At 32.0% G+C, this 65,700-nt stretch overlaps 6 protein-coding genes across 14 annotated transcripts; 1 reads left to right on the top strand and 5 right to left on the bottom strand.

Moving 5' to 3' along the window:
• Positions 1–7,691: 7,691 nt before the first annotated feature.
• On the bottom strand, positions 7,692–10,369 carry LOC101244416 (SPX domain-containing protein 3). Its single transcript, XM_004229738.4, has 3 exons — positions 10,021–10,369; positions 8,513–8,678; positions 7,692–8,424 (listed from the first exon to the last, which is right to left on the bottom strand). Exons 1-3 carry the CDS (start codon positions 10,267–10,269, stop codon positions 8,051–8,053), a joined length of 789 nt encoding a protein of 262 aa, XP_004229786.1. The 5' UTR covers positions 10,270–10,369; the 3' UTR covers positions 7,692–8,050.
• A 1,663-nt stretch (positions 10,370–12,032) lies between these two features.
• Positions 12,033–15,062, top strand: LOC101244120 (uncharacterized). The gene is made up of 6 exons (XM_004229737.5): positions 12,033–12,500; positions 12,575–12,634; positions 12,818–12,930; positions 13,684–13,752; positions 14,449–14,500; positions 14,616–15,062. The coding sequence occupies exons 1-6, from the start codon at positions 12,258–12,260 to the stop codon at positions 14,748–14,750; spliced, it is 672 nt and encodes a 223-aa protein (XP_004229785.1). The 5' UTR covers positions 12,033–12,257; the 3' UTR covers positions 14,751–15,062.
• Positions 15,063–15,259: 197 nt separating this feature from the next.
• On the bottom strand, positions 15,260–15,784 carry LOC104648974 (transcription repressor OFP17-like). Its single transcript, XM_010327257.2, has one exon. The coding sequence runs from the start codon at positions 15,782–15,784 to the stop codon at positions 15,260–15,262; it is 525 nt and encodes a 174-aa protein (XP_010325559.1).
• A 408-nt stretch (positions 15,785–16,192) lies between these two features.
• On the bottom strand, positions 16,193–35,758 carry LOC101252827 (uncharacterized). 9 transcript variants are annotated; one of them, XM_026031678.2, is made up of 21 exons: positions 34,651–35,758; positions 30,467–31,024; positions 30,192–30,362; positions 28,824–30,102; positions 28,156–28,736; positions 27,930–28,046; positions 27,628–27,810; positions 27,455–27,517; positions 26,209–26,280; positions 25,781–26,041; positions 25,506–25,625; positions 23,480–23,539; positions 20,718–20,758; positions 20,455–20,532; positions 20,267–20,351; positions 18,649–18,807; positions 17,941–18,043; positions 17,447–17,812; positions 16,944–17,298; positions 16,646–16,833; positions 16,193–16,503 (listed from the first exon to the last, which is right to left on the bottom strand). In XM_026031678.2, the coding sequence occupies exons 1-16, from the start codon at positions 35,506–35,508 to the stop codon at positions 18,673–18,675; spliced, it is 4,662 nt and encodes a 1,553-aa protein (XP_025887463.1). In that variant the 5' UTR covers positions 35,509–35,758; the 3' UTR covers positions 16,193–16,503; positions 16,646–16,833; positions 16,944–17,298; positions 17,447–17,812; positions 17,941–18,043; positions 18,649–18,672. The 9 variants fall into 9 exon arrangements, with proteins under 9 accessions (XP_025887463.1, XP_025887468.1, XP_069143329.1 ...); XM_026031683.2 differs by having other exon boundaries at positions 28,156–29,849; positions 29,946–30,102; XM_069287228.1 differs by having other exon boundaries at positions 17,941–18,807; positions 28,824–29,849; positions 29,946–30,102.
• Positions 35,759–38,632: 2,874 nt separating this feature from the next.
• LOC101243826 (uncharacterized) lies at positions 38,633–47,734 on the bottom strand. The gene is made up of 2 exons (XM_004229736.5): positions 47,098–47,734; positions 38,633–40,264 (listed from the first exon to the last, which is right to left on the bottom strand). Exons 1-2 carry the CDS (start codon positions 47,566–47,568, stop codon positions 38,813–38,815), a joined length of 1,923 nt encoding a protein of 640 aa, XP_004229784.1. The 5' UTR covers positions 47,569–47,734; the 3' UTR covers positions 38,633–38,812.
• Positions 47,735–59,877: 12,143 nt separating this feature from the next.
• LOC101268801 (zinc finger protein ZAT9-like) lies at positions 59,878–63,425 on the bottom strand. Its single transcript, XM_010327233.4, has one exon. The coding sequence runs from the start codon at positions 61,139–61,141 to the stop codon at positions 60,089–60,091; it is 1,053 nt and encodes a 350-aa protein (XP_010325535.1). The 5' UTR covers positions 61,142–63,425; the 3' UTR covers positions 59,878–60,088.
• Positions 63,426–65,700: the final 2,275 nt, after the last annotated feature.

The raw sequence follows: 65,700 nt of genomic DNA, 5'->3' as shown, positions 1-65,700 counted from the left end.
TGCTTCCTTGTTACAACATTATTTCTGTCACTAAAACATCACTAAATAAAATCAATTCAAACTCTCAAGTTACTAAAACAAGGTAATAGAACAAAAAATTGAGTTTCATAGTACTCTCTAATCAATAGAGTTCACGTTTCTTGTTTTTTAAAGAAAAGGATAAAAGAAGAAAAAGAAACAAAAAAAAAGCAAGAGACAAAAAAAAAGTGATAAAAATTGATAAAGAAGAAAAAATAATTGGATTTTTGAATCTGGGTGAAAGATAATGGGGAAGATGATATATATTAATTAAATAATTAATAACAAAAAAATAAAATAACACGTGACACTTTATGGCTGGTTATGACAATGAAAAGATTAGGTCACGTGCCTCATTTGCGTGGTAACAACTCAGACGAGAAAAGGAAAAATTACTTGGACAGATACTTTTAATAAATAATTACCGATTTTAGCGATAATTTTAATTTATTATCATTTATAGCAATACTATATTAAATCTGCAATATGTATCAAAAGTGAATTAAGTATGCAATAATATGTATTATAACTATTTTATAAAATATATTATGCATGTTTGGTAAGAAGTTGACAGATCGAATTATAAGTGTGTTAAAATGTGAATAATAAATTACTTTTTGTAATATGAATTAAAAGTGTATTATAAATGTATTAAAGGTGATAGAATGAAAAAAAATATATTATTGCTATAAATGGTAAATATTTTTTATTTATAGTATATTTATATAAGTTTCTCACCAAAAAATTGGTCAAAATGTTCTATTTACAAAGATATTAAATAGTTTCGTAAGATGATAGAACACTTCCAAAGCTAAGGTGTATTCATGCAAATATAAAACAACTTTAATGGTGAGTTTATATTTTTTTTCTTAAACAATTAAATATTATATCAAATCAATACTAGACAAACAAATTAAAACACAGAAAATATTAAAATAATAATGCCAATATTAAATAGGTGGATTGATGTGGATTTGAACAAATCAAAATATAACAAATTAATAATGGACAAACATTAACCTGTATCAAGATGCTAAATAATAGATCAAATCCAACTTTCCTAACTTATATCAAGTTCAAATTTATTTATTTGTTTTTATAACTTGTTTTATAACATGATAATAAAATGCTAACGTAATTTCTTTATTACAAGGCCGAGTAATACATGTACTAATTCCCAAACACCCTTCAATTGAAAAATTCATTATGGATTAATATAATAAAAATAAAAAGATAAAAAGTTTGGTATAGGGAGGAAACTTACACTAAATTACATATGCGAAAGTTATGCACTCTAATCTAATACTTCATCGATCCATTTCTAATTGTTATATTATTCGAAAGTTAATTTAATTAATTTAGATTATATTAATTTAATATTTTACATAAAAAATATTAAAAAATTATATGAAAAATATTATAAATTTTTAATTTGTGTATATTAATATAATGAAATTATTATCATTTGACTCTAAAAAAAATTGTGATAAGTAAAAGTGGATAAAAGTAATGGTTATATACTATTACAAAAAACATTAAAAGTAGTAGAAGACTTAATTAAAAACAAAGATAATAGATGCATAAAATAAGTTTGTTGCGTCATCGAAAAAGATGTAAAAAGTACGTTAGAAAACAATGAGAAATGACAACAGCTTAATTAGGAAGGAACTTTGGGTTTGTTTGGTAAGGAAGAAAATGTTTTTTTTAAAAAAATAGATAATTAATTAATTTTTTTATGTTTGATTGGTGAGTTAAAAAATTTTAATTTTAATATTTTTTTTTATTCACCCTCACCTCCACCCCCTAGCCGCCAGCCCCTACCCCCTCTCCCCACAAAAAAAAAATATTTTTAAAAGATATTTTTTATTTTTTCACCCCTATCCTCGATTAACTTGCCTCTCTCCCCCCTCCCAAAAGAATTTTTTTTTTATTTTTTAAAGATATTTTTAACTACAAAATTTTATTTTTCTATCCTTTCCTTCGAAATTCTCCACCTCCAATAAAAGTTTACTTTTAAAAAATATTTTTTAAAAACAAGCTTTAGGAAATGGGGCTGGTTTGAGGATAGGGACAAAAATAAATTTATTTTTTTAACAAAAAATTGTAATTTAAAGTTGAAACTTGGGAGAGAGTTTTAAAAATATTTTCCTAATTTTTTAAGGGAAGTAATTTTCCTAAAACTTGAGGAAAATAAATTAATTAAGAAAAAAATTAACTCAACCAAAAAAATTATTTTTCTAAAAAATATTTTCCTCCATAATAAACACACCCTTTGTATAGGTTAATTCCTTCCTAATTCCTATAGATTTTTTTGTTAATTAATGTTTTTTGAGATTAAGACAAGGTTTGCATGTTCCTCTCGTCCTTTGCTTTATGTTTAATAATAATAATAATGATGATATGAGTTGACATGTAAAAAGTTGGGTTTATTATCGTTATAGGTCTCTTTATTCACTCTTTTCGTTTGCTTTTTATGTCTGATTTTTTAAATCTCATTATTTTCTAAATATATAAATAAACTCATCTTTTGACTTATCATCCTCAAGAGTCAAGAATGTCTTTTCAGAGCTTGAAGGCCAGCTCCATGCTTCGAAGAATTGTCTTACGAGCTCAAATTTTGGGCCTAAATTTTTATCAAGAATAAATTAATTTTTTATAGAAAAAAATAATTATTTATTACAAAAAGTATTTTTTAACAGATATATTATTTTACCTATTTTAATATTTTTTGTATTTTGTTAAATATAATCATTAATAGTGAAAAATGTTGAACGAAGTGAAATATTTTTTTAAAAAAAAAATATTTTAGTTTCAAACATTACTATGAAAATATTAAAATAGGGTATATCAAGTCAACAACTTTATGAGTCAAATGCGATGGTATTAACACTTATATTTATTTAATATCTGTCAACTTATTATGTAGAGGATTATGTTAACAATTCATATAATAATTGTCTCACTGAAAAGATGTTTTTCAATGTTGAGTTGATAAAATCTTATCTAAAACTAATAACTGAAAAAATAATATTAAATACTAACAATTTTCATCTAAATAGTGTAATATGAAGTTTGTTTATACTTTAGGCCTCGGATTGAAATATTACTTTGAGCCTCAGTAGTTTTAGCTTAATTTATATGATATTTAGTATGTAAATAAAAAAATAAGTTATTCACGTATCAAATTAATATGACGTCGTTGATTGACAATTTAATCATCATAACTAATGCTTGTGTATATGAGTTGTGAGAAAATCTATGTTTCACTATTATTTTATACTTGATATATAGATTGTTAATTCACAACACGATCATATCCTCTGAAATTATATTATATCCAGCTCCTAATCACCTGTGCCTAAAGCCACCTAAAACACCAAAAGTAAAAGTTTGATTTCACAAAGATAACTGGCTTTTATCGTTATATATTTTTATACTGGGCCCTGAAAAAAGTGTTACACAGGTACACCACAACAAAAATGTCAATGTTGCACCTAATTAATATATATATAATGACCATACTAGCTAGGTAATTAATTAAGCCAATATTTAGACATGGAAGGTGTTAGAGAGGGAAGAATAAAGAGTGCAAGGTACTGGAGAATGAAAAAAAGAAGATGTACTTCAATTAGAGGCAATATTCTTCCTTATTATCACAATTCCAGGTTATTCTTCTTCAAGTTTTTCGTTTAATATAGACTTAAAGGGTTCATATGTACGAGGGATATATATATATAATATATTTCATAAAATATCATCTTCGATTTTAAAAAAAAAATGATTTCTTAAAAGAAGAAGAAGGAGAAGAAGATATTACTATATGATTAACAAATGCATACCTCAGCAGCAAGCTAACTAAGCTAGGGTTCATCTCACATATCATATGCAATATTTCTTTTGCTTCATTTTAGGTGACTTGAGAAAAAGTAAAAGATGATTTTTGAGTTTGTAGTCTTACAATATAATGTACGAAAATATATAGTATTTGACTTTTACGATCTAAAATATATTATATAGGAGATGTTTAAATAGAAGAGTTACTAAATACTAGATTCAATATTTTCTTTAAAAAAATGTAAAAATTGACAGACATAAATTGAAAGAAAGTAAATATCAGCGTATAAAGGTGACTGAAGTCGTAGCAAATTTAGTTCCATTAATTAATGTGTTGTCCATGCATGCATGGGATGTACTCAGATTTTAAAAGTACTACTAACGGACACACACACACACACACATATATATACACACGTTTGACGTCTTTGCTTCAACGTTTTTCGAAAAAGAAATTTTAAATTTTTTTGAAATGAAGGAATTCGTTTTATCTATGATTTTAGTTTTAAGTTCAAAACTTCACGAAAAAGAATTTTAAAAAATTGAGTACTTCTTTTGCTCTACTTTGATTTAATTAAAGTATAACTTTTTTCGAAATTAAGAAATACAGTTTAGCTATGACTTTTAGTTTTAAATTCATATTGTTTAGTTATAGCTTTATTATTTTGAATGTCGGTAATATTATTTTTTATATTTTGAATAAAGTTCAATGATCGATGACCAAAAATATTTTAAACTATGGGCATCTTAATGGACCTCTTCACAATAAAATACGCAAACAAAAAGTAATTAACAATTTAAATATCTAAAAATTATATTAAAATTTAATCAACTTTCTAAATCTACCTATATCACATAAATTTAAATTAAAAAAATAACGATAATAAGCCCGTGCTAGCATGAACACCCATGTCTAGTATATATACACATCACTTGTTTCAGTTTATTTATCTTTTTTTTTAAAAAAAATAATTTTTAAAAAAGGAAATTTTACCTAAATACTTATTTTATTATATTCTCTAAAATTTCCTATCATTTGAAAAGAGTTACAAAAACCCTACTTTACGTGATGTATAAGTCGGATACATCATTTTACGTGATATATGATTGGATTCATCACGCTATGATGTATTGAGACATACGCGATATATTGAGATGTTACTTTACACGATATATCGATTGGATACATCATTTTAATCAATATATCAGTTGGATATATCACTTTATGTGATGTATCTTTCGTATACATCCCTTTTACGTGATGTATCGCCCAGATACGTCACTTTACGCGATATATCAAAGACACATATGCGATGTATCGAAAAGTTGAATGATGTATCAGAAAATGAAACGCGATGTATCAGGACGTTGTGGAATGTATCAAAAATCAGGATGCGATATAACGAGACATTTTGGAATTTATCCAGATTCCACCAAATTTAAGTTTATTTTGTAATTTTGAAAAGAGCAGGAATATGATGTAATTAGCTCTAAGATTCGTGTAAAATCTACTTAAAATCACTTTTTTTTTTGTCAATTCTTTAATTGTAACTTTCTTTGACATATTTAAGACCACAAGATTAAAAAAGTATTTTAATATCTTTAATTTAAAATTAGAAAATTTAAAAGCCTTCATTATTTTTCTTTAATTATGTATTAAGTTTAAATCAAACAAATTCAATTGGAAAAAGGGAGTATATATTTCATATCTAGGTGTTAAGACCACATTAACAATACGTGGTCATAAAATCCTTACATTAAAAGAGTGTAATATTATATTATATTCTTAATTATGACTATATATATGATTGCAGGGAGGAAAATGTGATGAAATCATCATTTGGAGTTAAAGGGCAGTCAGTATTCAAAACGTTGATATCATCATTTTTGGCAGTGGCAGCACTTAAGTATCAAGGCAAACCCAAAGACCCTTTTGAAGCAAAACCAATTGTCACTTGGTGCTTCCTTGTTTCTATTTTCCTTTACTACCTAACAATATTGGGATTCCTCATGAAGAATAACTACTCTCCAATACTAATTAGCCGTTTGGCTTTGGCTTTTGGAGCTCTTTCATTCCTCTCTCTACTTTCTCTCTTCCTCCCAATTACTGATTAGTAAAATACTCGGCCTCGTATAAGGATCGATCAAATAAAATAAAAAGAATGAGCTAGTAACACTCCCTTCCAAATTAGTTTGCTCTTCAACTACTTCCATGTTGAACTTTGGTTAAAGCCTTGTTTGTAATTTTTTTTCCGCTTATATATAAAATGATAATCTATTTCAATATGTTTTATTTTTTTAAAAAAAACAAATAAACACGACTAGTATCACTACATTCCTAATTATATTCCTTTAATCAGCACAAAATTTCAATTGAACGACTGTTACCTTTATTACATTAGCTCAAATTGAGTTTTAAGATAAACTTAAAATAAAAACAATGAAATAGACCGACTCTAGCTGGATTGAAACCCACGTTTCGCAAATGGTTCCTCTATTGCTTACATATACCAACAACAATATGACACTCTTATATATGCTTCTAATGGGTGCTAAACACCAAGCATATAATAATAAAGAAGACAGTAAAGAGTATTAACACAGAGCAAAACATACCAATGAAGAGTGATATAAGTGAAATAAATTCCGATCGATGTGCAGGAATTATTCATAAGATATGCTATAAAAGAATCTACCCTCACCCATATATATAAATACATAATATATGGATTCTGGTCCATGCATGCAGCCACTAGTAGTTGTTTTTTTGTCCGAAGCAGACACGAAGAAATATCTCTTTAATTAGGCTTAAGTCATATGTGATCCCTTAAAGTTACTTTCATAATTCACTTAGACACCTCAACTAGAGTGAGTACCTATTGAACACTTTTATCAATTCAAAATTTATTTCTATTAGACATTTTTCAATAATAAAAAATAAAATAAAATATATCACATAAATTGAGACAAAGAGAATAGTACTCTGAAGAAAACTCTTTTTCCTTTATAACATCGCTGTACAATATATTGTAAGTTTCATATATAGTGAAAGGTTAAAAATTAAAGAATATACTCACTGTTATAAATAATCAATAGTATTTTTATTCTTATAAAAGTGTAACAGAATTGCTCAAACAGAGGGTGAAAAGTAAGGTAAAAAAAGAGAAACATTACAAAATTGTTTTTGTCCTTCCTTGGCACTAATGATTACTAAAATATCTACTATATGAAAATCAGTTAGTGCGAATATTTTAGTTTGATTCCCTTTTTATTCATATTCTTTCAGCTCACTCCTCACATACTCTATTTTATTTTATTTTTGTAACTTGCAAGTATTGAAAAATGTAAAAAGATAGCTACTTAAGGTAATGGTACTGATTCTAATCTGTATATAGTAAAACTAGTGCTTCTAATGGACAAAGTAAAAGATGATATTGACACATACGAGTATTCTTCTAGCCCCTCAGTCCCATCACATAATCATTTTATTTACCTTACAACAACAATTCTTTTGAGTTATAACTTATAATTAATGATGTAAATTGTTATCTGTGAGTAAGGGCATACTTTGGAAGTAAGCAAAACAACCTGAGGCTGATCATGAGTTATAGCATGAAATGTATTCACTCATATAGTCTATTCACTCACACCGATAATATAAAAACAACTTTTTGTTGATAACCAGGTCAGCTCGTGCGTGATTCGACCTATTAAATCTACGTATATTTATCTTTCGTACAGAGTTACTTTGACCACCGAGAGTTGAGATATATAAGTAGAAAAACATCAACTAGTAATTTTGCTTTCTGAAATGTAGCCAGAACTTGACAGGTCAAGGGTTTGGGATTTTAGTGTTTATAAGTTACTAAGTTCTGTGCATATTAAAGGAACTTCTTACAAGAGATACAGACGGTTTGAATTAAAATTACTACGTTTCGCCAAATTCACTTTCAACACTCTAGCTTTTCACTCTCGATATATATATTGAGATTTGAAGCTGAGACCTCGTGACTTCTAAATTGTTTAAGCTAAGAAATCTGAACCAAACTCAAAATACCAATTCATGCTCAAATTATATATATGAGCAATTCATTCTTGTCTACATATACTACTTACCAAATCAAAAGACTACACAATCATATCATAAAATACTCATATATATAGAGAGAGAAATAATATAATAATACATGAAAACTTTCTAGGGAATTGCAATTGGAGAATTGAGCTGCAAGGATTGTGCCTGAATCAGATCCGATTGTTCAGTCAAATTGAGTGGTGGCAAAGAGAAACGTCCATAAGTAGAGCTTCCTTTTCTTATTTCTTGCATCGTAAGCAGAGCTGCTACTGTGTTTCTAAATATTCCTTCCCCTGCAACTCCTGATCCTAATACTAATCCTTTCTCAACACCACACGGAGGCGGAAACACTGAATCTATCGTACTTTCACACTCTTTTACAAGCTTTGATATCAAATCGGTTGTGAAAAATGGCTGATGAAGCACCTTTTGTATATACGGCGAACGCAGTAATCCACCTGTTCGCTTATCGTATTTCTTCAGGATCTTAGCCAATCCTATATATAAAAAAAAAAAAAAAGATAACTACGTGTAACTGTCGAATTGATAATTTTAAGTTAGAGGTACTCTAGAATTTGATTATACCTGTGTAGTTTATGTTACTATAGTTGATTAAGAGAACCATTTCACCATGGAAATCAACAATGTCTTTTCTAATTTTTGCTAATTCTTCTTTGCAATCTGTTTCAGAGGGTTGGCTTCCATTTGGCCCCCATCTATTAATCACTCTCCCTATCCTCTGTTGCAACTCCTGCGTATCAATAAACACGAATCATTTTTATCAATCTCTCTGTTTCTAAAATTTTAACCTAAAAATATACTCTCCATATAAAAGTCTCTGCTAGCTAAGGGTGAGGAATGATTTAATTGTTGATTGAATTTTTAATTTTTAATTTTTGTAAAAGAAAAGATTGATTTTTCGGTGCAACAAAGTTTTCAGATCCTTACATATATCTACTATCGTATCGAAGAACCGAACTTTCAAAAGAATAATTCTGACACCGAACTGAAAAATCAAATTAGTTTGATTTGACTTATTTTTTCAGTATTTATGTCCAGTCCTAGCACAACTTAATATATGTTACTCGTACTTATTTTGTCTTAATTTATATGATACAAATGAAATTCAAATCGTTCATATATATTTTGAAGTTGTTTATTGTTGTGATTTATAATATTCAATTTTTAAAAATATATAATCAAATATTTTAAATTATTGATTATCACGATTTATAATAATTTTTTAATATATATCCAAATATTTCAAGTTATAATTTACTTTTTAAATGTAATTTCTAAATATATAAAATACTAAAATAAAAAAGAATAAGAGGAACAAATTAAAATGAAATATGATACTAAAAGCAATATTTCAAGAAAAGAACCATTTGCTTACAAGCACACTGTTCAAGTAAATATGTCGTTCAAGAGCTATATATTATAATATATAATTTTTAGACAAAATAGTATTAAAATGTATAAAGTTTAAAAGTTTGAAAACAATTCAAAGTATATATAATTTTGTGGTATCTTTGAGCTTATTCCGTAAAGATACTTTGTCCTCTCGTGTATATGACAAGCCTTTGAGAAATAAATGTGTACTAGGTGGCATGTCACTACTTTTGGATTATGTACTAGGTTGCTTCATCGATTTACTTTTGTGGGTCGGTTGAACAATTCATTGAGCTAATTTTTAACGAATTATAATGAATTGAATGAATAATCGATTGAGTCATTCAAAAAAATAATTGGTTTGAGATGAGTTTGGTTAAAAAAAAAAAAAGGCTATATATTAAATCATACCTCAATTCTCGTCGATTTGAAATCTATACAATTTTAGCTATAACGAACACTAATTAAAAATAAATTTTAGAGAAGTTCGATATTATTACTATTACTATTTATTTATGTATATTATAAAACTTATTTTTCACTTTTATTTTTTATTTAGTATAATAGCATGAGCTAAAATTAAATAAAATATTAATAATTTTGTATAATCAATCACAATTTATTTAAAGTAATTTGTGGTATTGGATTTTTAATTTCAAATTGCACAGAATCTAATTTGAGTTATAAATGGTGATCCATACCTTATGTCTTATAATGAAATCTTCTTCTTGTTCCATGAAAAATGCATTGAACTTATCAATCTCATTATTCAACAAATACACAAATTCAGCCTCTGCCTTACCATACTCCAATGATCCACTCATCATTTGTGGTGCATATGAAGAGATCAATTTCACCAATTTCTTCAACTCTTTATATGACAAAAACTTGTCACCCCATCCTGGTAATGTTTCTTGAATTTGTTGTTTCAATCTTTTCCCAAACTTCATTCTCTTATATTAAAAAAAAGAAGAAGTTCAAATTGCTACAAAATGAAAAAATAAATATGTTGAGGGAGAAGAGGAGTATATATTATATAGAGTGTGTGATAAGTGAAAAAAAAAGGTAGACAATGGGGTTGATTTGTAACAAGTAAAAAGAATATTTAGAAGCATATGCTTGGCGTGTTGAATGACAATTTTTTTTTAAAAAAAAATTAATTAAGTGAAAGTGAAATTAAAAGGGGTAGCTGAAGTAAGAGAATTCTAAGCATATTCGTAAATGACTTTATTTTATTTTCAACACTAATTAATAATGTGAGTGTCATTTCTCACATGGCAGTGATATTAAAAGAACAAATCATAGCCGTTGAATAGGTAAGTGAACTAACGTGGCAAAGATCGAATCATGGCTGTGAGTCTGTGACTGTTAGATTAGCAGTAGCATTATGTAATTAAGAATTGGAGAAATGGATGATCCTTTGGAATCTACCATAAAGAAAGAGAAAACCAAAGGATTTGGGAATATGTCTTTTCTTGGGTTTTATTGCTCTCTCAACCTAATATACTTTACTTGTTCATTATACTAAAAATAATTATTTAATATTTTATCCGTTTATAATTATTTCTTTACTTTTTCCTTTTATAGTTATCTCTAATACAAAGCAAGAATGGACAAATTTTTAATCTATTATTTGAAAATGTAAAACTTTTCATCCACTTTATAATTAATAGGAATAAAATGATAAACTCATTGTGTCATTAATTATTTTCTTAATAAATATGTCAATTCAAAAGTGAACAAGTAAAAAAGGCCAGGAGAATAATATTTGTCTAGTTTGAAAAACTAAGATATAATTTATTTAATGTCTATTTTACCTTGAAAGTTAAATACGTATCCAACATCTACATATTTCAAATCATTGAATTCAACATATTCAAAGGGTAATATTGTCATATTACTATATTATTTATTGTTTCATAATCATTATATCAAATTAATAATAAATAGTTATTATTAGACGGAGAAAGTTTTCGTATTAATAATAAATAATTATTATAAGATGGAGAAAGTTTTCGTGGAGTGTACTTGTATATTGTTCAAACCTTTTGGGGCTATAATTTGATTGGAGTGACTTTTTCTGGCCTTCAAGTTCAAGAATTGAACAGCTTAAACAAAGACTTGTCTCATACCCTAGCAGTAGTAGACATGTAGTTATATCAATTTGTACTATTACTGAGAAAGGGCATGTCTTGCAGAGAGTCTTTTCTTTCTTAAATAAATTTTATAACATGTGATTCTTAATTAATTGAATTTCAAATATAAAATGGTTATAAAATAAAATAAGAAGTTAGACTAATAGTTATACTATCGATATTTCTAATTACTTGTTCACTTTTAAAATGACACACGTATTAAGAAAATAATAATTGTCATAGTGAGTTTATCATTTTATGCTTATTAATTATGAAGTGAAGGATTTTAAAATTTAAAATTTTAAAATAATTAATTGATAATATAATATATAAAAATAAATAAATTGTAGTTTCTTAATTAGTTAAAATAAATAATAATAAAAAAATCGGACAAGTGTAATTAGGGACTAATTTGTCCACCCACAAAGGAAAATATTGAAAATCAAAATCAGATAATTAGGTTGGATTAGTGACCTTTTTTTTTCTTAAAGTAATTTTTTTTAATTTAGAAAGTCAAGATGTTTGATGAAATTCATAGAGAAAGTAGTGATATTAAACGACAACAAAAGTGTAAAAGTGATTACTCTTTAACATAAGCTATGTTTTTAATTGTTCAAGACAAAATTATCATTATAAATCCTAATAGCCATTTCAAATAATTTATCTATTTAATTAATCCTAAAACAATAATGGAAATTTTTACGCACATTTAACACTCAAAATTATGTTCGAAAATATTGTCCCAAAATTAGTCATATCCAATATGCTTTTATTGAAAAAATATTGTCCCAGAACATCTTCGAATGGCACATCTATTAGCAGCGGTAAGCTTGCCGCCGGTGACATTTCGGCCGGCCAGGAACTCTCCGCGATTAACTACAAAAACTCTGGCAATAAGAGCAGTATCGGTTGAGGAAATTCCCCCAAATGCGGTTCGACGGAAGCTCGATTCAACATGGAGAGGAGGTTTTAGTCTTGGGGTGGATTTGGGGCTTGCCCGTACTGGACTCGCCCTTAGTAAAGGCTTCAACTTTCGACCCTTAACGGTAACCCAATTTCATCCGCAAAGCTCTCATACACCCACATTCATATACTGGAACTTTGATTTGGTGGATTTTAGGTTTTGGAGTTGAGAGGACAGAAGCTTGAACTTCGAATTATTGATATTGCCCAAAAACAGGTATACAGCTTCTTTGTGTTTGATGTATAAAGATTTAATTTTTATAGTTATTTATTAGCTGGTTATTTGATGTGATTCTTCTTGAATATGATTTAGTTACTCTTTTCATTTTATTTTTGTTAAGAATTAAATTGATAGTACAGTATCTGGAGTTTCATGAGTATGGTTTTGTTGGGAGGTTAGGAAGTGGATGAGTTTATAATTGGACTCCCTTTGTCAAGTGATGGAAAAGAAACTCCACAATCGAACAAAGTTCGGAGTGTTGCTGGTAGGCTTGCTGTTCGCGCTGCTGAGAGGTATTAATTATTTAGCACTTTTAGTCTGTAATCGTTTTCTTTGTATAATCGGGCTAAATAATCAAAACAAAAAAAACGAGTAGAAATTGCAGGCTAAACGGATGAGACTATCTCTTTTCTGTTGGTTGATCTGAATTGACAATGTGAGCCAATTTCAACATGCTGGTTTTAGAGTGATCAAGTTGGTTGTGAGAAGTATGCTGTGATGTTGCATTCTATACCTGAGTAGCTTCAAATGCTAGCGACATTGCATATTTGTCAAATTTGACAACGGTCGTCCTCTCGTAAATAATAGAGGATAGATGTTCGACTCATCTGTGAAGAGATTGTTAGATGAGATAGTTTAAGTCATTAAAACTGCAAGAAGGTATCGTGCAACATGAAGCACTCACTTGAACTAGAAATCTTGTCCTTCCTTGAAGCTTAGTACATGTGTCTTTAAGTCTAATGAAAAACGGACAGATCAATAGTTGGAATTCTATTGGTTGAACTATCTAGAACATGTTTACTTGCTATGCTTTACTAACCAAAACTGATGTGATTATTACACACTAGGACTACTAGTTGACTTCCTATTTTTAGAAACCTTTGAGCTAGTATGCTTTGGTTTTACATTCTTTTTATAGGTTGGTTTTACAAATTATTGACACTAAGCTCATCTTGTAGTTCACTAGTCATTCTCACGTGACATGTTTATATTCATTTTCTAAGTGGTGAGGGACGTCATCTTAAACGTCGATTCTGTCCTTTTAGGGGATGGAGAGTATATCTGCAGGAAGAGTACGGGACAACAATTGACGCAATGAGCTACATGGTTGATAGGTAATAAGTTCTTCCGACTTATTCCTTTTTTTATTGAATCAGTTGTGGGGAAGCTCTTTCATTCCATCAACGGCCAATTCTCTCTTACATGAGGAAATATCTAGATCTGCAAGGAGGAACCATAATCTCATTTGGATATCGATGAAGTTTGTCTACCTCTCTTGCTAATAAATTGATTGTCAAGTGTATATGAGAAGGGAGGGTATCCTTTGAACAGTCTGTTACAACTTGCAAGAAATTATCCGTAAGTGGCAGAAACATCTATAAGTAGTAGATCTTATCACTTTTTCTCCCATTATAAGCAAAATAAAGATTAACTAGTTAAGAGCTAGAATGAAGATCATTAGACCACAGTACTAATCCTAGCAGATGGAAAAAAACTATGAGATTTTTTCTCATATTGTGCTGGTGAGAGGATGCAAGTGATCGATGGAACCATGATAGCATGCTAGTCCCATGGGGTTGATCAGTTAATATATTAAATCTAACTTACCTCAGATATTATATTGCCAATATGAGCAAATTCAGAAGCCTTGCATTTGTTCTAATATTGTAATTGAAGTGTCTCGATGAAATTGGCATAAATACATTGTTAGATAAGGTTCGTGATGGGGCATACTAGACGAAGATATATTTCTTTCGACATCAGAATATTATAAAAATAAAATTCTAAATGAACCGCACAACTATTTTTAGGGGCCTCGGAAAATCTGCTCGTGAAGGGAAACAGGACGCCTACGCTGCTGCTGTATGCATTCAGTTCAATTCATTGTCTTTTATCTACTTCTCCTGTACATTTTTTTTCAGAGAGACTGCAAATAGTAACTTCTGATTAAGAACTGAGCTTTATTATATAATTGCAGATGGTGCTTGAGAGGTACTTTTTAGAGGCAGGTCGGAGAATCGAGCTAGTGTTACCCAAGCAGTTAGATCTCCAAGAGAGGCTAAAGAAGGGGTGTTCTAAGGATGCTGATTATTCTACAGATGAATCTGATTAGTTGAATAATTTGCAATGCTTACAGGAACCCCTCCCAAAGCTTCCTAGTTGCAGGAAAGATGGTTGAGTCGATCAACAGAGTTATTGTGACAGCTCTAGCCACTTGAAAAGTACTTATACCTTTAGAAGACATGGATGGTTTACCCTATTACATATTTTTAATGTATCATGGTCCTGTATGTCAAGTTCAACAGGAAAAGCACTCATGTATCTTGTTCGAGGAAAAGCCGTAGGGATGGTAATGAATGTGATAGACACTGTACACGGTGAACTTATGAAATAACCTGTTTGTTGGGCTTGCTGATTCCTCAAATTTGCTACTGCTGCTACATTTTTGCAAAATTCATGCATAGAAAGGGGTGTAAGCTATGTTGTTTGGAGTCTTCAAGAATACAACTAGGCGTGTGTCAGATCCTTCAAAAGCTATGCATGTTTGGAGGATCCGAGCAACATAAGTTGTGAGTGTAAAGACATGAGTTGTGCTCAAACAATAAGATAAAAACAGTTTCATTATAAGAGTCTCTTTGGGGTGTTAACATTGTCCTCGTAGCTATTGGAAAACAAATCCCTGCATAGCTCTCCATAGAACCTGCTCACCAGTTCAATAAAGACGGGGCTTTTGAGATTCTTCCAACAGTATAACAACTCTTCCACATCTGCCAAATCCCTCATTTTCCCCTCTTCCACAATCGTTTCCACCAGATAATTCTCAAAGCTCCTGCATGCATCTTCCGCATTGTCCAGAACTGGCACATCTTTTCTAGTTGCTGCACTCAATCTCACGTAAGCAGGGGTGAGAGGTGATGGAAATGGTGCTTTGTTGTGAAGTTCCACTTCTGAGAAACTCTTGAGCTCCATGACTTGGTCCTCCTCTCTCTCTACTCTTCTTAGCCGTTCAGTCTTATGTACTGAACGGCGAAACTTAAGTCTTCTTATAAAGAGGGGCTTTCTGAGTCTGAACTTGAACAACCTTGCTATTTTCTTGCATGGATTGAAAAGCTTGCATTTGAAGCGACCAAACACTTTCACTTTCATTGTTGGAACCTTTATTTGTTGAGGAAAAGAGTAGTGATAAAGCAACAAACTTGGGAAATGATTGTTTTCAGGTTTATCTTTCTTTTAGTTTGGAAATGACAGGAGAGTTGTTGATTTTCTGAGACAAAATGTTAGTTTGTTGGAAGGTTGGTGGAAGGGTTGCCCCTTTTTCTAAGGTTGGGAAAATGATGACTTGTGGAAGACGCCGTTTCATATTAAACGAAAAGTGGTATGCATGAAAGAAATATCTTCAAAACTTTGGAGTTTATAAAATTCCTGTAAGGATTAATAAATCAACACAATGTACCTATTCGATTCTTGGAATGACCAGATTATTTTTTTTATAATTCTTGATCCGTGCTGTTGAATCATTCAAAAGGAATAAGTAAATAAAGGATAAGAAAAATATTAGGAAATTAAGCACAAGGTGACTGAGAAAAGAAATGTACATCATGTGTGCACAAAATATAAGATGAACATTGCGTAAAGATAATCCAATTGTTATTTCATACAACACAACAAAATACAACGACAACTATGCCTCTATGTCAAACCAATTGAGATCGATTACATAAATCTTCTACGTTGACTCCATTCTAGTTGGACACATTTCAGTCCAAGAGTTTACCTTTAAGCACCGGCTCAGCTTAATTGTTATTGCAACTGCATCGCCAGAGTGAAAAATCACTTCAGATCATTATTATTTGTGATCCTCCCAACTGAAATAAAATGAAACAAAATCAAGAAGTCAAAAATTAGGAAATAGACTCCTAGGGTAGGGGCCTCTGGAGGAGAGAGGAAGGGGAACGTAAACAAAGACAAGTGGAAAAGAATAAACCAGTAAAAGAGAGGATCCTCTACCCTTGGAGCCAGCAGAAAATGCCCAGTTCCCACCCGTAAATTAGAAGTCCAAAAGCTTGCTATTCCTATTAGAAGTGTCCAGAAGCTTGATTTTCCTCAGCCCCTTCCTGACGTAAGGTATCTTCAATCCGAGGATGCTCAGCCTATCAGAAGTAGCTAAAAGCTTGCTTTTCCTATTGACCGTGAGCCTGCTCAAAGCATTCGATGAACTTAGCTATAATACATGACTTCTAAAAATGATTATTTAGGGTCAGCATTATCATTTGCTTAAGCCTAGGTGGGTAGAGTTATCCAGTACCTGCGCTGGTGGAGGTAGCAGATACTTGGTGAAGTATTTGAGGCACGAGCAAGATGGCCTGGTCACCACTGTTATCAAGAGAGCACGGACACCACCATTTCTTTTCACATGGTATCAGAGACTTCATTTACCTGAACTTGGCTCCCATGTTACCACGCTCTAATTGTCCAATCCTGGGTGTATAGGGGGTGTTAGAGTCTCACATCGGTGTGGGTAGGGTTTGTGTGCCTCATTAACAATCCTGACCGCATGAGCTAGCTTTTGGAGTTGACATAAGCCCAAGGTTCAAATCTTAACTTAGAGGTTGGAGATATGGAATGGTGCCTCAGAATGTCCATTCAATTCTAGCCAGCACCTGAATAATGCATGAGAATAGAAACTTCTCAGAACCCAAGGACTCTCGATGAACAAGTAGAGTGCTATTTCCCTTCACATCTTATTAGCCATGATTCATCAACTAAAGAAAAAAAAATGTTAGAAAAGAACATAGAAATAACACTTACTAGACTTCTCAATCTCTTTGTAAGTTGCAAATTGCCTCATTAGCTCTAGTAGTGCCCAATTCAATACCACAATGATGATATGTACAAATCCATTTCAACAATGACATCAAAAGTTCTTCAAGTACAAAATTCTGGTTTGGTGAAAATTAAAATTGTAACGAGTGGAGAGTTCTCTAACTTTGGGATAACTTTCAAGATGGACCAGCTAGCAATAGACAGTCTCCAACATGTCAATGTGGTCATCATATATTGACATGGTCAAGTTCAGACAATGTTTGATTCAATTGAATGGAGGAGCTCTTTAACTATTCTTAGTTTTGACATCCAGCAGAAGTTGGTCCCAATTTTTAAAGGCAAAATCCCAACCTGTATTCATAACATCATCAAACAATTTAATTGCAATTTGCTAGAAGTTCGGAACATAAATTTGAAACCAAATCTACAAAAGCAAAAAACTTAATATCAAGCAACTGTAGGGCAAAAGAAGATCTTACCCAATCACGGCAGAATGAGCGGCTATAGAATTTAGTCCAACTCTAGTAGAGGCAGTTGCAAGTTGAGATTGATCATTGAATCTTTGATAGTAATAACAATAAGCTGATACCAAATAGAAGGACACAAATGATTTGAGACAAATCTTTGAGTCTTTGATAGTTATAGAAGATAACAAGACACTAATGGCAAATAGAAGGAAAGAAAAGATTAACTGCAGATACTTTAGAGTTTGAAGAGTACAACATCAAACAAAAAATACCATGTAATATTCAGATTACTCAACTTATGAGACCCAAACTTCAATGTTTAGCATAATGTCTTTCCTTCTCACTGGTTTCATGGAGATGCTTTTAGAAAAGGTAAAATTCACCCGTATAACACAACTCTTTGATAACTTCGTGGAGATACTTAGAGCCTGTTTAGATTGGCTTAAAAGTTGGTTTAACCTACTTTTAAGTCATTTAGCTTTTGGGGAATGTTTGGCAAAGTTAAAAGTAACTTTAAAACGGGCTCTTACACAATATCTTTATGAACATTCTAGAAGCTCTTTTTATACAATCAAGTCATTATAAGTGAAACTTTATTCTTATGCAACCAATCATTTCAATCTAAGAGGATGGAAAAAGATAAAAGAAAATACTAATGGCATCTTGAAAACTATACAAGTATTATGGTTGATCTGAAGATAATGTATGAGCTTAACATACCTTCAAGATGCAAAATTTCTGATATTAAGATACCTCAGAAACCTCAATGCTTGGAACAATTCTTGGGAGTAGCTTAACTTGAGGCACTGAATTAGATTCATCGTTGCATGGAAGAGAAGCTATCTCATTTTCCAAAATGGAATAAGCATCCGCAAATGCCTACAGAAAGTAACTTTTATTAGAATAGTTATATGCAGCCAATATTCAATGATTATAATTTTTAGCGCGTGTTCTAATCCATTCAGTCAGTCCCAAAATAATCATAACTTAGGAACCAACTTAAACAATATGTCAAACAGAAGCACCCAAAGAAAATACCTAGAGTTTGTTACTTCAGGTTATATTAATTAAATGAAAAAGTAGAGTCACTTCGAGTCATCAAAGTACAGTAGTTCAAGCTATTCCTTAGCGATTGTTCATCTTCCATCACGTTAAAAGAACAAAGTATTTTTAGCTGACTTCTACATATTTGAGGTGTTAAAGAACTATATTGGTGGTTAATGAAATGGGTGGACTCCTTATAAGGCTTGGCAATCCTCCTCCTTTTTAGCTAGCTTTTAGGGTGTGAGTTAGGCCTAAGATAATGCGAGGCATAAGAGGATGTTATGGTCCCCTGATATGGATCTGGTTATGGGGCGTTGTAGTGTGAATCAAATGTGTTCTTCCTACAACCTATGGTGCTGGTTCTTTAAGAGAGAACCTGCGATCTCTTGAGTTTGAAGTACTCAAAAACTTAGTAATTTTCTGCTTAACATTTCATTGAATTCAAATAACTTAAATACAACATTGGTGATTAACCACCCACCTAATAACAAGGAAATAACTTCCCACTATTACTGAAATGAGAAAGTGGAGGAATAACCTCCTTACTGCAAATAAATACTACACAGAAAACAACTGCTACATGGAAAGGGAAATCACTGTTACAGAACATATTACAGAGAACAGAAAATACAGCTACTGATTTAATTTCCATGCATAAAACTGTTGGTAGACTAACAAGGTACTAACAGAGGAATTCATGCTTTTCACTTTTAACTGACGTATGCTACCTTTTCAATAAAAATACATCACATGTCATTCGAGAGATATAATACGAGATTTATGATTCAAGCTTTTACATATGCAAATTACTCCCGAAGTAGAGGAAGCACAGTGTTGGGATTGGAACTTAACAAATTAGTAGAATAGTGAAGTAAACAAACTGATAGAGGGCAGTCGGGCACCACCAAGAGTGGAGCCCAACGCTTAATTCACTTGCATCAACTGTATTAATATAATAAAAATTAACCAATGACAAATCAAAAGCTTCTTTAATCTACTGGTGATTGAGAGATATGTCTGGTTAATTCATTAACCAACACATCCCCGCTACTAGCCAGCCTAGAAGGAATTCCTTGTTGCCAACCTCTTAGGAGATTCAAATACATTTTATCCTATTGATTTTTAAAAGCTAAGAAACCCAAAATATCACAAGTTCTTCATTTTCACCAGACCGACAAGTTTTTCTAGTTCTACTAACATCGTGATGATGACATGAACTTATATTTCATGCTTACTATCCATAGTTCATAACAAATATTTTCTAGAAAATTTACTACAAGCAATTCTAACTAACCTTGATGCATTGGTGTATGCGAAAGCAGTTCCGCCCCACATTATTGGTTGGGTACAGAGGATCATCAATGCAAATTGGATCAATGCTACAAAGTAAAACCAGGGAATAAGAAGGAAGGATAATCATCACAAAAATGGAGCTAGAGATTTACAAGAAACAAAATCAGGAGGTTCAGCAATTTGTCACACCTGCACCCTCGTTCTCTATTTATGTATAAGCCGCTTCCCTGTATTGAGACACGTATTTGACGAGGATCAAACACATTCCTGACAACAAAAAGAAGGCTTTACATCTGCAATACCCTTTTTTGCATCTATTTTTTTAAAGGGAGCAGGGGTATCATAGTGGTTTGGACTTCAGAAATATGAGTCAACTAAAATGTGTGGCTGCTGCTTGTAAGAACCAAATATGAGATAAAATGTTTAAGGAAATACAAGCAGCTCAAACTCACCCAAAGAAGTAGAAAAAGTCCATCAGGAGGCTCCCCAAGTTCTACAAGATAAGATCAAAGTTACACTCAATAAAAGTGTTGTGCATCAGAAGAAAAAAATAAAAGAAGCTTAGTTCTAATTAATTGAAACAAAGTCAACTTCTTCCATAGAGGCACTGCAGCATATAACAAGCTCACCAAGTATAAAATTGTAGGAGCAACCCTATCATATGGCCTCTGTACAAGGCTATCCAACTAACCTGTCCACATAGCAGTTCTGTACAAGCAAAGAGCAGGAGGAGGTGGATTTTTTAATTTTACATTGAATATGCTAGCATTTAAGTTCTACATCTTTCGAGAGAAAGATCAGTATTTGTAGGAGCAACCCTATCATATGGCCTCTGTACAAGGCTATCCAACTAACCTGTCCACATAGCAGTTCTGTACAAGCAAAGAGCAGGAGGAGGTGATTTTTTAATTTTACATTGAATATGCTAGCATTTAAGTTCTACATCTTTCAAGAGAAAGATCAGTTTTGATTATTCAGGTACAATGTAATCCATTATTTATAGTCATGTAGGTAAGACAGCAGATGGGCTCTTTTATACATTTATCTTTCCCTAACATCTAATTTCTAAATGTCGTACCCCAATCCTTGTTCATATGAAGGCATCATAACAAATACATAAAAGTTCAGGGGCTCTGAAGCAGGGCCACTTATATTGCAAAACTTTCAGAGATGGCATGGGAAGTCTTTCATGAACTCGCTTTATATCTCTGACACGCAAGGAGGACGCGATGATCAGGAGAAGCAAAATGAAATTAGGATTTAAACGAAAAATAATAAAGCAAAAAACTAATATGCAATGTCAGAAAAGAATTTGAAAATGAGACTTGCAGCTGAAAGGTGAAGTAACTTCCATGTGATAACTCAGAAAGGTGGTCCATTCCACAAGTCTCTCATAGTGCATCAGACATGCACCTAAAGTTTCTGCTATTTGAACTTGTTGAAGTGTGTAACTATCTCATTTAAAAGCTTAAATTGTTAGAGGAGATAAGTTTCTGCTATTTGAACTTGTTGAAGTGTGTAACAATCTCATTTAAAAGCTTAAATTGTTAGAGGAGAGCATACTTTTAATAGATAATATATTCTCAACATGCCCCCTCACATGCGGGCCTGATTCTTTTTCATGGGTCAAGTATGTAGAAATTCTTTTTAATTTGGGTAGCGGTGAGATTCGATCACATGACCTCTGTCTGTTGTGATGCCATGAGAAGTTAGAAGAAGAAGAGATATTGGGAATTGAATTGATTGATCTCCCTCAAGTTGATGGATTAAATAGTTGTTACAGATAATGTAAATAAGGAAAGAAGATAGAAAATATTACACAATCTCCAAACTGCTTAATTAAAGGGATTAAGAGAATATTCTTATATGTAGATTATTTAATCATACCATATTTTAAATAATTTCATATCTACCAAATAGACCATAAATAACATTCCCCTCAAGCTGGAGCATAAAAGTCATATGTTCATAGCTTGCCACAAATATAGTTAATTCTAGATTCTTGGAGTGATTTTGTAAAAATATCCACCAGTTGATCTTTTGGGTTAACAAAACTTGTGATAAATCCAGACTCAATCTTCTCTCGAATGAAGTGACAATCTATCTCAATGTGCTTCATTCTTTCATGGAAAACTGCATTAGAAGGGATATGTAATGCAGCTTGGTTATCACAAATCAATGTCATCGGTTCAACTCCTCCTACCTTAAATTCTTGGAGAAGTTGTCTCAACCACATAAGCACACACGTTGCTAGTGCCATAGCTCGATATTCCGCCTCTGCACTTGATCTCGCTACGACAGCTTACTTTTTACTTTTACAAGCCTCATCATTATCTCATGTGTGCGGTAGATAACATCTTTAAGTGTGATCTCCAACCCTTCAGTTTCAGTAATTCCATTGAGTATTGAAGTTAAAAAGGCCAACCTCCTCACATAAGCCTTCCTTTTTACCTTGCTACATTATCTTAATTTTTAAAGGAGGAGAGAAAACCAAAAAGATGGAATTCACCTGCTCACTATAGCCTAAAATTAAACTATCAAGCTTAAACCCAAATATGAGAGAAACTCAACTGGCTAGGTTGTTCTGCTGCCACGAAATGTCTCCCTCCGCTTTGTTCTTTGCTGTTGGTGTTTATGGATGATATACACTAATGTCCCTTGTTTAAGCGATCATTTAGATTTTGTCCCTAATATTAAAATTTTGAGCAAATATCACCCTTGGGAAATTACCCTTCCGGACAACATCAGACTCGGGTCTAATTTGTTCATATGTTACAACAAAACACCACACTCATCTAATATTTGCAATAACATACAATATTTTAGACCATGAACGTTTTCTCATCAGATTTCAGTTAGCTCAAAAGAGATCTTTCAATTGTAGTCTAAAAGGCCCACAATCGAAAGAGGAATTAAAAGTGGTTCACTTTCTAAACAGATGTCCCAAATAACCGATGAAAATTTCACAGTATTTACCCAGAAAATCATCTTATGTCGGATCACAGGTTCTTCTTTATATTGTGAAAGGTCTTATGAATGTTTTCATCACAATATGAACAAACCAACAACAAAAACAATGGAGACATCCATCACAATCTATGTTGAACATGTCAGGCTTACTGATGATACCATTAACAATAAAACAGGGGTCAATCGCCAAAAATTAAATGTACAATAAAGAAAACAAAAAAGAAAAAGAAGGATTCAATCATACTTGATCAATTGGTCGACTGTGATGATGTTCATGCTGCAAAAACCGTGTGATCAATAGTACCTATTAAATGGTGAAGACATTTAAGAGACATTCAAACACATTAACATCAAGATCTAGAATGAAATCAAGGGAAGCAAAACATCAGAGGTAAGAATGCCAAGAATTGGAAGACAATTGAATAAGTTTCACTATTTCACTTTTGCTTGAAACAAATGGGTGAAAAGTTTGACAGATGACTAGATTGAATAGATAATGACCACAATGCAGATATTTCCACTTCCCAATGAACAAAATTTCTGTTTGACCTTGAGCTAGACTTAGAGACCACAATCTAATTTCCAGATATTTGCCTCATTCAAGAACTGAAAAATAATGAATCAAGATAGGGAACTCTATAGTCACTCCAGTCAGTATTTCTTGCAATATAATCTTAGATTCTAGAACTTCATCAGAATGCTAGTTAGAATAAGTGAGTCATCTCTTAATGGACTAAATGGATACATCAACCCACTCCTGAAATTCTAATTACATGTAAATCAAGGTAAGGACGTTTAATCTTCAGTCTTCACTGCTAGAATGAATCACTTGTGAGCATAAATATAACTTATGCTGGGAATTTAGGAAAAGGAAGAGAAAGGAGGGAAAATGGTAGTAAAAATAGAGGAGGAGAAAGCTAAGGCGATTTCTATTTACGAATGCATGGTTCAGATAGAAAACAAGAATGAAAAAGAAAATTGTTCGACTTATTTGTTGTCACTGATTTAAATTTCAGTCAAAGAAGAAAATGGTACTCTTTTATTTTCATCCCCTAATTGTTACAGTACCAAAGCAAGAGAAAAGAAAAATCTCTAAGTTGTTCCTTTCTTTCTTTTTTTGTCTCTTCTTTCCAAGCAAAGCATAAGTGTAGCCGACCAACCTCCATCTCTTTTGCTTGGTTTGAGTTGAAACATGGTATGAGTGAAAAATTGTTTGACTTATTTGTAACTGATTAAAATTTTGGGTGAAGATGAAAATGATTCTCTAATTTCTACAGCACCCAAGCAAGAAAAAGAACTCTTCAATCATTCATTTTCTCTGCTTTCTAAGCAAAGGAGTAGTCAGAAAATATCCTTCTTTTGCCTCAACTGCCCTCACTAATCCACACATAATAGAGTGTCAAGAAGGGAATGAAGCAGCTTAGCAAAGCAGTCAGTGCAGGAAATGAGTAGATGGCAGCAAAAGAAGTAGGTGCACTGTATATTCACCATTCATAAATCATAAGATTGAAGGCACTCATAAATATACCAACGTAGGTTATTTTTTGAAAAGTTGAACGGTCAATTGTGGGAGATGGCGGAAAGGCTAGATTTTGGAATGATAGATGACTTGGCAACTCTCCTGTTAAAGATATGTACGGCTCTCTTCAGCATCACCTCTTCCAAGACACTCTTACCTCAGATTTCAGACAAGAGCACTGTTGGCTTATCACTTTAGAGGAACTTAAATGATTAGGAAGCGGATGGACACCTAAGCCTTTTGAACTTACTCAGCAGCACTACCTCAGCCTCTTCTTCATCTGATGTATGATTTGAAAAGGTAAATCAGAGGGCACCTTCTCTTTAAAATCATGCTACTCGATTTCTACTCAAGTTTCATCTCAGAACACTCTCTGGCCATGGAAATCCACATGGAAAGGCATGGCTCCACTTAAGATCAAATCTCAAATGTTTCTCTTGGTTAGTGCCCAAAGTGACATGCCTCAAAGAAGAGGTAATGTAGCTATGTGAATCTGAAGAGGACAAATCCATCGCTTTCATTATTGTAAATTTACTGAAATCTGAAACGTTATTCTCAACATATTTGGCATTTTTGGTGTGCCCAAAACAACTCTACAGTTTTTCCCAGGATGACGGAGAAGAGTATGGAAGAGTGATGTATTTAAGCATAACCAAAAGAACAAACTTGAATATCAAGTAAGAAAATAGTATATAGACAACTGAAACACTTTTAGGTAACTCTACCAGATATTGATGCTGAGAAAGCTTACTAGACAATATGAACTTAAACCGCCTGAATATGACTGGTCAAGACTGCGATCTGCTAGGAACTGTTTTAGCACCAAAGCAAGAGGTGTGGTAGCAGGAAACTGTTCTGTGAGCTCTTTTACCTATCATCGATAATGGAAACACATCATACGATAAATCTACATGCATAACCAATGACAGGCTTGACATAACAAATATCTAAAGTGATAAAGATTAAGAGAATATAGTTCTGAATTTGATCCCACAAGTACTCAGATGCAATCTCTTCAACACATACCAGCTCTGTGGTCTGTAATCCTGTATGAGAAGGCGATTTGAAACTAATATCAAGTCGAACTGCTTTTACATCCTTCACACATTCATTCATCTTAGACCACTGTGGTGAAGATGAGGAATCCGAACAAGTCGAATCAGCCTGAAAAGTATTGCCTTCTTCAACAGTCAACTCAGTTGGTTCAGCTTTTGGTGTTTGTAAATTTGATAGAGACGACGAAATGAGGTCATGTGGAACTTCCACCACAAGCATTATAATTGGTATCTGTAGAAAAATGGAAGCAACATAGTATGGAACAATGACTAAGGAGGTCAAGGTACTTTTTTTGTGATAAAAGAGAGAAGGACAAAGGTATTGCGATTAACATAAAGAAAAACACAAAGCTGATGAGAACCCAGAAGGAAAAGGATTTTGGATTTCAGAGATATTACAGCAGTATTTTCCACGATCTTCAGAGAATCATTTTTTACCCACTCCTGGTTAGCCAGATATCTAGCTGCATGCTGCAAAGTGTTCTATGTCAGCAAGAAGGAGCTCCATTTAGAATAAGCTATATTTGTATCAAATTGGACAACCAAGGGTAAAACAAACTCAATATTCTTGTCTGGTACCCTTTTTTCCGTCCATTTTATAGGGACATGCTTCCCTTTTTAGTTTGTTCCAAAAATAATGACATATTTCTCTTTTCTGAACTATTTCATCTTCACATCCCCATTATACCTTAGTGACTTGTTGAGACCCACATGGTATAAAGTTCACTCTTTTATAAGATAGAAATTGAAAATACATGTGGAACTCTCACACTACTCATCTAAGACTGTGACTATATAGGCAGTTAGATATGCATAAAATGGGCCGTGGGAGTTGCACCCAAGAGTGTGGCCTAGGGAGCAAAGAAGTGGGTTGAAAACCATGAAGTTTTAAGTTTGAATCCCAGCAAAGACAAAACACTAGGTGATTTCTTCTTCTATGGATTTGCAGGTTGGGTTAGACTCAAGTGCCATATCTTTATATATATATATAGTATGATAGTCGGGGATGCTCATATCCCTGTTTGGGCTCCCAATCCATGCTCTAATTGGGCATAGGAGTGAAAGGGGAGGTGGTAGAGTGAGTTAGAGTACCCCATTGGTTGGGCAATGGATTGATGGTCTGCTAATAAAGACTCGAGAAATCCTCCTCTCATCAGCTAGCTGTTGGGGTTAAGTTAAGCCCATGTGTCTCTTCTTCTTTTTTTTGTGGGTGGGGTGGGTGGAGGTGGGGGCGGTTGAGGGTCATGAGGAAAATATTGGTTAATGATTAAAGAACAGCAAGAAGGTTCTCTCCTCTTCTTCTTTTTTTTAGGTCCCGTGCTTTAAGTTTACTCGCTCTTGTTTCACTTTTCAATTTGACCATCTTTCAAAGCTAAATTAGACTAGATTAATTAAATATTTTAAAATCACAATATACATATTCCAAACAATACAAAAAGCATTATAAGTTGCAACTTTTTTTCTCATATCAATATGGTGAAAAAATATATCTTAAATGTTGGTCAAAGAAATGTAGCACTCTCAAAAATGAAACATGACAAGTATTATAGGATGGAGGGAGTACAAAAAGATCATGTCTTTCAAAGCAAGCATAGCATTTCCTCCTTCAATTATTAGAGAAGAATATTCATGTGATCCTGAATACCTGAAGGCATGTTTCTTTGATCCCATTTCGCCCCTCTAAGATCCCAGCTTCTTTAATTGGTTCCTAGGGATGAAAGAAAAGAAAAGAATATAACATGATTTCCTTTCTCCAAGACTCTTTTTCTCCATACCTAAAGATATAACATAAGCACATATTATGCAAGACATGCTTACCAGATTCCTCACAGGAGGAAGAGAGACCACAAGGTCCACATCACTCGATGGGAGTGACAACCCAGTAGCGTTTGAACCAAAAATGTTTGTACGCGATCTAGGCCATAATACTTGTAGAGAACGTGCAACGCGCTTTACAGCCCAATTAATGTAAGGCTTCCTGATCAGATTCTCAGAGGCAACCTTGAATGTCATTACAGATAACCAACAATAAGCATCACATTGCCGGATTTTTTATCCTCAAAATCTGGTAAAATTACTGAAATGATACTGCAGAAGCTACTACTCTCTTGGGACTCTACCTGTTTACAGAAGTTCTCAATTTCATTGTGAAGGCGACTATGGATCATTGAGAGACATGCCTTCTTTGCAGTAGAGTTCAGCGTTTCGGGAGGTTGAAGTGGGAACGCAACATCTGGCTGGAAAAGAAAAAGAATGAACAAAAGTAGCTTTCCACTCAAGCAGACAGAAACATGTGAATAAAGGAGTTATGAAACTGCAAACCGGATTCTCAGATTTGAAATTTACATGTTCTTGATCGCGAGTTAACTGTGAAATTGCGATTAGGCGGTCCTGCAGCAAAGCTCCAGGTAGAGGTTGCGTTAACTGATGGGCTGAGAGACTTTTACTCCTCCAAGCAGGCCAAACTACTTCACTACCATCCATGCGTATACAGGCTTCTTCAAAATTAATTCCATCATGGAACCAACCTTTGACACCCCACTGCCTAGGGCTGGAGCTACCAGACCGAACTGTTGGAAAACCTCTGTGCCTTCTAGAATCACCAACTGGAGAAGGAGGAGGCGGATGAGGAGCACGTGGAACACAGAGGACAACAGGTGATGGAGGCCTCTTGATCCTAGGTTGCTCCCGCCTACTGGGAGGAACACAAGGACTTTTATGATCATGACTGCGCTTAAAATCTGATCTTGATCTCTCCCGAGACATACTGGGAATGACAATGGGTCGTAAAATGGGGTATGCGAGTGAATCCACAGACTTTGCTTCAACTTCAGCGGGCAAACTGGACAAGGATCCTGAAGCATTCTCTACTGTCACTAGATCTGCTGATGATGATGACTGCAGAACCTTGCTGGTAATCTCACTTCCTGGTATAACATAACCAACAGCCTGATGTCCTGAACCTAAAGCATCGAATGGAGAGCAAAAGGAAGCACCAGAAGGAGAAGTCAAACCATTTGTACTGTAGGAAGAAGAGAAGGCAACCATATCATCAACTGCCCTATTCATGTCTGCGTCCCTCCATGCCCATGAGCTATCATCCGAGCTAAGAGAGGGAGGACGTGAAAAATTAGTACCAAGATGATCAGAAGGATTCCAATACATAACACCACCTCCAAAGTACTGATTATAGTCCACCCCGGAAACAGCATGTACCTCTAACTCTTCTTCAGACATCCAGTGATAATCATGGTCTTCACCCACTTCATGTGAATTTGCAAGATCGGAGAAGTCCATTAAGTCACCAGAATACACCCTTTCATCCTCAGTACTCACCACATTGCAGTGCATGCTTTGAGCTGCTATATCTTGCTGGAAAGACGTTCTCCTAGATATAAACCCAGCATCATAATTGCATGTAACTGATGGAGCAGCTAGTCTATTGATACTGCGCACCATTGGGGGCCAATCTAAACTCATTGGCAAAGGTCCAGATATGATTCCAGGGCATCCTGTTTCAATTGAAGAATTTCTTACATGGCGTACGTTGCGTAGAAAAGAATGACGAAAATGACTTTTCCAGTTGCGACTGACATCAAGGTGCAATCTATCAGTAGCCCGTGGGAGATGTGAATCACCGCATGGAAGATGAACAGGAGCTACACTGGGCCACTCATACGAAACATAAGATGGAGAATTCATCGGCCCTGTATCATAAACATCAACACTTCCTTTCTCCTGTAACGAGGTCAAATTTGTGTTGGCATCACCAACTTCAATTTTCTGCTCAAGAAAACCTGCTCTGTTCAATTTTTTGAACTCCTTGCCGTTTGAAAGAGTGCGTCCAGATTCAATCGCAGGCATTACAGAAGATATAGCAGAATCGCCTTCCCTATTGGTAGTTTCCACTGCAACAGCTACCGTTCCATTTTCCATCACTCCCTCTTTGGGCAAATGGTCTGTCAAACAAGGATTCCTGTAACCTTCAAAAGAACCAGCAGAACCAGAATCCCTACTGCTTCGACTCAGAATGCTCATTTCTGGTTCACGTTTCTCATTGTCAATACAAGAATCTTTTGATCCGCTTTGAACAACCGAATCTATTAAAGTGACACAATCAGAACTTGGATCCCTACCTCGGGAGTTGACAGAAATAAAGGACTTCTGAGAATTTCTTTTCGGACATTTACCATCTTCCCCAGAAGTTATCAAGCTAGGGTTCTTAATCTTGTTTCTTTCTTTCCTTTTCTTCCTTGAAGCACTTCTAACAGTTTGATTATCTGGTCCTTCACCCTGTCCATGCAGACAGTCAGTCAGTTACAAACTATTTACAACATAACTTGGATATCTGATACATAGTAGAAAGAGAAGATAATTACAACCATATCGATCAAAGATGGAAGACTCTCTTTAACATGATCCTTCTGCTGTTCTCTGTTGACCGATCCACTGGGCAAACTACTATGTACATTATCGCCACAAAATTTATCGACCAAACCAGTAGACGAACTATTATATACATTATCACAACGCATGGATGTGTCTCCCTTGTCCTGCATATTATTTTAAAAGAAAGTAAGGGAACACATGGTATAGATTTTTTTTTCTTCTTTCTAAAGGAAATTTCTATGGGAAGTCTTCAAGATCAGAGTTGTACCTCAGTGCTTTTAGCAGGCCTCAAACCATCTGTTTTAGGTTTTGGCAAAGAATTTGATTTCTTCACCTTACGGTTTTTCCCTTTTTTCTTACGGTTCGAAGCACCAAGTATCTCTTTGTTTTGCTTTGGTAAGGAATTCAAGTTTTCGTCCTCTAGTAGCTCATACTTTGTACAGTCAAGAGAAATAATCATGAGTAACCCCCGTAATTTTCTTAATATACAATCAGAAAGAGTATTAACAGATTCAAATGAACTAAAGAATAATTTTTCACTATCAGGAGGCTCGCAAACAGAATGTGGACATGCCAACAGCACAGTGGAGATATCCTCAAGCATAAACAAACAATCAAGTAACTGGTTGAATGAACACGAGACTCCAAACACTGATGCATGATGCATGCTCTTTTTTGCAACTCTTGCATCTGACACACTGAGATTCATAAAGTTTCTTCGATCAGACAAAGTAGGATTACCCCTCAGAGGTTGTTCTAGTGTTGAACTGCATAGCCAAGTTTTATCCGCTGAAACACCTCTTGCCCCTTTCAAAGTGTCAGTAATCTGAAAGATATAATTGGAGATTGGACAGCATAAGCCTGTGTCAAACTCTAATGAGCACCTATTAAATATGCAGGAAGAATAGATGACTCTTCCAGCAATAAGAAGATTAAACAGCTGAACTCCTTACATCTCAATCATTTGATTGACATTGTCAGGCAGTACAGGAGTACAATAAGACACATACTAGGAGATATCATTAATGTAATTGTTGCTATTTGTGAAAAAATATGACTTATGGGAAGTATATCAAATCAAAATCAAACAATTATAGGTGGTATGTTATCTAAAATCAATTGCTGCTTTAACATACACGAACAGGAGCAAATATGCTGGGTTTACTGTTTTGCGCTGCTTCTTTCTTTTTCTTCTTCTTGTTTTTTTATTTTATTTTATTTGAGAAATAATGTGGACATGCTGTTTAGAGGTAACTAGAGGAAAAGAGTAGCATATTTTATATTTCAAGTAATTTATAAGGCTTCCCTGGGGGAAAATATAGTTTAACAGTGAAAAAGATGTTATTAAAGATTCAAATAGCCATCAGTAACCAAACACATAGTCACTGACATGCTATGACCACCTAAGTTCTCAGACTCGTGTGCGGATGTCCAGTCCAAGTGTGAATCTAGAGGTATGGTCCTCTAAGATTTAACTTTTAAGATTTGGGAATACGGATCCATGTATGGATACAGGAGCGGTGATAAGGCTAAAATTCAAATATCTAAAATAGAGTGATAAAAGCTAAATTATGAGATATTATGTGGAAAACTTAAGATAGAGAAAAGGAAAGGGAGTGAAAATAGAAATTTATATATATACAAGGTATTCCATTTTCTTCAATTTACCTTTGTTTTTATTTTGATTACATAAATCATTGAATTTGTCCAGAATTTCTCCCTCGAATTTGGTCACAGTACCCAAAACCAGTTGACCGAATCAGGTACGGATCCCCCCAACACACACAGGAGCGGCACCAAAAGTGAATAGTTTGAGCAACTTAGATGACCACAGGACTACTTTAGAAAGAAGAGAGATTTATTTGAAAGGGATGTACATACATAGGGATAGGGTACCTAAAAATCTAAATTCACCAGTAACCAAACACATATTCACTAACATGCTATGACCACCAAAGTTTTGGACTCGGGTGTGAATGTCCCGTACAGGTGTGAATTTAGAGGTAGGGTCCTCTAAGATCTAAATTTTAAGATTTAGGGACACAGATCCATGTATGGATACAGGTGCGGGGATAAGGCTAAAATAATTCAAATATCTAAAAATACAGGGATGAAACCAAAATTATGAGATATTATGTGGAAAACTTAAGGAGAAAATATTGATCAAATATGGAGAATATTCAGCAGCCTTAGGAAGATCACTTGGGTGAAACCATGAAACATAGTACAACTTCTAAATTGTTGGATCATGTGGGCAATACTACAATTAAGGAGGAGAGATGGAAGATTGTCCCAGCTGGTATATGGTGGACAGTGTGGAAAGAAAGGAATCAAAGATGTTTTGAGCAAGAAGAACAATTTGAAAAAATTTCAAGATGAATGCTCTTTATTATTTTTGGTGTAAACAGAAAGTTTTAGTACAGGCAGAAGAACTTTTTGATGTTTTAGACTATTTGTGACAAACAACACAGATGGAGTCATCCATCTGTGTAGTTTGAATACTTTTGGAAGGGGGGCTGCTTTGATGTAGTATACCAGTGGATAAACAGAAGAAAAAGTTGCCATTCCAAAAAAAAAATATTGATCAAGAGGAGAATCCTCTAAGGAGATAAAAGGGAAGGGAGTGAAAATCGAAATTTATATATACAAAGGTATTCCATTTTCTTCAATTTACCTTCGTTTTTGTTTTGATTACATAAATCATTGAATTTGTCCAGAATTTCTCCATCGAATTTGTTCAAAGTACCCAAAACTAGTTGACAGAATCGAGTACGGATTTCACACCCACACCCCAGCACCAAAAGTGAAGAGTCCGAGCAACTTAATGACCACAGGACTACTTTAAAAAGAAGAGAGATATTATTTAAGATGGATGTACATAGATAGGGATAGGGTACCTAAAAAATATAAATCTACCAGTAACCAAACACATATTCATCGACATGGCTCTGACCACCTAAGTTTCGGACTCGGGTTCGTATGTCCGGTACAGGAGGAATCTAGAGGTAGGGTCCTCTAAGATCTAAATTTTAAGATCTGGAATACGGATCCATGTATGGACACAGGCAGGGGCATAGGCACATGTATGTCAGGGTGTCAAATTGGACAACCTTTGTCGGAAAAAAATACAGCATATACAAGTAAAATGATACATGAGGTGATTAAATAGCATATATTGGACACCCTTGACATAATAGGTTATTATAACCTAGTGGTTTAAGATGTCTTGAATGTTTGTTTAGACACCTTTAACGAGCAGTGAGCTAGTGCTCGCATGTTCAAATCTCACCACCAACAATTTTTTTCCTTTTTAAAAAGAGATTTTATTGTTTAATTTTTCGACCCTCTTCGTGAAATTCCTAGCTCCGTCACTAGATACAGATGCGGGGATAAGGCTAAAATAATTCAAATATCTAAAAAATTTGGACCCTCTTCGTGAAATTCCTAGCTTCGCCACAGGATACAGGTGCGGGGATAAGGCTAAAATAATTCAAATATCTAAAAATAGAGGGATGAAACCTAAATTATGAGATATTATATGGAAAACTTAAGGAGAAAATATTGATCAAGAGAACAATCTTGTAAGGAGATAAAAGGAAAGGGAGTGAACATAGAAATGTATATACACAAGGTATTCCATTTTCTAACACCTTAGTTTTTATTTTGATTAAATAAATCATTGAATTTGTCCAGAATTTCTCCATCGAATTTGGTCAAAGTACCCAAAACCAATTGACTGAATCAAGTATGGATCCCACACCCACACGACACGAGGGGCGGCACCAAAAATGAAGAGTCCGAGCTACTTTAGATGACCACAGGACTACTTTAGAAAGAAGAGAGACATTATTTAAAAGGGATGTACATACATAGGTATAGGGTACCTAAAAATCTAAATCAGTTATAGTTTGAATTGACTCAACCAATTGATAAAGCATGAGAAAAAGAAACAACAGCGTGAACCTACTATTCAATTCTATGAAAAGGTAGAGACACATCTTAGTTAAGAAGTTGCATGATTTGATAATTTAGTTAATTATCATGAATGCCTGCAGTTCATACTCTCTTTTGCTTTTCCAAATCAAATAGGCCTCCTCAACATTATCTTTAAATTTCCTTTATTACATCTGAGCTAATTTTTGGATACAGATTTTAGCCTACTTGCAAATCTTAGCCACTTGTTGTTTAGATAGATTCCCGAGGATTCTAAAATGTGTACTTCCCATTTAACAAGCTATTTACTATTCCAAAATGTCTCATTATCTCTTTCCTATTAGGGGGAAAGTTCAGCTTTTTAACATCCATGAATGAAAATGCCACCACATACACAAATTGAAACATATTGTAATCTCATTGAATGAACTCGTAGCACATTAAACAGCAATGTAGCACCAAATAACAAACATAGAACAATCTGCTAGTCAAGAAAAACGCTCAAATATAAAGAAGTACCAGTGATTTTGCTGCCTTCCCTAAGCCATTACGAAGAATCTTGACCCTTGTTGCCTCATCTAACTTACCCCACCAGTCTACACACCCTTTCTTCCTCCAAAATGCATTTGCCCCTACACCTACAGAATTCACCTTATCTTTCAGCTTTACACCTCTCTTTTTCCCATTATTATGATTCAACCATGCCAATCGTAACGCCACCTCCAACCTATTCGCCACAAAAGCCTCGATGCTATAATAACCCTTCTCTTTCAACCACCCCAATTCCACCCATTCTGAGCTCAACCCACTTTCTTCCCCTCTCAAAAACTTCCTATTCGTAACACCATCCATTGCATTCACAAAAGTATCCACATTTCCAACAAATTCCTCACTTACAGTCAAAGCATCAACAAAATCCAACAAACCCGAAACCCCATTTTCCCCTTCTCCTTCTTTCGAGTTGAAAATCCGTACAGACTGACGAACTCGCCTTTCTGACTCATTGGACTCCGCAACTCGAGCTAATAACCCATGAGACTTCCTGAAACAAACGCTTGGAAGATCAGAACCATCTGAAGGCATGTCAGGTAGGATGAAGAAAAACCCATGACCATTGGATTGAAGTTTACCAAGCATTTGCAACAGGATTTGAACGAAATTCGAGTGAACAATTGTGAGATGAGCTTGGCGTTGAGGAATCGAAAGGGAAGAGAACCATTTGATCAGCGATGATCTAGGGTTAGGGTTATGATTAGGAAATGGAGGTTTTTGTGAATTGTAGAGAGAAATGTGAGATGTGAGGGAATCAAAAAGCTGCTGTCTTGAATTGTTCATAGATTTTTGGGGCAAAGGCGAACTAAAGTTCGATTTTTTCATTTTTTTTTTCAGGTGAATTTTGTGAAGATTCTCAGGTGGTTGCAGTAGCAGTAGCAGCGATGATCATGTAGAAGACGATAATCAAAGCAACAATCGCGGTTCATGTGAAGAGATTATTCCGTATTTGCTGACCTTTGTTTCGTATTTATACTGAAAAAAACTACAAGGGCCAAAAGGAAGTAAATTTCTTATGCTTTCACTTGGAATTCTTCTGAAATTAAATTTTTACTAAATATTATCCAAACAATTCAAATACAGAAAGTTTGGTAAGAAGAAGCTAAAAGAAGAGGTTTTATTTTTAATTTTTAATTTTTTTTTAATTATGTTCTAGAGAAAATCTTCAATTTAAATGAAAATTAATGATAGTTGAAAACTAATGAAAAAAAATTATGGCGTTGGCGACTAGATTAACGTGTACTCTCTCAACTAATTTATGGTTAGACCTGCGAGCGTGATAATAAATTAGTCTCGCATTATATTGGAATTGATGTTCAAATTCGAAATCTTTACGTTGTTTCTTTTGTGATTGGATTTTTCCTTTACGACAATGATTTAGATTGTTATAATTTGCAAACACGACATCAAGTAATCTAGTGATAAAGACAGTATCGATTATGCTCGCTTTATATTGGAATTAACATTCAGATTCAAAATCTCCACATTATTTTTATGATTGGATCTTCCCTTTACGATAATGATTTATGTATAGACTGTTATAATCTGCAAGCGAATATCAAGTAATCTAGCGATAAAGACGGTGACGAATTAGATTCGCATTATATTGGAATTGACATTCAAATTCAAAATCTTCACATTTTTGTTTTTATGACTGAATCTTCCCTTTATGATAATGATATATGGATATAATGTTATAATCTGCAAGCGTTATATCAAGTAATCTAGTGATAAAGGCGGGGACGGATTAAGCTCACATTATATTGAAATTGACATTCAGATTCAAAATCTTTATGTTGTTATTTTATGAATAAATCTTCCCTATACGATAATGATGTTTATCTGCAAGCACGTTATCAAGTAATCTAGCGATAAAGACGGGGACGGATTAGGTTCGCATTATATAGGAATTGACATTCAAATTTGAAATCTTCACGTTGTTGTTTTTATGATTGAATCTTCCCTTTTTGATAATGATTTATGGATAGACTGTTATAATCTGCAAGCATTGTATCAAGTAATCTAGCGATAAAGACGGGAATAGATTAGACTCACATTATATCGAAATTGACATTTAGATTTTCAAAATCTTCACGTTGTTGTTTTTATGACTAAATCTTCCTTTTACGACAATGATTTATGGATAGACTCATATAGTCTGCAATCGCGATATCTAGTTATCTAGTGATAAAAAGAGGGACGAATAGGCTCACATTATATTAAATTGACATTCAGATTCAAAATATCCACGTTGTTGTTTTTATGACTGGATCTTCCCTTTACGATAATTATTTGTGGGTAGACTGTTATAATGTGCAAGCGCGATATCAAGTAATCTAGTGATAATACAGGGTCGGATTATGCTTGCTTTAATTGAAATTGACATTCAGATTTAAAATCTTCACGTTGTTATTTTTGTGACTGAATCTTTCCTTAACGATAATGATTTATGGATAGATTGTTATAATGTGCAAGTGCGGTATCAAATAATTTAGCGATAAAGACGGGGACGGATTAGGCTCTCATTATATAGAAATTGTCATTCAGATTCAAAATCTTCACGTTATTTTTATGACTGAATCTTTCCTTTATGATAATGTAACCATTAAAGTTAGATAAGTAGTATTGTATTATTGTTTTATGTTATTGAAGTTAGAAATAATTTTTTGCTTTTGAAAAAGTGAGATTACGTGAGTATATATTTGTCGTATAGAACTTATTTTAGATTTGACGTCGAAAGTAAAGAAATATAATAAAATTGGGATTGATGGGGTAGGTAACAAAAGCGCAAACAAGTTGATATTTAAAGTCTTCGAGGAACTATCGTCAAAATTTGGTTTCAAATTATTTTTTAGAATTATAATAAAATATTTTTACAGAACATAATTGTTATATAAAAAAGTTCGATGATCGTAAAATGTAAAGCTATATTCAGATACTTAAGAAATTTGTTGCAACCAATAGAATCCTTTATTCATGAAGCAGAAGTAATTTGTTTAGTATTACAACCATCGCAAGTATCATTTCTAATATATCGATAAGGCAGGCTCGGATACACAGAGTATATCATAGACACTTAAAAAATTGTTGGACACATGAAAATCTCTTACAACCAATACAATCTTTTATTCATGAAGAATTTGTCTAGAATTACAACCATCACAAGTATCATTTTAATATATTGATGAGGCAGACTCAGACACATTGAGTACATCACATATATCATATCTTTACTGAATATAAAATTGGATATATATGTTTTAAAATGTTAAAAAATTACGATCTCAACACTATAAAATGAACCAATAAGTTATCATAATTTTCTAAGTCTCCCTCCTTCTGGATTGGTTTATAAGATATGAGAAGCCAAAATACTTTGATATCTTTTTATTGGAAAAGAAAACTATCTTCTTCCTTTTTCAAATATTACTTGAACTAGGTGAAAATTTTCGAAAACACTAGGAGGTTTCAAGTATGTAACATTGTGCACAAGATAACACAAGCAAAATACTAGAAGTCGATGTCAAATCTCGTGTATAAGCAAAAACAGAACTACATGAGACACATTTATATGAGATAATTGTTGTTTCACTAAAGCAGCTGCAATGAAAGTTTGGTGGATATAATTGCCTGGAATACATACTGGTATAAGGTAATATGCAATTACTGGAATAATTGAGTTGCACACAAGTTGATCCAGACACCATCATTATCAAAAAAAAGAAAAAATAGCAGAGAAAAATGAGTTACTGGCAAACTGAAAAAATATTCATGACTAGGGAGACAAAGTGTTGCCTTCTTAATTTGAAAGTTGTGTTGTTTGAAAAGAGATGAGATGAGACCACAAATCAACATCCCAAAATCAATAGCAAAACAAGAAATGCAGGCCTTCTCACCCTCTAGGCGAATCCAAAACCATCAAATAAAATATAACAGTTGGATAAAAAGATTAAGAATGTTTTAGATCTGCATATATCTCAAAGAGTCCGGAGAAGGCCTGAACACCACCACTTCACCTACATATTCAAAATGTTATTCACTTTTTCCAAAAGATAAAGTTTAACTACATTTATAAAACCTTCTTGTGGTCTTGCCTACCACTCATTAATTTATTGAACAATTAATGACTTTAATCAGCCAATTTCCCATCTAATCCAGAATGGGCAGCGCAATCTGATGACACTACTTCACTATTTGAAACTGAAACAGCTGCATCCAATGCTGCTGATGTAGAAGACACATCCCCGCTAGTGCCAAACCTCAATGGCTCTTCAACAGACATAACTTTTTTCTCAACTTCTAAGTTCACATTTTCATGTTTATTATCAATGTTCTCTTCAGGTTTAGACTCTGTGCTCGGTAAAACCGGAAGGTCACAATTTCTGCCATCCTCCGCAGCCGCATTCTCACTTGTTTCTTCTGATACTGAACCTTGTAATTTGGAACCTTGGTTGTCCTGAGCTAATAAATCTGAAGGTGGAGAAAATGCTGAAGCGACTGCTGCTCCAATACCTAATAATTGATCTTGAGGGATAGCCAAAGTGGCTGCTGCTCCAATACCTAATAATTGATCTTGAGGGATAGCAGAAAGGGCTTGTTGAGTCAAAATACCCAGTATTTCATGAAGATTGTGCTGATGACCTTGAGGAGCGACAGAAGTTGATGCACCAGAATTAGGTTGGCATAGTGCCTGAAGTGCTGGGTAAAGAGCCTGCAAAGCAGGGTATAATGCTTGGAGAGCAGCTTGTCCAACCATTGCTTGTTGGCCTTGGAAGTCCTTAACATTTGAAAGGTGTTTCCTTCCTGCCAGATGGCTTTGGAAAACAACTACTGATTCACACTTTACATTACAGAGTTCACATATTAAGGGAACCATTTTTTGGGGCTTAGGAGGCACAGCAGGTTTTCTTGAGCCATTCTGTGTCTTCATCAATTTACTGCCTCGTCCACCTCTTAGATTGCGCTTGACTCCACGCCCTTGACCTTGAATATGATCCAAAGGATCTGTCTCTTCAACCTTTTGTTTTCCGGTAATACCGACATCTTCCTCTATAACAGATTGAGGAGGAAGCTTCTCTTGGGGCAGAGGCTGTCTGTCTCCAGTTACAGTTTCAGAAGGCAAATGCCCCAGCGGCAGCTGCCCAGATCCCTCAACTGCAGGCTGGTAAGAAATCCTTGGCTTAACTTCAGAATTTATTGTCTGGTTACCATGTGCTCCATCCATCTGTTTGTTCAGTTTCTGTCGCTCTTCATAGGCTTTCAGGTTCTTTTTATGTTTCTTTCCATTCTTATGCTGTTCAAGAACTTCAGGTGTGTTGCATTCAATCCTACAGAGTTCGCACCAAGCCATACGAGGTGGACGGACAGGAGCTGAATTACCTGAGGCAGATGATGAAGGTTTAACTTGGGATAGGCCACCTTGGATCTGTGATGCTCCTTGAAAAACTTTTGGTTGGTTCTCAGCATATGTTGGTAATGTGTAGATAGGTTGTAGTTGCCCACCACCAAGATGGCCATGAGCACCTCCTCTATAGGGCCTGCCACCCCTTTTACCTTTACCTTTATATGGAGATGGTGTGATCTGCAGAATGCAAATATGTTCAAAGATTTGGAATATTCTATACATCAACGGATCAGCTGGAGAGCGTAATGCTGATACCAAGTCAAAACAGTAATATATACACCAAAAGAACCAATCTCGTCATCTTAAATAGGTCAACACAACAAAATTAGACAAAAAGCAAATCAGCACACAATTGTATGAGCAGCAGAAGACATGAAGTAACTTAGCATAGCTGAAGGAATGGTAGAGAAGTTGGCAAAACGAACAAACAGAATCAGTATTACAGAAGGCAGGCTCCTCCATGATGTAAAACCAATTAATACAAGTCGAGTATTGGAAGAGAAAAGAAGTCTATAATAGTAGCAAGTATAAATTCATTGGCACCATAAGAAAAGACTCGACTGACTGCAGGGACTTTATGTCTAGGTGTTAAACACTTGACATAGTAATGGGATAAGCAAAGAGAGCTCATGCATGCATCTCCTTGTTCCCACCCTCCCCCCAACCCCTCAGAAGGAAAATGAACAAAAGTTAATTACCAATTCAGAGATAATGTTGGGTTAACTTGCAGTTAAGGAATTTAATATACCCATAAGTGTTTCTAATCACTAATGAGGAAGTTAACAGGACAAAAGAAGCAGCAAACAGAAAACAGAACCCAAATGCCACCTCTTTTACCAGATAATTTCACCACGTTAAAGGATGGTGAACGGCATTCTCCTTCATTTACCACTGATATATTGTATGTCATCTCTAGCATCAATTTAAAACACAAGGCTACATCGAGAAGCAACTCCCTATCAGAATAATACTTCAAATTTCACCCTAAAAACAGTCAGCTCTGTGAACAGTATGTGGAAGTACTATATCCAGATTCCATCTTGCATAATGTATGAGATCCAAAAGTATAAGTTCTTGACATATCAAATGACAATTGCTTAAACGCCTAAACATAGTTATCATACTTCCCCTACCATACTAGTTAACACCTCTGCTAATTCATGTGTAGGCCCTAAAACAAAGTCATGAATCTAAAGCAAATAAAAGTCAACCGATTTTAGCTGCTGAAACTATATTTAACATGGACATCATTCATTCATCTTTTTGTAACACAATTTTCCATCAATCTAAACTGACCCTACTTGTTCCTAAGTCCTAACTGTACTTGTTCCTAACACAATCCTTCATCAATCTAAACCAAGCCTATCTGTTCCTAAATGTAGGTGCATTCGCCACTTGAACAGGTATGACCAGAATATGAAGATCAATTTATCAAAATAAGAAAAAATGCTCGGAATATCAAACCTACTGGGAAAATGAAAATGAAAAACATCCATGACCACCAACAACCTTATTCGGGAAGCTTTCTCAATGTAAAGTAGTTGGGGAACCTCCATAAGGACCACTCATGAAGATTAAACAAATTTTACTTTAGTTCTCACATCCGAATAAAGTTAATACAACTCCATCAGTGTTCTAATTATTGATCAAAAAATGTAACTCCATTAGGTGTTATCGATGGTCCAATGAATGTAATGCAGTGGAAGGGACAAAAAATGCAATCAACTAAGAAAAGAAAATCAACCATCTTAATGTTACAGAAAGTGTGAGACTAAATATCTCACTCCAATGACTCATTTGACGGGGAAACACATGCAAAGAGACGACACAAGGAATGCTAGCAACCCAGCAAGGCAGCAACATATTGGTGACAAGGCACGTGGAGGCTTATGGCAATAGCCAACCAAATAAAAAATAAAGGTTATGTTACAGCTCAAAAGGCAGGCACCCGATATAGGTACAAATCTCATCATAAAGTAAATTGAAGGATTCATGAATATGAAAAGAAGTATAAGGACGAGTGCTAGGATATGACTCATAAATGTACAAGTGTAATAAATATGACAGTTAGTTACATGTAGATCGTTTCAGACTTTCAGTAAAAATTATGTTTGATGACCTGATATTACTTTTGATGGCCAGATAGTGACATCGCTTGGATGTCGACTTGGCACTGACAAGGCACTGGTTGAAGAGCGGTGTTTCACTGAATGACAATGTAGTGATAACTGAGCAATTATGGAGAGTGAGTTGCTCACCAGAAACTCACTTGCCAGTGGAAGGCGACCTGGAGCTCAAGCACGCTCTGACTGAAGAGGGTCCTGTCCCTGGATGGCGATGGGGCACTGACTAGGCAGTGAAGTAGCATGAATAAGGTGCTGAGCAGACAAATATGGACTACAGACTTGACAAGTCAGCAGAAATAAAGTGCTAATTTGACAAGTTAGAGAACAGACTTGACAGGTTAATTGAATGATGAACGGTAAATGTGTCGCACTGCAGAAACAAATGATCAAAATAATGGCAAAAGGAGACTGGAAAAGGCAATGATGCCAAAATCATTTGCAATGCGGGCAACCTTAAGGTAGAAGCTACTTAAAATTTCCCAAGATTGCAGAAACTCTAATGCCATATTGAATTGTGTCGGACGTCTCTTTTAAAAGCTTGAGTAGTGAAGGAACACAGTCATTTACTTAAATCATGTCTCTAACACGTCCTTTACATTTGGGTAAGTTTGTCTCATCGCTAAGCACGGGAATTTTTTTACGAATGGTGATAGTAAGACTCTGACCAAATACTTTTGCTTTCTCTAATACCATGAAAATAAGAGAAGAGAAAAGAGGTCGAAAGAATTGATTAGAGCAATATACAAGAGTATCCTCATGTAGATGTTTAGACCACTAGAAGTGAGGAGTTTAGACAACATGGAAAGACAATTTTAGAGTACATTAAGCAGGAAAAGTAGTTATTAAATAGGAAAATACCAACATTCCTAAGCATGGCACAACCTTAAAGAGTTCAGTATATTACAAACCTTTATATAATCTACCACTAATTTTCCTTAATTTTAAGTAGGTATGAATATCATACTGAGCTCTTAAAGTTATTATTTTTTTGGAAAGAAATAAGGTATTGCATTAAAAGGGAAAAAGCACTAAGCCAGCGCATCAAAACATAGTTACAAGTTGTGCATTTCTCCAATCTAATCTAACAAGATATCCAAATACTGTACAACAACTAGTTTGCAACAAAATAGCTTCAAACTTTAGGCTAAGAATATTTCTCGGTTTGATTTGAAATATCTGTTGTTACTTTCTATCCCGACAAGTCCACCAATTTGTCTGGGGCCATCTTGCTAGGACTCTTCAAAAATGGCAAAGGGCGCATGCGAGATTCTCCAAAAGTTGTATTTTTGGAGAACCCAACGGGGGTGCAGCATCAAAAGTAAAGAGTGTGGGCAACTTAGGTCCGGGGTAGTGAACCAAACTTTTAGGGACTTTGTGTAGTCAACTCTGTTCAACATGTAAGAAGCTGATCTCTTTAAGTTCTAATAGGTAATATACAGTATCAACACTAAACACGGCGTGTCAGGTAATACTGGAAAGTGAGAGGAAGTGTATATTGAGTCTAATATAAAACATAGATAACGGGAAAAGGAAAAGAGTTACTTTTACCAACAAAAATGCCCTCAATCCTCAAAAATATTTAGTCTTGCGTAGACAAACATTAAGGCAAAATATTACAGTATAAAATATGTTCACAATTTTTTAAAAAGAAAAACTTTTTCAAGTAAATCCTAGAATTCGGAAGATATTGACCAGGTCTATCTCAAACATGAAGAACAGATTATTTAACCATTTAAAGTGGTGGACCAAAGAAAAACATGCTTATCTTTGAAAGATTTTGAATACCAATGTTGACTATGTAATGAAAAATATATGGAGGCCATATGATACAAATTCCCTAGGAACAGAAAGAGAGAAGTGTTAATAAATTGAAAAGCCGTCAAATGCAGCTTCTTATGTAAATAACATACAGGTAACTGTTTCTATTTTTTATAGGAAAAACAATGACACCAACAACTACGCCTCTTTTTAGACAATTTATGATCGACTATATGAATCCTCACCGAAAATGTCACTCCATTTGAGCTCATCACACCAATATTAAACAAAATAAAATGATAATAAAAAAGAAAGCATATAAATCTCTTGTAGGATAAAGACTTCTAGAAAGTATATGAACGAAAGTAAACATACTTTAACCCAACTAGAAGTACTTTTTTTTAATGTGATTTAAGTCTAACTCGACCCTTTAACAAACTTCTTTTACCATGATTTCACACCAAGTTCTGGAGGTCGACATAGGGCATGATCAAACCATCTCAAGTGACATCTTATTTTACCTTTAATGTGTGATATTTGTACATTTTGCCGAATGTCAACATTTTAAAAAAAAATTGAAACTCGTAGTGTTATGTTGTTTAATCTTGTATAATCTTGTGTGTGACCACACATCCATCTTAGCATCTACATCTTTGTGACACACACCTTGTGGATGTATTGAACATAAGCAGCCCAACATTCACTCTCATATATAATTGATGTATCTTGTAAGTGTTCTACAAAGCCTACCTTTCACTTTAGGACCACTTGAAAGAAAATTCTGAGTAGCCTTCCCATCTATTTAGGAAGAAAAAAAAATCAATCAAAACTAGATGGTCAAATTTGACTGGTCGAAAACTATTATACTGGAGATATTTGCAGCCTATTAACTGCTAAATCGATGAAAACAGGTTAGGGCATGATTGGATGGGCTTATAAGCTAGCTTATGGCTTATAAGCATGAGTCATAAGTTTGGAATTCTAAATTATGGCTTTTGGCTTATTTTTGTTATTTTGGCTTAAAAGAACCTAAAGCATCCCAATCCAAGCAGGCTTTAAATCATTCAGGAAATGCTGCATCAACTTTTCAATAACATAGATACAGTACGCACACATTAGTTTTTTTTTTTTTTTTTTTTAAACTGGTAACTTTGTATATATATGTTAGAATCTGAATCTTACAAGAGGTAAAAGCATACATTAGTTTGATAAACAATTTTTCTGAAAACTGGTATGTAAGGAGTTCATTAAAATAAACAGACAAACAGTAAGGTGATGTTTGTCAATTACAGTTTGATCTCCTATACAAAAATAAAAAAAGAAGGAATCCCGTCACTGAAAACTCTATTAGGTATTTACTTATGGCTTGAAGTTTTAAGAACCAGGGGCTAACCAATGGAAATCTCCTCCTACTCTTTCAGAAGTGATCTAACTTGTGATAAAAATCACACAGCAATACATGAAGCACCCACCAGAATGGTGAGTTGGGGAGGAGGAAATACCAAAGGAATAAAGATTAAGAGTGTACTTCTCTCGACTTTGAGAGATCTTGTACCATATCAAACACCAGTAAAATCTTCAGGGAATCCCAACTCTTGTGACTAAGCATTTCTGCAAAGGAGAAAAGCAACTTTAAGTGGAAAGAGAGTTATCCATGCTAACTGAGCCATGACAACAGGCTGTTTGAGCTTGGTCTGATTGACACTGTAACAATCCACAAGCTGGTATTAGCTCGAGTGAAAACTTGAGCCAATTCCATGATATGTAGTTGAAGCTCAAGCTCACCTTATCAGCTTGCCTAGTGTGACAGGCTGTTTGCTCAGCTAATTATATCTTTTAAAGACGCTGATCTGGTTTATAGAGTCTTTGAGAGGAAACTGTTGCTTCTCAATCAAGAGACAGTCTTACCTGTTTACTAAAAAAAAGCTCGTATAAAGCATGCAATATACAGTAGAGATCTTGTATAATTAGCTGAGCAAAACAGACACAATAGACTTGCTCACACTCTGCTTCTTCTGGCAGGAAGCTTAGCCTTGTTATCAATTTCAAATGTACCAAGCTCAAGCAGTTTAGTTAAATAATCAGAGTGTTATTAATTTTGTTAACATATAGCTAGTGCTATGAAGGTCTAAGTAAACAGCAGGCAAAAATTCTCAAAGAAGCATAGTATAGCTTATGTTAGAAGCCTGTGTTTTACAAAAAAAAAAAAAAGTAATAACATAACGAAGTTCACAAGGATACAGAGAATACACATATAGAATTATGTTCTTCAGTTTCTTGTCCTTCTGAAATTCTTTCAACAAGTAAAATATTCTGCTCTTAAACATGTCATGTAGAATGTTGCAATTCAAGAGTTACTAAATAGAGAAAGTGACATTCTATTTTAAAGAGATAGATTGAAACAGATAAGTACCTAAGATATGAACACACACACACCCCCCTAATCTGCACCATGAACACTTGGAACAAAAAATATTCCCTTGAGATACAAACAATGTAGCTTTTGGAAACGTGAATTCATTCTCTCAAAATGATAATAAATACAATTAACCAATGCTCTTTGCATAAACAAAACAAAAGGAACAACTTTTCCAGTTAACAGCCTCTTATCGTAGGCTAGCTTAATTCATTTTTTTAAAATCTAAAAGTATCAAATGTTCATTAATTGGTATCATTTGATTCTTGTAAATAAGTTTATAGAATGCCTGATCTTTTAAGTACCACTCACTACCTACAGGCCTCATAATCACAATCAAATTTTGTCAATATTATCAAGCACAATCTTTGTGCTAATTTTTCTGTTCTTAAAATTGCCTATTTACCTTCTAAAGAAGAAGAAAGACCTAAAACTACCACACCGAGGCTTCGCACCAACCATTCAATCTTCGCATATGTCATATATCTATAATGTTCAATTTAGGAATAGTGCTCCTTTAAAAGCTTCAATTTTTAACACTATTTTAGAGGTTATTACAGAAATCCAAACAATCAACGCTTCAATAAACTCAAAAGTTCTAAAAGCATTCCAATCAAATATACCCAGATTGCATTCTATGAACACTCACACAACCAGAGCTCAAAGATTTTTATTTTAAAAAAAAATGAAAAAGCAAAGGAATTACATACCGTAGGTGTGGAGACATTGGGCATTGTCACAGTAGCAACCTCTCCATAGTTAATTCCTTGTTGTTGAGGATAATACGAATACTGTGGTTGCTGCTGTGTGGCATAAGGATCGGTAGACGGCGGAATCGGAACCCCAGGTGGGTGAATTGAAGTGGGTTCATGCTGGTATTGCTGTTGATAGGCATTTGAATAATAGTCTTGAGGATAGTAGTATTGCTGATTGTAACCTTGATTGTATGGATATGCATAGTAAGCTTGTGTTGATTGATCATAGGGTTGGATTTGAGAAGGGTCGGCCGGCTGTTGTTGCTGGTAGTGAGATTGATCATATGATTGGATTTGAGAAGGGTCAGTCGATTGTTGGGGGTATTGAGCATACATTGATGGATCATAAGCTTGGATTTGAGAAGGATCACCGGCACCGGCACCGGCACCCTGTTGTTGCTGCTGGTACTGACCGGAAAAATCCATGGATTTCTTCCTTCAATTTACGTTACACACTTCTTCATCGTACATTATATTATATAGGGTTTCCAGTCAATTGGGATTTGGGGGTGTCATTTCTTCTCTCTTTTGTGCATTTTTTATTTTATTTTATTTTATTATGAAAGAAAAAAAAAGAATTGTCAATTTATCTAAATTCAAAAATTTGTGTACAAATCGACATATAATATAATATTAGGATTTAGGACATGTTTGGTGTGATGGTTGAAGGAACATAATTTTGGGATACTTTTATATATCCTGTTAGGTTATTAGCATTTTAATATTAATATTTAACATATTAAATTGCTTTATTTTGGAGTTATAAGAATGTATGATTTCTACATCATCCATTAGCATTAGTTATCCATCAATGTATTTCATTCTTAATTCCTCCATTACTCCCTTTGTAACCTATGTAACATATGTAACTCCCTTTGTAACATATGTAACTCCCATTGTAACTTATGTAACCTATGTAACTCCCATTGTAACATATGTAACTCCTAAGGCCATTATCTTCACTATTTACTACCTCTATTATCTTTTTATTCATTGCTAGGAAGACTTCTTGTAGTATAAATAGTGGTAGTCTTCATTTGGTTTTAGATACATACAATTCATAAGAGAAAACAAAGAGTGAAAGAGTTAGTCTAAAGAGAGTTCTTATTAGTTGAAGGGAGGTGTTCTTTTTTTGTGGAGCTTTGGACTCAACTCTTGTCCAGAGTTGAGTTATACTTTGTAAAGGCTGTTGTATCCTGGAGGGGACAAGTCAAAGAGAACTACTGCTGGACCGGTGAAAACATTTGCTGCAGTGGGCTTGAATCTCCTTAAAGAGAGCGAGATATCCGCGCCTTAGCCTGAAGAGATTACTTTTTTCGTTTTATTTTCAATTGTAATCTTGCAATTTTATTATCTTGTAAGTTTTTTCACTAACATATCCCATACATTTTATTTGGATCATTGTTACCCATTATTCTAGGATAGGAGGTTTGAATAGATTTAAATAATTAAAATAAAGAATAAAATATTATTTTAAAATATAATGTAATATACATAATTGGAAAAAGAAATTAAGTAACGATGGAAACATACAAAATTGGTTGTTCTATAAATAGGAATTTTCATTGTTACGTAACAATGAAATTTAACAATACAATATAATATATTTTAAGTAACAATCAAAATAAACATTGTATGTATAATAACTACAATACAACACAATGAATAACAATTATCCAAATATTGTGTGTTGTGCTTTTTCAGAGTTAATTTATTTATTATTTAAAATTAAATTAAATTAAATTAGATTAATTTGATATTTAAAATAAAAATTTAAATATTTATTAAAAAATATAGATTATTAAAAAAAAATTATATCAATATAATTTAAAACATACATCTTATGTGTTAGTTATATTTCATATCGATTGACTTCCAAAAAGGAAGCTATGACAATTTAAATAACTTATTCATGATTCATAATCAGTACTAGTATAAACTATTTCTGCTTTGAGTGGAATAATAATTTTGTAATAACTTATTTTCAAATAAAATTGTTAAAATGACAAAATATTGATTCAAAACATTTTTACACATCACTTTTCATAATTTATACATTTGCAAAAGTTAGGGCAATGACAACTTCTCTTAACCGCTCTAATTTTATTTTTAAACGAATTGGATCAGCTCATATAAAATAACAGATAAATAATAATTTCATAGTGTATATATAATTAATTAGCGTGAATTTTTTTTCATGCAAAACTTGTCCTAATCAAATTAAGATTGTTTAAATGGATGACTTAGAATTTCATGTTTTCAAGTGTTCAAGTAACTACATCAATGTTGATTTTGTCAAATTTTATATTTTATGATAATTTTACATATTCATTGACCGGGGTCTTAACAAAAAAAAAAGAGTCTAAAATACGTTAATAAAAATGAACTAGAAATATTATATATAAATTATTTAGACAATTACTATGAAAAGTGGGAATGCAAAGACCAAAGTAACATTTAGCCATAGATTTCAAATACTTTTAGAAAATAATTTGTTTGTCGACGTTTCAACATGTATTTGATCATAATTTTTTAAAAACATATTTCATTCTTTTTTTTTAAAAAAAAACAAGAAATATGATTTATATTCATAAGTTTAATAAAATTATTTTTTTTATAACGAACTGAATAATAAATTATCAAAAAATTATAATACAATATTTCAATAATATACCTATACACCACTAGCTATTACAATTTATAGAAATTAGCTATAAAAATTCATAGACACAGAAAAATAAATAATAACAGTTTTAGTAATTTGTTATTCTCTTTGTCTATTTTTATTTGTCATATTGCATTTTTTGAAAGGCAATTTGACAAAATTTTAAAGTTAAATTAGATTACATTAATTTGGTGCTTAAAACAAAAAATTCGATATCAAAAAACTATAAGAAAAGTACTATATATTGCAATTTTTTGCATATCGATATGATGAAAAAATATATAGCAAAATATTAATCAAATTTTTTATATTTTAACTCTAAAAATATAAAGGTAACAATCAATAACGGACGAAAATGATATTCTTTAATATAATCTTCCCATATTTTACGAACATATCTATTCGATAAGAATGTGTTTAATGATGTGTTGGGCAGATAGAATTATAGTTGAGGTTATAATTGATTGATTATTTTATATATAAAAATTTTGGGATAAATTTTAAAATGAAATTTTTACGTAAATGTATACGCAACAAAAATTATTTTCAAGAAAATGACCACATGTATATGTAATGTATCAATATTTATGTATAATGTATTGTATAAATAGTGTATAATCACGTATAAATGTTGTATAACTATGTGTCATGAATGTATATACATCTATATACATTGTTTATACAAAATTTATATATTAAAATAGTTTATCTTCCTCGACAAGTTAATTTTTTCTTTCAATTTCTACCAACTCAAATCTCCTCTTAACGGTCTCAAATTTTAGATATGAGCTTCTCTTGATAATTTAAGTCTTTTAATTAATAATTCATTCAAAAAGATTCACTTTTACAACATGTCAACTTTGAAATCGAATAAATTTCAATATCATACTCAATAAGTGCTAGCATGAGAGGAAGTATGGAATAATAAAGGTGTGTGGAATTTATTTATTTTTCTTATTGATTTTTATTCGTATTGAAGATCGATTAAATTTAAATTTATATTAAAAAGATAAAACATTCCCTAATAAAACGACTATGTACGCAGAAGAACTATGTTATGCGTTGCTAAAGCTTCATTAGTTACACTTCATCAACAAGAAATACGTCTGAATGGCCAATTGTTTTAACAACAATATTTAGTTGTTTTTTTTGTAAGATATTTTAGGTCAATTGACATTTGTCTAATTCTTCCTTTGAATTAAAATTACAAATAAAAGAAAAACCAAAAATTAGATTTTTGTCTCAAAAAATGATTTGCGAGACGACTTTTGCCACAATTTTTTTTCGAAAAAACTACTTGCAATATCTATAGCCAAATAGGTCGGTCCTTAATTGGAGAGTGAGAAGGAAATAATATTTTTTATGTTATTTGTGTACCTTGTTTTTTTTAAAAAAAATATTTAAAATTATTTTTAATTAAACAAACACCAATAAAATAATATATATTTCATCCAAACACACCTTGGTGTTCGTAAAGTCTTCAAAAATTTCACTATCGACTTCAATTGAAATTTAAAAGTCAAATTTACTTAATGGGAAGTGATATGAAAGATTGAAAATACATGCATGCGTAGTTAGCGTTTGGCCATAGATTTTCGAATATTCTTGGCAAATATTATTTGAGTGAAAATTTGGGTGAAATTTCATCATGTGTTTGGCCATAAAATTTGAGAAATATATTTCACCTTTTTTGAAAAATATGATTTATACACACAAGTTTTAAAAACTATCAAAACTAACTAAAAGTTTGTATTACAAGGCAATGAATGTTCGTTACAACAATAACAAATAATGTCTATGACACTAAAGCAATGTGGTAATTTGGAGTGAGTGCAACAAGAATTATTCCATACATCGTGAAATAGACAAAGTACGTGACTTTGTTACCTAAATCCAATTTTTAATAATTTTCATCAACAGTCATATAATTATTTAATATTCACTACATATTTCATCACTATTTTGGTGTTCACGTAAAAAATGATGTAATACAACGCAAGCAACTATTAGAGAGGGTGTTTTTGTAATAGATAAAAGATTGGGGTAAAATTTTAATTTTTAAAATATTCAAATAATGAGATTTGGCCCAAATACTAGAAAAAACTAATATTTGAAGATTTGAGATATTTGCCAAATAATGGTAAATTGTATGAACAAATATTATTTGCCAAATTTTTCCCAAATATTATTTGAAAAATTTATGGCCAAACGGGCCCGTAGGAGTGCGGCACACCATTATTTTAAGTTGCTGACTAAAATTGGGCTAATTAATAGGAAGTAATGTGATGGAACTTTATAGGTTGGTATCAATATATATAGTTGTGGTCCTGAACTAATTACTAACAATTTTCAAACACCATTTTTATATAATATATAATATGATATTTGAGTGGGGAAAAATTATCGATAATAATCATATTTCCATATTATAAACTTTTCAGGTCAAAAAAAATGGCACTTGCCTAGCTACTTCCTAATTTATTACATTTTGTCTCGTCTATTTCTTTTAAAATATTGATACATATCTGCTTAGTTTTACATAGTTTTATTTTGAAAATTTAGTTCCTTTTTGCGTATATATATTAGTCAATAAATAAGGTCAGTCGAGGATTTTATTTAAATTAAAAATATAGTTGGATCAATTACTGAATGTGATTGACTATATGAGTTGAACTATTAACAAAGAGCATTATTTATTCAATTTTGAATACTTTAAAAAGACATATTTGGACATTCTTCGATAAAAACTTAATAATTGAATGAAAGATTGTAAAAATTGTAATCTTTTGTAGCGTGAAAATGAGTAAATGCACATGAAAAATTGAAAAAAGAGTAACTTGAAGCCCCATTTACAAAAATTCCAAACGTAGCCCCAAAAGGAGGAAATATAATAATTAGTGCGGAAATACGTATTACTGTCTAACTAATTACTATTTTTGTAGCTAAGGTAAGTATCGTAGTCTATCTTTAAATATTCCAACTTGATCATTTATGCTCATCTTTTAGTCTTTTTTTTTTTCTTACGAACACACCAAAAAAACTATAATTTGATTTTGTAGTCCTTCGAAAGTCCTTAATTTTCATATAATATATATATATATATATATATATATATATATATATATATATATATATATATATATATATATATATATATATATATATATATTCCTTTCATGAAAAGAGTTTGCATGTAATTGAAGATTGTACAATTGGAGGATCATCCTCTATAATATACTAAAGTACATAGTTATCAATATATGTCATTTAACCATCTAATTTATCGAAACATAAATATATATATTACATATACACATGGTTATCCATGGCGTGTATATGTTCTAATGTTTATACGTATATTCATCCATCTAATTTATCAAATATGATCGTAAATATCTCAAATGTATTGTGTACATACATGTGTGAGTGATCCTTAACTAGTTATGATGATGACTATGTATTCCAAGTACAAAGGATAACAATGTAAACAATAAAGTCAATAATATTGTTTTATTCTTAATTTTTAGAAAAATCAAAGTTCAAATAAAAAACAGAATTACATAAAAAATTTCGTATCCTCAGAATATAATAAAATTGGGTGATGAGCCCAGCAGGTAAATGTTTTAGCTAGTCATTTACCAAAATTGTTGAGGTCATTGTTCCATTACATAAAAGTTTGTGGCTCTCAAGAGCATCTTCTCTTAGAAATGAACAGAGAGTCTTTCTCTGCGTCTTAAATTATCTGCGATGTTTTTATTTTATATATCTGTTGAAATAACTTTTTAATTATTTTCTGGTATCTACAAATATTTTGAGGCATACTCTTCTTTTATTAAATATTTACTCTTAGAGTATTTGTAATCTTAAAAAATAATTACTACACTATTAAAAATAAAATTAAAAAAAATAATGCTTTGTTTGAATTTGTAAAATAAAAAGTTATGTTATTATTATTAAAATCACGGATAATTGTAGATGAATAATTAATGGGCAACTTTCACATATAGCAAACAAAAAATTCATATTTGTATGCTATAGCAACCTTTGTATAATTACGATCCATAGCAAACATAAAACTGTATAATTTGCTATACATATACAATTGTATAATTCGCTGGCCTAAATTGTATAATTCGCTGGCCTATTTCGCTGCAATTGTATAATTTATTTTGCATACAGTTGAATCGAATTAAAATGTATGTATATTGCATAATTATAAGTATATAGCAAGAAGAGATATATTTTTCTCGCTTTATACAAAAAACAGAAACACAATATATACACTTCTGTTGTATAAAGCTAGAGAAAATTGTATTTCAATGTAATTGTATAATTCGCAATTGTATAATTCATTGGCCTTTTTCTCTGCAATATTTGAAGTAAAATGTTTGTAAATTGTATAATTAAGTGTATAACACGAAGATATACATTTTTGCATGTGTATATACAATTTTCTCTCGCTTTATACAAAACAGAAACAAAATTATACACTTCTGTGTATAAAGCGAGAGAGGCGAGCGAGAATGGAGAGTGGCGAGTGAGATTTTTGGGAGAGAGACGCTGGCAAATTTTAGCTAATGTTTGCTATGGAGCACAATTAAATCAAACCCTAGCTATTCCATTTAATTTAGGTTATAAATTTGCTATTATATACAATTTTCCCATAATTAATTTATACTCTCTCCAATCTTCCATTCTTCTAGTAGTATATATAGCTGATAAAGAGAGACAGAGAAAGTTTGGAAATTTAATGTGTTGTTAACATTTGTTGTGCAACACAACACTAACAAAACTTCAAGGAAAATTAGTAGAAGCTGCCCCATAATTACCATGAAAAATTAGAGAATCGATCAGAAGACCATGGATTAAAATTAAATTATTTCTATATCAAACGACTTGGTCAAAAAAGGAGAAATTGAGGGTGCATTCGGTATGAAAATGTTTCTTGAAATATATATACAAGGAAAATAAGTTATTTTTTTAATTTACTTTTAGGTATTCAGTAGGTAAACACAAAATATATTTCTAAAAGCATATGTATATAATTTAGATAAATATTATGAAAGGTGGAAGTTGAAGAAGATACAATCAATATGAAATGTTACTAGTAATCTAGTATAGCCAGGAGCAGAGTTAAAAAATAACACTGTTTATATATGATTATTTTTTTATATATAGCTATTGAACTTCTTTGGCTTCTTCATATGTTTATTTTTTGAACCCCGGCCCCTTAGTAATAATCCTGATTCCACTTTGTTTTCCTCTACTTTCGTTAGAAAAGTCATTCGTTTTTATTTCAATTTAATTGTAAGTTAAAGAAAATATTTTTTAAAATATTTGACAAATCGAAACATAAGAGATTGAAAAATGTTTCGACACATACTGAAAACACACGAAGGCTTATACATTTTATTGAAGGACAAAGGCTGCATACGTGATACTTAGTTTGGAAGTTACTACAAATATAAGAAGTCCAGAAGTGATTCAACATTTTAATTCTTATCAAAATTGTATGGATTCATACATGACGGGTATTTCATCCCTTATGCCTTTCTATTTGAATAGTAATAGTTTAAGCGCCATCATCACAAATTTTAATTATTGATAATTTATTTCTTTTACTTGGTCTTCAATATATAATATAGATTGATTATTTCGACTTCAAGCTATGTAGAAGTTTATTTAGGAATTGCATTTTAAATTAAAAATATTTCACATTTGAAACATCTGATTAAGAAAGAAGCAACTCCATCCACTGCACTACATTAAGTGAGCGATGACTCTCGTGAAGTTCTCTGGTCTTTGTATCAATTTTTGAAGAGACAAGAAAGGTGTACCAAATATACATCACAACATTGACAATTGACTCACATATTTTGAAGTTGCATGCTAGCAAATTTAAGGTCAATTCTTTAATTCAAAACCTTGACCCAAAAATAAAAAAAAAGGAGGACCCCACCAATATATATACCAAAAAAAATTAAGAATATGAAAAAGAGCACGCACTCTCATACAAGAAAACCAATCGACCCACCGACTAATAACAAGTCATAACTATGAAGGCCAAGCCAATGAGTAATTAGGAAGACAAGTCAAGCTAATCAAAATTATTGTTCAGTCAATTTAACTTTTATACATTTTGACGATAAACATTTTTATATGCTATCAAAATTTTTCAAAATAATACTAAAAGAAATTTATATCGAAATAGGGACAACGTACACAATTAATATATGTGATGATTGTTGAAACTTTCAAACACACATAATGATCTGAATAAAAAAATTAAGATCTTCAAAATCGACGGAAACAAACATAAACGCCAAATAATTTGTTCTTGCATATGCAAGTGCGTGTGGCAAGTACCATGTACGTGCAAACAGACTCAAACATCACGATTATTAAATAAAATGAAAGAATTGTTAATGCGTTGTTTGTGTGGTTATTGATTAGATGGTCATTTGTAGATAAGCAAAGGTTAAGATTTCTTTAAGACCCCATCAAAAGAGAAAAAGAGTTGTCCTTGACGATGACTTATCCACTTTTGAATGTGAACCCAAGAATCTATTGATTCTTAGTGGAAATTTCACTTCCAAGAAATAAAATAAATAAGCAATTCATTTTGGTTCACCAATTAGCATTTTTTTGGTTATTTTCATAGTGCAACTTTTTCTCTTTCGCTTTGTGGAAACCTTGTTGTTAATTAAGGTACTTAGTATTACATTATACTATATATTACTAAACATTTTTTTTTTCTTTCACAAGTTTCTACTATTAAAAATTGAAATTTATTTAAGTCATGGTTTCATGATTCATAATCTATCTAAAAGTACGAGAAGATGGAAACATAATCATATTAATATTTTTAGCAATTCTCGAAATATTCACATGTGCTGAATTAATTTTCTATGAGTTAATCTCTCAGATGATTACTCAATCAATAAAGATGACCTTTTCAAATATTAACCATTAAGTATTAGTTACGTGGTTATTTGAGATATCAGATATTCGTTTTAACTACATACTTAGTTATTACGTGCTATAACATGATTAGAAACAATTTTGACAGTGGGATTCTGATGGAGGTTATAGTGGTGGAAGTTGACTTTTGTTTACAACCAGAAACATTAAAGAATGGACTAAAGGAAAAAAGAATGAAACACAAAGGACATTATATGCAAGTTGGATGTTTATTTTTTTTTTTCTCTCAAAAAGTATATGGTAATAATTTAATTAAAATCTCCAGAAAATAAACCACCTTCTAATGATCAGTACTAATTTTTATTTTTTTTGTCAAGTGACTCGTGGCAGTACTCAAATCATTAAGTTTCAAATTTCAATCAACTTGGCTATGACTTAATTTGTCTTGTTCAATTCACCAAAAAAGGTCAAATTCAATTATAACGAGATTTTTTTTAATTATTATTTGTGAAAGAAGAATAAATATTGCAATTTCAATTTTTATTAGGCCAAAGATACGTTTTCAACCTAGTTAAAAGGTGTCAAAGAATGACAAAAGTCCCACAGCGATGGTTAATAAGATGGATGGACTCTTTATAAGGCTTGGACTTTGGAATGTGAGTTAGGCCTAAGAGCTAATTTCACAAAAGGCCCTGACATCAAATGCTGAATTGGTCAATAAAATAGAAAAAATTTATCTACATCGACTTTTTAAAATTAAGTCAATGTAGTTTTCATTATTATGTAATTTAATGTTTTAAAATAAATAATAAATGTAATTTAATGAAGTAAAATAAACAATAAATGTAATTTAATGAAGTAAAATAAATAATAAATTTAAACACGACGACATATATGTATTGACTTAGTGTAAACACCTGGTGCGAGAAAGTTTTACCTAATGAAATCTCAAAAATAAGAGGAAAAAAAGTTTCAAAATATTTTAAATTTTTTTTTTATTATTATTATTTTTTTTCAAACATTTTACTTGGAGGAGATTCCTCATTGAATACAATTTTGAGACATACCACATAATCCGACATGGCACTATGATTGTCCGATGTGATCTAGACCAACTTCAAAATAAAATAGTAGAATAACATTGCTTTTTTTTTTTTTGTGAGGGGTTGCAATATAAGAAAATATTATTTTTTATAATTAATACGCAAAGAACTTACTCATACCTATATTAAGCAAATGAATATAAGAATGACTAAAGTATGACAAATCCTGTTCTTTTATATGAATTTGTGACGCGCTTATAACTAAATTTAATATAAATATTGCATAAAAATAAATGTTTTATATTAGCTTATTTATAAATATTTAGTTTCTCATCTAGTGTCATATAATGACCATTTCAGGAAAGATTTTCACTACAAAAATTCTTATACTCAAAATTTTGAAATCAAAACCTTTAATTAAAAAAAAAAACTTTATATATCATCCAAAGTTGATTATTGTATAACTTCTCTAAGAATGTTAATCAGAATTTAATAAAAATGACGGTGGCCTAAACGTTCCCCAAAAGGCACCTTTTTTTTCTCCCATTCTGTTAATTAGGCAAACCTGATTTTATAACCTTTAGGAACAGACTAATAGCCATGCTTTTTTTTTTCTACAAATGATAAATAAAAATGTTACTAGTTTTACTAGTTTCTCAAATGAAAATGATTTGATTTTATTCCTTATAATATCGGACTAGGCATATTACCTACTAATTTGTTGAACGAAACATGTATAAAATCGAAAAAGTTTAAAATATTTGTTTCTTCCACCTATTGATCAAATTTATTCCTCTTTTCACCTCTTAAATATTCTAAAGATTTTAATAACGCAGGAACAATTTTGATACTAGTACTTAAAATAAGGTGCAAATAACCACAATTACATTCATTCATTAATAAAACTCTTTTGGTAACTACTCTACTCAAAATAGAAAGTCTTACTCTTCATACAACTTTTTCTCATCTTTTGATCTTTAATTTAGTGTAGGATGATGATCAGAAGATGTTATATTAAACCTAGAAATAATTATTTATGAAAAAAAGAAATATCGAAAGCACATAATTTAAAAGGTTTTTGTCCAACAAAGAAAAGGAACCCTGGTCCATTTTTAAAATTATGTTCTCATGAATGTGACACAACAAAACTGTCTACACATAAAATTAAAATATCCTTTGTACTTTTCTCTCACTAGAACCTGCATGAACCAGATACTTTGGGTCATGCCAAACCAAACAAGCGATATTCTTTCAGTAAAACAATGGTGTTTTTGCCAAACTTTCTCTCTCACATATTATTCCCCTTAAGGGAAAAAGGATAGTTCAATCAAATTGCTTAATAATAAGACGTTAAAATTGACTTTTAAGTTCTATCTGCAAAAAATAAACTAAAATTTAGAACTCGTAAAATTCTAACGTATAGTTTAAACTAAAACTATAGAGTATTAGAGTATATCCACTCCTGTTAGACTATATGTTTGACTGTCTTAAAGAGTTAAAAACAATTAAATAACTCTCCATTTAAATGAAATTGATATAAGACAAGTTATCAGTTATAACATATTAATTTTTTTGTAAATAATTTTAAAATTCTCTTCAAGGGTAATATAGTCAAAAGAAACAAATTTGAGCTCCATTGGGTCAAATGTGAACCATTTGGGTATTCAGAAAAAGTATTTCAGATCTGTAAGGTTCTAACTGTTGAGCATCAGACAAGTGTTGGTAAGTCAGACAGTGACACAGAAGAACAACAAATGTATTTATAAGAGTGAGACACAGAAGGGAAAAAAATTATATAATGAAAAAAGAATTAGTTGCTACTTTTCCTGGTACATAATAAGTAAAATTTGCTCGAGTAATTGAGCGTGTTATCATCAACGTACGTAATATTCGAGTTTATCAAAGTTTATCGAGTAAGTGAAAATATTATTGATCTTCCTCGAAAGTGTAACAGGTGGAACACTATTTAGGCCATTAGCAGCAATTTAAACAGACACCATTAACTACAGTAGCTGTTTTTTTTAAAAAAAATTTATTAATTTTTTAAAGTTCACATTGTTGGTAAGCTAAAAAAGAATTGAAGTCATTTAATTAAACTAAAGAAAGTGATTTTTAATTGTCTCCTCTATCAGTAAAATCAGCTGTTACATTCAACATTAACAGAACAATTTTCAACAGTAACTATGAATTACAGTCAAAACTATTGAATGAGTAAAAGCTAATCCAACTTTCCCAAGAAATTTTTTAACTTAGATCCATAATCCCACTATTAATCCCTTTTCCTAATACCACTAAAAATTTAAGGAAGAGCAAAACTTTACCTCTGATTGTTGATGGTGTTGACAAATTCAGCATCAGAAACTGCAGAAACTTCAACTTGACTGATAATTTCATCATCATCTTCCATTGGTGGAGGAAAATTAAGATCTATTAAACTTGTTCCACCAGTTCTTGATAATTCTAATTTAGCTGGAGCAGGAGGAGGAAGAACAGTTACACTTGTTGAAACACCAGCACCAATAGTATGTGATCGCTTGTGTCCACCTAAAGCTTGACCTGATGGAAAAACTCTGTAACAAACAGGGCATTGATGTATTTTCTCTTCAATTACTGCATTATTATTATTATTATTATGAGCCGCGCTTTCGATCACTTCGTTTGATAGTTTGATCTTCTTGTGACTTGCTCTGTGTCCTCCTAAAGCTTGATAAGATCGAAAAAACTTGTTACATGTTTCACATCTATACTTACCTCTTCCTCTACTACTCTTTGTAGTTACTTTAACTTCTCCTCCGGAATCCTCCGCTGAATTCTCTTCTTTGAATTCTTCATCAGAGTAGAAATCAACTTGTTCATTTTTATTCCATTTATCTCTAGATAACATCATCAAGCAATGTGCAACGTCTTCTTCAGGTGAATTCTCTGAAATCGAACTCACCGGCTCTGTTTCAACCACTGATGAGTAATACTCTGTTATCTTCATAAAATTGGGTTTTCTTGATTTCCTCACTCTTTTAGATCTTTTGAAACGAATTGGGTTTTTCGATGACTCAGTTTCGCTCTCTTTATCTGGAAGAACAACAACCGAGTCATCAGCATCAACATCAGATGAATTCAAGATTTTACCTTTTTCTTCTTCTTCATCAGACCATGAAGATGATGATGGAATCGACTCTGTTTCATGTTGATGTAACTGTAAATTCATCATGTGAGATCTCATGTGCCCACCTAAAGCTCTTCCATTAGGAAATTTTCTTGAACAAAGCTTACATATCTTGTGTTTCTCCATCTCCCCACCCCACCACTGCTGTGTGTGTGTTTTTGGGAGAGAGTGGAAGGAAGCTATAAAAAAGGAGTAGGTAACAAGCATTCCTCCACCAACAGATATATACAAATGGAAATAGTTTTAAAGATACTCTAAAACAAATCTGAATTTTTTTATTTTTTGGGATTAATTAATAGTGAATTAATTTAAACTTAAAACGGCAAAAGGTAATTAATATTAGAGGAAAAAAAAGAGAAAAAGTTCAATTAAAGCGTATGCATGAAGGCAAAAGAGAGTGAATGGCAAGGACATGTAACATGCGACTTTTGCATTTATTTCCATCCCATCTATACATTTCCTAAATTACCCCTTAAATTTAATTTATTTTTCCTTATTTACTGTTTTTATTTTTATTTTTTAAAAATAAGGGTCATTGGTTCATGAAATAAATTGGATATTTACCATTAAATGTCTATGAATTGTTTGATTAAAATTATAAATTCATAAATTTACACTCTCCAAATAACTTAGATTGACCCTTACTTTATTAACAGAGTAACAAACCAATAAGTTTATAGTTCAAAAATGTTTCGTTTTATGTCATAATGTATACAGTCAAACTGACTAATTTTTGGTGTAAATTTTAACCATGACATTTTGAAGATTTTTTAAGTCATAATATTTTTAATAATTAAAAATAAATTAAAATTCTAAAATAAGGGCTAGGAGAAAGGGAAGATTTTGGCATGGTACTGGCTGGACATACTAAAAGTGTGGCAGCTTATTTAATTCAAGTTGTAAATATTGATTTTTTTTATTTTTATTAGTTGGAAGGGGAATAATTAATGTTGTGATTAATTAAGAGTTGCTATTTAAGGAAAAATAAATCAAAGCCCTTTAATTAAGGATCTTGAGTTGAATTGTCTAATAGGGAAATGAATGGTGAGGAACTAACTTCTTGTCCCCTTTTTCCATTAAGAAATGGAGTTTTTAAGTGCCGTTTTGTTAGGGATAAAAATAATGGACCTAGTATTGTATATTTTTATTTTTTTTGGTTCTTGTTAGATCCCCATTTCAACATGGTTAATTTTCAATTAGTTATAGTATATGTAATTATGTTTTCTTAATTTGACAATTTACTTTTTTCTTTGTCCTTGTTTAATACTTATACTATGAGTTATATATCAAAAGTTTATCAGAAATAAATTTGTGCTTCACGAAAATAGAAATAATAACTGGGTAAATTTCAATTTTTTTAATTCCACCTATAAAAGTTGTTGTTCTTAGTTGTTCGGTACTCATCGAAAGAGATTATTTTTTAAAAATAGGCAATAAATAGCAGAAAAACATTTTGTTAGGGGGTAAAGTTATCACCACATAAACTCAGTATCTCTAGTAGCTTCAAATATTACAATTGAGTCACTTATCCAATCTCTCATTTCTATTCTTTCTTTTAAGCATTTAGTATGTGTTTGAATTCATGATTTAAATTAATGTCTAAAAATGTAGTTTGGAATTATGATTAATATCTCGATTTTTTTTCAAAATCATAATACGAGAATCTAAAATGTGATCTTAATTTAATTTTAAATGTAAACGTTTATTCAAAAGTTTGTATTTTGTAAAAAGGAATAATCATAATTTTGGTTTTGTACGAACAAAAATGGAAAAAGATTCAGGCTTGGCATAGAGATTGTTTGTATCATGTGAAAGAATTAGATGATAGAATTTATTAATGTTGACTTATTGAATTTTATAAAATTATGTGTACTTGAAAATTTATAATCACACTTTTTTTATCATCATAAAGGAGCATGGAGATAAGTGATTTTATCAATGCAACACTTTTAGATATTCCGCTATCTTTTTTTATGAATTTATGGTTTCCTCGCTTGTTAAGACTATAAAAATTGAAGAAATTTAGACAGTTTTCACAATTTATAAAAAAATTTATATTTATGAGCAAAAATACAATTAAAAAAATTTAAATTGTATATCTAAAAATAAAACTTCCATAGATAGCTTTTACTAAACAAGCTAGAATTCATTAACGATGCGGAAATCTCATCTACCCACCATATCTTGGTTATCTCATCTTTCGTAATAATATGTAAAATGCCCTCTTCTTTAAAATAAAAAGATAAAATCGAATATGTAGTTTTATAGTATCTTATTTGTCAAGCCTAATTACACACTTATCTGATTGGTTTTACAATACTTAACAAATTCATTTTTAATTTTATGTCTTCTTCTATAAAGATATTTTCAAGTGTAGTGGCCCTCTGCTCGTACTTTTTGCTCGACTGATTTTTCGAAGAGGAACAAATTTATGATATTCCTCCGTTATATTTTACTTGATTTTTTTTATTTGTTTATTTGATAAATTTTAAAAAAATTTGTTATTATATATATATATATTTGTTATCCTATATATAATATTGAATAACTATATAAAATAACAGTGGTACGTACTATAATCGAATTTAAAGTTTCAAAACAAAATTAATTTAGTAAAAAATATATTTTATTAAAGTTCTCTTAAGAAATATGTTAAATTAGCATGAGTCAAATAACTTTATGAAAAGGGAATAATGTCATGTCATCTCAATTGAAAAAAGAGGGTGGAATTTTTTTCTTAGGAATTATACGAGTAATACTAAGAATCTATTTCGACATGATTTTTTTTTTTCAAAAACAAAACTAAAATAACGTTTGGTTTTACATTAAACTGATTTTGAAGATGGGTTTCACGTTTTAATTCTTACTAACTTTTCAAGTGATTCTTTTTTCACTCACAAAACATATGCACTATTCAAATAAAAACATGGTCAAACAAAATTTTAAATTTTAATTTTTTTTTTTGTAATGTTACTTTTTTCTTATATCACCCCACCATCACCACCACCATCATCACCAAAACCTTCGATTTCTATTTATATATCTTCCTTATTAATATATAAATATATCGTCTTAAATATTTTTTAATAATTGTTATTTTATAAAATTAATATATAAATAAGATTTTTCTTTCTATTTTACACTTAAGAGTTATTACCTTTAAAAATATGAACTTGACCAACATAGAAAAATTAAATCATTAACTCATGTTAATTGGTCAATATAATTAATAAAAATAAAATTATTTATGTTCATTTATTGAAAACATGACTTCAATATTAATAACACTAAGAGAAAAAAAATTGGCCAGAAAATTTGGGCAGAATGATATTTTTTTCTATGTTATTTTATTTTTTAAAACATTTTTACCCTTTCAACTTTAACACGTTTAACTAAAAAATGGAAAAAGATCCGTTTATATTTTTTTAAAAAAGTTAAAAATATTATACTTCTGACCAAATTTTTTGGCCATCTAGCACTTTCCTAACACTAAATAAGGCTATAATGATAAGCTTATTTATTTTCTTAAGAAATGTGAAATCTAAAACGATTATATATATAAATAGGAAAGAGAGCATTGGCAATTGCATAATGTTCTGACCGTTCCTATTTACTTGTCAAATATTCTTTCTAATTTGATTTTCTTTTTTACTAGTCATATTTAGCAAATTAAGGAATAACAATTTTTTTTCTTATTATTTTCCTAATTTATTAACATTGGGTGAATGTTTTTGAAATATGTAGTATTTTTAACCCTATCCATTAACAAGGATAAAAATGATAAACTATCATACTAATACTACACAAAAATTGATCATTAGCGGTAATTAATTTTTAATTGCTGCTAAATATATACTTTTAGCGGCAATTAACACTCTTTATATATGTATCTAAAGTCTTTAGTGACGTTGGTTTTAATAACACTTGACTAATGTCAATACAAACTTTAACACTTTTATTGATATTAATATTTAATGCCGCTAAAAGTTATTTTTATTAAAATATTATATAATTTTTATTGTTTAATAATATACCTTCAAAATTTAACATGTTAAATAAGACAAGAGGGGGTATTCTTTTGTTATTGAAAAAAAACAAGTCATTTCATTTTTCATAGTATTGAATGTTATTTATGACTTCTGAAAAATCCATTAGTTAAGGGAGTTAGTTCTCAAACACAAAAGGTCAAAGGAAATTTACTCTATAATTAAAGTTGATAATTACAAGTGCCTAACCTTTTTTTTTAATCTGCAAGTTCATGAGGATCACCTACATCTTTTTCCCCCAAAGGTGTGACCTTTTTACATACTTTTTGTAAGTGGTGGAGTATTTATTTCTGGCTTGTTACTCTTTACTTTGTTCAGAATAAGTTACTGAATTTCACAAAAGGTCATTAAACTTACACTGAAAACTTTTCAATAATGGATTATTATCTTATCTAAGATATTTGAATAATTAGAATATTTAGTAGTATTATTTAATATAAAAATAATTAGAATATTTAGTAGTATTATTTAATATTTATATTTACTTTGTCAATATTTACTTGTCCACTTTAGAGATGACATATCTATTAAGACAATAATAATTAGCATAGTGAAGTTGTCATTTTATCCTTAGTAATTATGATTTCAAAAATGATGAATTAAAACTTAAAATTTTTCAAAAAATTTAAATGAGAGTATAATAGGAATTTTCTTTTTATCCTTTCTTGATTTGTCGAAATTTATAAGTAAATAGGAACGGATGAAGCTCCTCTCCACTAC

The sequence above is a fragment of the Solanum lycopersicum genome, chromosome 1 (genome assembly GCF_036512215.1).
Source record: "Solanum lycopersicum chromosome 1, SLM_r2.1".
In the NCBI taxonomy this organism is placed as follows: domain Eukaryota; kingdom Viridiplantae; phylum Streptophyta; class Magnoliopsida; order Solanales; family Solanaceae; genus Solanum; species Solanum lycopersicum.
The sequence above is the reverse complement of the archived record's forward strand: the minus strand, read 5'-3'. Positions and strand labels throughout refer to the sequence as shown.

Excerpts from the sequence above, each read along its gene's own strand:
- LOC101252827 (XM_026031674.2), bottom strand. The coding sequence starts at position 35,508 with ATGAAAAAATCGAACTTTAGTTCGCCTTTGCCCCAAAAATCTATGAAC. Across the intron at positions 30,363-30,466 it reads GGCCTGCTAAAAGCACTGAG|GACAAGGGAGACACATCCAT; the intron begins GTACAACTCTGA and ends AATAATATGCAG. Across the intron at positions 25,626-25,780 it reads GATTACAGACCACAGAGCTG|GTAAAAGAGCTCACAGAACA; the intron begins GTATGTGTTGAA and ends TATCGATGATAG.
- LOC101268801 (XM_010327233.4), bottom strand. The coding sequence starts at position 61,141 with ATGCTTGTTACCTACTCCTTTTTTATAGCTTCCTTCCACTCTCTCCCA.
- LOC101243826 (XM_004229736.5), bottom strand. The coding sequence starts at position 47,568 with ATGGATTTTTCCGGTCAGTACCAGCAGCAACAACAGGGTGCCGGTGCC. Across the intron at positions 40,265-47,097 it reads CCAATGTCTCCACACCTACG|ATCACACCATCTCCATATAA; the intron begins GTATGTAATTCC and ends TGCATTCTGCAG.
- LOC101244416 (XM_004229738.4), bottom strand. The coding sequence starts at position 10,269 with ATGAAGTTTGGGAAAAGATTGAAACAACAAATTCAAGAAACATTACCA. Across the intron at positions 8,679-10,020 it reads ATTTCATTATAAGACATAAG|GAGTTGCAACAGAGGATAGG; the intron begins GTATGGATCACC and ends ATTGATACGCAG. Across the intron at positions 8,425-8,512 it reads TAGTAACATAAACTACACAG|GATTGGCTAAGATCCTGAAG; the intron begins GTATAATCAAAT and ends TTTTATATATAG.
- LOC101244120 (XM_004229737.5), top strand. The coding sequence starts at position 12,258 with ATGGCACATCTATTAGCAGCGGTAAGCTTGCCGCCGGTGACATTTCGG. Across the intron at positions 12,635-12,817 it reads TTGATATTGCCCAAAAACAG|GAAGTGGATGAGTTTATAAT; the intron begins GTATACAGCTTC and ends TTGGGAGGTTAG. Across the intron at positions 13,753-14,448 it reads ATGAGCTACATGGTTGATAG|GGGCCTCGGAAAATCTGCTC; the intron begins GTAATAAGTTCT and ends AACTATTTTTAG.
- LOC104648974 (XM_010327257.2), bottom strand. The coding sequence starts at position 15,784 with ATGAAAGTGAAAGTGTTTGGTCGCTTCAAATGCAAGCTTTTCAATCCA.